The 70,297-nt window shown below is 39.0% G+C and overlaps 6 protein-coding genes across 8 annotated transcripts; all 6 read right to left on the bottom strand.

The window, feature by feature from the left end:
• Positions 1–7,365: 7,365 nt before the first annotated feature.
• LOC149941368 (trimeric intracellular cation channel type 1B.1) lies at positions 7,366–10,729 on the bottom strand. The gene is made up of 7 exons (XM_090178638.1): positions 10,486–10,729; positions 9,623–9,779; positions 9,359–9,543; positions 9,202–9,289; positions 8,774–8,985; positions 8,485–8,708; positions 7,366–8,422 (listed from the first exon to the last, which is right to left on the bottom strand). Exons 1-6 carry the CDS (start codon positions 10,604–10,606, stop codon positions 8,611–8,613), a joined length of 861 nt encoding a protein of 286 aa, XP_090034764.1. The 5' UTR covers positions 10,607–10,729; the 3' UTR covers positions 7,366–8,422; positions 8,485–8,610.
• Positions 10,730–10,878: 149 nt separating this feature from the next.
• On the bottom strand, positions 10,879–13,876 carry l(2)34Fc (reeler domain-containing lethal (2) 34Fc). The gene is made up of 5 exons (XM_090178238.1): positions 13,852–13,876; positions 11,590–11,788; positions 11,391–11,524; positions 11,234–11,325; positions 10,879–11,167 (listed from the first exon to the last, which is right to left on the bottom strand). The coding sequence occupies exons 2-5, from the start codon at positions 11,777–11,779 to the stop codon at positions 11,095–11,097; spliced, it is 489 nt and encodes a 162-aa protein (XP_090034364.1). The 5' UTR covers positions 11,780–11,788; positions 13,852–13,876; the 3' UTR covers positions 10,879–11,094.
• A 2,910-nt stretch (positions 13,877–16,786) lies between these two features.
• On the bottom strand, positions 16,787–20,647 carry Srp54 (splicing regulatory protein 54). 2 transcript variants are annotated; one of them, XM_090177796.1, is made up of 11 exons: positions 20,481–20,647; positions 20,214–20,353; positions 20,015–20,169; positions 19,856–19,947; positions 19,640–19,795; positions 19,392–19,567; positions 19,200–19,330; positions 18,209–19,067; positions 17,819–18,136; positions 17,549–17,728; positions 16,787–17,480 (listed from the first exon to the last, which is right to left on the bottom strand). In XM_090177796.1, the coding sequence occupies exons 1-11, from the start codon at positions 20,493–20,495 to the stop codon at positions 17,045–17,047; spliced, it is 2,658 nt and encodes an 885-aa protein (XP_090033922.1). In that variant the 5' UTR covers positions 20,496–20,647; the 3' UTR covers positions 16,787–17,044. The 2 variants fall into 2 exon arrangements, with proteins under 2 accessions (XP_090033922.1, XP_090033923.1); XM_090177797.1 differs by having other exon boundaries at positions 20,015–20,148; positions 20,481–20,646.
• Positions 20,648–26,500: 5,853 nt separating this feature from the next.
• On the bottom strand, positions 26,501–29,335 carry Alg12 (Alg12 alpha-1,6-mannosyltransferase). Its single transcript, XM_090178544.1, has 10 exons — positions 29,225–29,335; positions 28,970–29,162; positions 28,776–28,908; positions 28,531–28,704; positions 28,280–28,474; positions 28,116–28,219; positions 27,826–28,052; positions 27,595–27,764; positions 27,457–27,532; positions 26,501–27,386 (listed from the first exon to the last, which is right to left on the bottom strand). Exons 1-10 carry the CDS (start codon positions 29,227–29,229, stop codon positions 27,086–27,088), a joined length of 1,578 nt encoding a protein of 525 aa, XP_090034670.1. The 5' UTR covers positions 29,230–29,335; the 3' UTR covers positions 26,501–27,085.
• Positions 29,336–29,515: 180 nt separating this feature from the next.
• kermit (PDZ domain-containing protein GIPC-like protein kermit) lies at positions 29,516–43,152 on the bottom strand. The gene is made up of 6 exons (XM_090178545.1): positions 42,244–43,152; positions 34,542–34,772; positions 34,233–34,371; positions 34,028–34,137; positions 31,671–31,752; positions 29,516–30,485 (listed from the first exon to the last, which is right to left on the bottom strand). The coding sequence occupies exons 1-6, from the start codon at positions 42,604–42,606 to the stop codon at positions 30,304–30,306; spliced, it is 1,107 nt and encodes a 368-aa protein (XP_090034671.1). The 5' UTR covers positions 42,607–43,152; the 3' UTR covers positions 29,516–30,303.
• Positions 43,153–43,812: 660 nt separating this feature from the next.
• Positions 43,813–69,737, bottom strand: RhoGAP100F (Rho GTPase activating protein at 100F). 2 transcript variants are annotated; one of them, XM_090178542.1, is made up of 8 exons: positions 68,664–69,737; positions 63,717–63,856; positions 61,382–63,302; positions 61,128–61,306; positions 60,028–61,060; positions 54,792–54,952; positions 47,622–47,823; positions 43,813–45,312 (listed from the first exon to the last, which is right to left on the bottom strand). In XM_090178542.1, exons 2-8 carry the CDS (start codon positions 63,804–63,806, stop codon positions 44,966–44,968), a joined length of 3,933 nt encoding a protein of 1,310 aa, XP_090034668.1. In that variant the 5' UTR covers positions 63,807–63,856; positions 68,664–69,737; the 3' UTR covers positions 43,813–44,965. The 2 variants fall into 2 exon arrangements, with proteins under 2 accessions (XP_090034668.1, XP_090034669.1); XM_090178543.1 differs by having other exon boundaries at positions 61,128–61,303.
• Between the last annotated feature and the right edge of the window lie 560 nt (positions 69,738–70,297).

The following is a 70,297-nucleotide window of genomic DNA, read 5'->3' as shown; positions in this document are numbered from 1 at the left end:
CTTGAAAAACAAATGATTGTTTTATTTTTTAAAAACCAATAACCCTTTAAAATTATATGTTGTGTTTCTTAAGTTCAAAATTTACTTAATTTGTGTTGACAGCTTGACAGTGTCTGCATGCAACTTACTATAGAGTACAGAAAAGTACCTTGGCAAAGATAATAATATACCCTATTTTTCCACAAAGGCCGCTCAGGCGTGGTTTGACGGTGACAATCGCCATGCGGCCATTGTAATTTAATAAACTGTAAATAAAATTTGACTTTACTTACGCAATAATTGTCGCGGTTTTTTATTTAAACTAATTCTCATTATATATTACATTATATTATATTATATTATTATATTATATTATTATATTATATTATTATATTGTTATATTATATTATAATTATATTATATTATATTATATTATATTATTATGTTATATTATATTATTATATTACTAACTAGCTGAGAAGCCCGGTCTCCGGCCGTGCTTTCAGCTAGTTGAGTAAACTGCGGTTTAGAAAACTGAAACAAAATGCACTTGACTATAAATATGCAAATTAAATTATTTTTAAATAGTAAATAGGAATTTTTTAAATTGCAAACGTCTAGTAGTGCAATATTAAAGGCCTAGGTTCACCCCTCTTTGCCAAAAAAGGGTTCAAACATCCTTTTTATTTCCCCCTCGAAACCCCACCATTGATAGCGACGGGTCAGCTGACTCAGCTCGCTCTCCCGACCTCTTCATGTGGAAGGATTAAGTCCGGCATTGTTAGCGCTGTCAAAATTGTCAGCAGTTACAATGCCCTTGAGAACCGCGAAGTCCGAATGACGAGGTGACCATCGCTATCAATATGGGGATAGCGAAGGGAAAAGCAAAAAGATGTTTGAACCCTTTTTCGACACAGGGGGATGAAATTATCTGAAACTAGGCCTTTAACATATATTTGATTTATTTGATTAGTTTAAGATATAATTATGATAAATAAATTATATATTATTAATTATATATTATATATTATTAATTATTAATTATATATTATGAAATGAAAAGAAAAGAGTGTTTAATGTGTATTAAAACAATACATGGAGTATCAGCAAGTTAATACACGCTTGTTTCAAATAGAACACATAGAAGGATTATATAAAAGGGTATCGTTCAATATATTTAACAACATTCGAAAATAAAAAAAAACAAAAACAATGAATATTCTGTTAAATTGAAGTAACATAAAAATGAATCAATAGTTATGAAAAATTTAAGTTTTTAAGGTCGGAAATTTTGCAGGAAAATATATCAATCCTGGAAGCATACTTATTAGCTGTTTTTTGAATTCGGTTAATGAACAAATTTTAGTTTTAAACAAACTTGTGTTTCGAATTGCGTAGTTTGGAACAGACCGATTTAAATGTAATAATAGGTTAGGACAAGGAATTATATTATTAACTAATTTGTACAAAAATGCAAGTTCCACTTGCTTACGAGAATTGTACAATGTGTTTAAGCCAAAATCTTAAATAATTGTATTTACGAGTGTTTTTTAAAAAGAAGAAATAAAGATTGTCGATAAATTTTCTTTGAATTGATTCAATTTTTAACAAAAGGCAGTCGCTACAACGGTTGTAGCACGGACTGTAAATTTTAGAGGACCGGTATTCCCGAGGTATTTTACGCCCCGTTCACCGATCAGGCTGACGGGAGTCGCTCAAGGTCATAAAAAAAACTAAAGCGCGTGTCTTTCGGTCGGCCAGATTTCCAGATAACATGCGGGGGGGGGTCTATCTCTATGCGTGGTACAAATGACCTTGACGGACTCTCTCTCTCTAGTTCGAAGTGATCGATACTCGGGGAAACCAAAATTCTACAGGAGAAGGCTACGCTTTACTCGTCCTCTAAAATTTAAATTTACAGTCCATGATTGAACGTCCAATTGAATCTATCGGGTAGATTTTTCTCGACCCGCCGTAAGCGCTTTCAACTGAACAAACCGCGACGCCGCTAGAGGGAGTATCGCTTAAAAGTGAGCAGGCTAGCCCGTCGATCGGCTGATCTCGCTCACCGCGTCGTGAACATTCAGCCGCTGAAAAGAAAATTCTGCGCTCGCCTTGAGCTTGCTCAGTTGAAGAGAGATAACATTTTATCGCCTGCGGTAAGCTCTGGCGCACTTGAATGATTAAGGGAAAAATATCTGAGCGTTCGCTTTGGAAAGCTGCTCAACATTTTTGCCCACCTCTGCCTTCGATGGCTCAACGCAGATTCCAAGGGAGAGTTTCGTTTGTCCGACTTCTCATTTGGCCAACCACAAAAAACTCATTACGCCGACTGTTCATTTGGCGGTTGGATGATAATAGGTGTGTTTGGCTAGGTACTGTCCTCTAGGTCGCGTTTTAGAAGTCCTAGCTTGGTTATAAAGAACGGGGCGGGGGGTACGCTGCTTCAGCCCCCCAGCACTCGAGCGAAGCTAGTGCGCGGCGCCGACAGGCGCCAATACTAAGAATACATTGCCCGTTCTATAAGTCAACCGAACACTTAAGACATAGTATATAGTAAATGAGTAATCGGCCGAACGAGCAGTCGGTCAAATGAGCAGTCGGTCAAATGAACAGTCGGTCAAATGGGCTGCTCATTTTCCCGACCAGAATTTCAGATAAAAGAGTAGTCGGCCAAATTAGTAGTTGGCCAAATGAGGAGTCGGCCAAATGCACCTCACCCGATTCCAATGGCGCGAATTTCCCGCCTATAACCACGTCCACGAATATGTATATCGTCTCAGGGCTCAAAATTTACCCCTCGTATAACGTTATAACCATATAAAACGTTAAAATTACACTGCATAGGAAAATGTACTAATTAATCAATCATTTTCCGATGCAATAGTTATAGAAACTCGCTATATGATGAATTTCGCCCTGCACTATTTTTTCATTTTAAGAACATTTTGAAAAAAACCGCGGGAACCTGGGAAGGTACATGTACATGTTTCAAGCGAATAGTAATGTATGGAGATATTAATACTTCGCTCGTAAGAGATATGGGCTATGGCCGCCATTTTTAGGGCAGTTTTTTATCTATAGGAAAAAGCATGGGTGACGTCGATATACGTCACGCCGATATTACTCTATACACTTCTTATAACATGTATATTAAATTTCCGTTTAGCATCAAAATTATAGAGGGTCACACTGCCATTTTAATATTTGTAGTTTAACAGCGTGATCTCTGGTAAAATCCCAAAATGATGGATCATAACTTTATTTTACATTTTTATTATTATCAACAATACCCATAAAGCAGTCTCCAGCTACTAGAAGGTACATGGATTTGAACATACAGAGAAAAGTATATATTTATAGTGGCAAACACAATACACTCTTTTACGAAGTCGGCCATTTCATTACAGGCCTAATTTAAAATAATACCGGCAAGGGCGCCTGCACGTGCTCATCAGCTTGAGACGTCGCGTGCACTTGACCACGTGAAGCGGCCTTCATGCAATATTTGAAATCAGACCTGTAATAAAATGGCAGCTCTCACAAATAAGGATATAAAAGAGTGTATAGATAACAGTAAACGAATATATTACAATATACAGGGTGATTCAAAACTCGGCACAATCCTTTTAGGGTGTTGTCATGGTTGATCTGAGATGCATGCCTGTTTTAGCTTGGAGTAGAGAAGTTGACTTCTCTACTCCAAGCTGGGATATCCTAGCTCCGCAGTGAGCGCTAACTAATTAAGTTCCTTATTTACCAAGGAAAAACAAACGAGGGCAGAGCCTCCACAGAAATAAAATTGAGGAAAATAGCAATCAGAAAAATTTATAATCTCACTGCCTTTATTTGAGTCTTTTTACAGAAGTTATTTTGTGATTGCAGATGCGAGTAGCATTAAGATGATATAACCGTAAAATTGATTTCGATAGATTCGTCCAAACAGAAAAACACCCCGTCGTGTACCCTATTTTACCTAAAATACCTTCGTAAAGTATGTGGCCAAGAAAAGCTTAATTATCTAGCCATGTACACAGATATTTTTTAAAGATATCGACTTAACCTTTGTTATCAATTGACGGATGAGATATAAGAGAGAACACTTAAAAAAATATATGTAGTAATAACAATTTTGAGCTCTGACTGTCTATCTACAATAAATGATAAATAAATAAATAATAATAATAATAATCAGCTAGGCTAATACCCAAGGCACCACCTTAGGCCTAAGTCATCAAGCGACTTTTGAAGCCATTAATTCAGGTGGCCGGGTTACAATGCGTAGGAGGGTGGTGGCAAGCATTTATACCTACGTTTTCTCTGGCACGCGCGCCCAGTGGGGTATTTGTGCGATCTGGGCGGACAAATTTATATTTTTAATTTTAGTCGATTTGTAAAAAGTTCTTAGGTTAATTTCATAGAAATCGGATAACAAACTAGAACGATTTTTGAAATTTTGTCGTGGTGTCCGATTAGAACTTTAAAAAAACCCTGCCTTTGGCCCATGCTTTTCGTTTGGCCACGGCCAACTTCGATCTAAAGCGCGGTTCACGCGATCGAAGTTGGAAGTGACTTAGCAAACCGATGACTTTTTTAGAAATAATTTGTCAAATTCAGATATAACGTTCGAAAAGTTAAAGCTTCTATGTCCTTTTCTCTTTCACTCTCCCGAAACCAACCACCAAAATTAAAGGTATATAACGAAACGTTTTAAGAAAATAAACCATTTTATTTCAGAAATTGTAATAGAAACCCTTTTATTTCAAAAATTGTAATAGAAATCCTTTTATTTCCAAAATTGTAATAGAAACCCTTTTATTTCCAAAATTGTAATAGAAACCCTTTTATGAGTTTCATCAAAACAATTAAATCAATTTCGGGAATTTTAGGAGGCGCTTCAGAAAATTTTCAGGTGGCTCAAGCGCTACCTAACACAGCCTAGTGACGCCACTGAGGATCCCAGATTAACGAGGCCCGGAAAGCCTTCCGCTCGCCGTCCAAAGACAAGAGACGAAAGAGAGGCCCATTAGAAAGTCTTTGCCGACCCAAACGGACTGAGATCATCCCCAGCGAATCAGAAACTTGGTTAAACTTTCACGTCACCCCAGACCTAAACCACAATAGTAACTACATGTACATTTCCTGCACCTAACATTCCCACCCTCCACAAATAGAAGGATAACAAAACTACTATACAGAGAAAAAATTCAGGAGAAGAACCAAATGACCGATTTAGTTTCTGGCTGAAGAAAAGTGATAGAGATACAGAGTAACCGAAGAGAAGCGATGATATTCTGGAAAAGCAGAAAAGGTCCCCTTTAAAAGAAACCCCCAAGACAAGTAGTCCGAAGAAAACCTAGTTAATGATTCTCCCCAAAGGTTATATGAAAAGATGCATAGTGCACAAATAAATATGGCTAAAAGATTCATTTCGGGATTTTCATGTTTCAAAAATAATTCCTCTCAAGTTTACGGGATTTTTAGTATTAAATTAAAAGTTTTTGCAAGAATGTATTTATTTATTATTAGGAAGAATGATTATGTTGCGACAATCGCCGGGCACGTTGAACGCCTTTCCCCCGTCTCACGGGGGAGGGGAGACAAAACGTCACCGGCGTTTGATTTCCATCAAAAATAAATAGACATGTTTATGTCTATTTATTTTTGTTTCCATCGCGCTAGGTGACGTAAATTTTAAGCAGCCAATGAAATACCGGGACTATTCGTTTTATTTTAAGCGGAGGAGCGTACTGGGGGGACCAACGGGTGGATTGAGAGAAAGGCTAAAAACCGTCTCGACATAGACATTCTTGGTTTTTGAAGCGCTTTTAAAGGGTTCCATCAGCCTCGTAAGGGGAGAAACTTGCGCCCCCCCCCTAGCCAGTCATGATTTTGATTTCGATTACCGGCACTAGAGGGCGCACGTCGCGCTAAGTGAATTTACGATGACCGCGTAGTATTCCTCAGCGAGTTCGCCAGTCTGTTTTAAAATTTTCGGTTTTAGCAATGTCGAGCAATGAAATTAATGGTAATAATAAAATACATGATAAACGAAAACAAAATCAATCACTAAGACAATTCGTTGAACAAGAACAACCTTCCGTATTAATTCTAATTAAATTCCAATACAAGCAAATTAGGCCAAGGTGAAAAAAAACTCCGTCCGTTGCGACCGATATCGAAATCCGAATTTCCGCGAATTGACCACAAGTTTTGTAAAGTTTCGTATTACCAAAAATTTGTCACCTTCCGCGTTAAAAAATAGTGCTATTTCACCCCCCACTGTCATCCCCTTACGAGGCTGATGGAACCCTTTAATTAAAGTGTATTTGGTAGTTAAACATCTTCCGGGTTTTTTGTTTTATCCAACTCAAATTTTCAAACTGCGAATATTGCCAAACATTTACACCAGTATTACTTGAATGTTGAAATAAAATATTTACCTGTTTATAAACCATATTTAATAGTCTGAATAAATGCATCCAAAACTACTTTTACTCATTTTGAAAACTTAGCAGGAGACTGTGAAGATAAGTTTAGACTTCAAGTGAATAATATCAGTAGTAATATAATATACTTCTGATAAAACGTACAATTCTAACTAAATGTCGAAAAGAAAATGCTACTTAAAAGTGTATTTCTCTAAGCATTTAGGAACAACTATTTGGTATAAATGTTTAATTAACTATAAAAATCTATAAGAATTTCCTTATAAAAAATATTTTAAATGGGAAATTATTTGGGTTTGCAACAAGATTTGAAAGAAAAATTAAATTAGCAGTTTTATAGGAAAAATAGGAATTTTAGAGGTGAATTACAGGAAAATATAGGAAACTAAATCGGCGAATTTTATGCAAATATAGGACACTAAATAGGAAAATATAGGAAAAAATAATAAGGTAATTATTGCATATCTGTATACTTTGACTCGAATCACCTGGAATATTGATAATTTTTGGTACACTGCTTTCTTGCATTATTGAATCACTTAGCGGATTTACAAAGCCCGTACATTTCAAGGTTTTGTTTGAAAGTGGCAGTGTTTACACTACATGTTCAATGGCACGTACAAAAAAATTCTTTCATTTTTAAAAGAGCGTTTATTTATAGGAAAATAGGTGAAAATAAAGGAATTTATAGGAAGGCATTAAAAATATAGGAAATATAGGAAGTCTGGTCACCCTGAATTAGTAGATCACTATTGTGTTACTTGTAAGTAAGGTAAGTAAAAATTAGAACCATAACTTGTAAAAGTAAGTCTTTAAAAAGCCTATCGTGACCAGCCCACTTTTTGAGAAACTTTCACACTTTTTGTTTTGAAATAAAATATACATAGAAAAATTTGTTAAATGGACATTTTTAATTTGTAAAAAGTCCCAACACTGACAAAAACAAATAGGAGAGAGTTTACAATATTCGGTCATATTTGTATACACGATAAAACAATTGTTCCGTGGTTAAAAGTTAGAGGGTTTCAGTTTACAATATAAATGCCTTGAATAAAACCCCTAAATTTGAACCAAAGTCTTAGGTAAATTCACGTGATTATGTTTGACTTGTAGTCTAATTAATTATAAATTGAACCACAATTATATTTTGGGGGAATATAACTTTTTAGGGGACTGGAAACGGAATTTGCATGGTATAAAAGTCAATGTATTGGTTAATTTGATAGAATTTTCCTCTTAATTTGAAAACTATTGAATCTCTATACACTATAAACAATCCAATCAAAATATAATCTTAGCTTACCTTTTTGGTATAAGAGTTTACAAAGCACCAATTGCACGAAGCAGACCCAAATTAAAACTGAGAAAGCTTTATTAGTTTTTAATCGATTAGTTAATTAGATGCGATAATTGCATTCTTTATTATTGGTAGAAACATTTTACCGGGGCTTCTATATTAAGTTCAATATAGTATATGTAATTTAAGTACTAGTTGTACTAAATATCACTTAGTTTGGCACGCTAAAGTTAAAAAAGGCCAAATTTTTTTAACTTTAAAGAAAGGCCTATTTTGAATATTGCCTCTCTAGAAACATTCGATCCAAAATGAGGCAAATTTCCTACAAAAATCATCTACACGAAGTTTAAAAAACAAAATTGAGTATTTATGGGCTTAATTCTTAGAGAATTTCTTTCGTAATAAAGACTAGTTAAAACCTTTCATTCTCATTTAGAAAACATTTCACTCATTTTATTACCACTTATTTCCCGCTTGGTAAATAAAATATTATTTCGGTTATATCGTATAAAAACATCTTTCTCGCGATAATTTAGTTTAAAAGAGTGAATATGTAACTGATTGGATTGTTTTTTAAAGTTTGATTTTCTTAAAAGTTTGTTTTTTCTTCAAAAGGATGTAAGGGGGAAAAATGCAAAGAAAAAAGTACAGTAAGAAAAGATGGGAGAGGGTTAGTTTCTTTGGGTGCAGAGGGCACCTGAAAGAAGGCAGAAAAATGAAGTAGTGTAGTATTGTTAGAAATTGTTAGTTCATACTCACATCGTGTTCGCTTATATTGGGTTGTGATTTCCTCTTTCAAAACCTCTCTTACTGTTTCCAACACTCAAGAGAAATTGAGAAAAGGGGGAAGATATTAATACGAAAACAATCAGATATCTGACATCCTCAGTCTTTCTTTTTAGTAGCTTCAGGCTTTCCATTTTTACTGCTGTCACCTTTGGAGGCATCTCCACCGCCTCTGGCTCCAGAAATAGCACGACCCACTGTATATGAATAATCAAGGCTTATAATAAGTTACATTAAGATAAATTAATGTGATATTTCGTACATGCATCCCAGATGCCACCCATGAAAATAGCGCAGAAAAGGTTTTCAAATGGTACGAATGGGTCATGAATTCCAAGCAACATGGACGATAATTTGAAGTAAACCAAGAATATAACAATTCCAAAGTAAACAAGTGCATGTGGTGCTGATATGATGTCTGTTTTCTTGTCCAAGACAAAAATTACTGAAGCGACGACGCAAGCCTTGGTTGGGCTGTTAAAATTCATTATAAATAAAAATTATAATTAACTCAATTAATTTTTCTTTTGCTCTTCTGTTTTATGTAATTTAAAGTTTTTAAATTTAGGTCTGCTTATCGCTAAGCTTCACTGAAAGATGGGTAAAATTTGAAAAATAATGTTAACAGAAAAGAATAGCCCATTTCTAGTGAAACTAGCAATAAACCAGTCCCTTTTAAGATAGGCTTACAAGCTGGGTTGCATAAGTTCCATCGCACCAGGAGTCCAAACACCCCTTAATACTCGTTCAAAAAGTTTCAAAAATGCTGCGCCATTTCCTAAATTCCCCAAGTACAAATAGATTTAAACACTTTTTAATAATAGACTTGAAATAAAAATGTTTTCACCTTTAATTACTCCTATTACAATCATGATTAAATAAGCATTTGGATATATCTTAGCAGCATGTACGACCCCGTCATGAACTTTCTTACACCTCATGACCTCCTTCATCGAAGCTATGACTAGCTTTATCGGAAGAAATTTGCAGATTTTATAGACAATGTCAAAGGGAGAGTAGAATATAAGGTACCTACAAATATAAAGGGTAATGGGTATGTAATAGTTTGCTTCTCGCAACAAGTGACGAGATTTAATTAGGAATAACTAACCAAACTCCAGTAGCCATCAACAGAGAATTTTGGTTTTTCATTGCAGCTAAAATTGGTTCTCCTAATAAGAAGCTCGCTAACATAGCCCCAGCAAAAATTGACACCATTGATGATACCCAACATGATAATGGATGTTTACGAGAGAATAAATGTGCACCTACAATTCATAATTATTAATTGACTATGATGAATAATCCTTATAAACATTGAAATAATTATTTGGCTAGCACTACAGGTTTATGTCATTAAAATTGAATTAAATGTGATATTTCCGGGGCTTCAATTCCAGTTTAGAGATTCTGATGACTAATTGCGTATGAAACCGATTAAAAACGCTAAAACACTATCTTAAAGAGTTGGCAATAAGCCCAAATTTGTAAGGTACCCTGTCAATGGGGAGGGGAAAGTCTTAGCAAGGGCTGGGTATCCAGTAGCTATTTTTGTCAAGCTGGAGGCCTCCCAATGCGAGATACGACTGTAATATGGAAGAATGTAGTTCTACAAGAAACTATTCTTTAAGCTTTATATTGAGTAGGAATGTAAATGTGCAAAAGCAATAATATTCATCTAAAAAATATTTATTTGTAATAAAAACGATAGTACACTAAACCCTCTAGAAAATCCACCAGCCATTATAGCACAATTACAAATAAGAATAGTACTAATCATAAACTTCATTTATCAAGACTAATATGCTTCATGATCTTTACAGCTGTAGTAATAGTGCAAGAATTGGTTTCTCAATATTAGTCTATTTAAATGAAATTGAAGGGTTTTAGTGCTAATCCCTCCCACAAACCCTATAAGGAACTGAAAATCAATCTAAAAAAAGAGAGATAAAAGTTTTATAATGGTGGTCTTACCAGCAGCCAAGTCTTCTCTCACGTACAGGCATGTTATAGCGCAATGGGCAGCTTCAAAATAGGGGAACATTTTAAGTTTAGTTACTTGATTTGCTAAATCGAGGAACGCCTCGGGATCCATTTTGTTATTATTTTTTGTAATTCGACACTAGCTAACTATTAAAATTAATAATAAAAAGCGGGGTAAATGGGCTAAAAGCCTAAAGAAGGGCGAACCAGGCAGAAAGAACTTGTGGAAATCTTTCCAAAATAACGACGTGTTTCATGGGACTCTGGCGCCATCTACCCGACTTTCAGACTCATAATTGATGCGGATCTTGACGTTCTCTATTGACACGGAAGTTTTACAATATACAAATTTTTAGAAGAAATAGTCAAAAAAGGGTGAACATTTTAATAGAAAACGCTTGGTTTAAAACAAATTACAATTTCGTAAAAAGAACGGTTTGATCACAAAAAACAACCCAAATTCTTCCAAAATAAAAAAAAGAGTATTACAGAATAGCATTGAATAAAACTTAATGCTGCATCTAATAGAAACTGGCAGTAAAAAAACGAGATCCCTCATGAGGCATATCGCAGTAAAATGCCCGTGGTGAAGGCATATCTCTATTGGATGGTCAGGGTAGTTTTGCTTGGAACGTTGCTCCAGTAAACCGCACCGGATTTAATAACGGTAGCCCTATTTTAAGAACAAAAATAATTAGTCACCTAAAACAATCAAAACATCGACGGTGAGGTAGCGTACTTGAATGTAACTCGTCCTTTGTAACCTTCAGGGGCGGTCCAGTAAAGGGTCAAAGTGTCCCTGGCGGAGTTGGTAGTGTGGGTGGCGGTGTTCTACAAAAGATGTGAATATTATAATTACGGGGCTTTAATTTAATTTGGAAAGAAAAATGCTATACGGCAGTTTGTCCGAAGCAGTTCAAGGGTTTCGTTTTGTCATTCTCGTTGGTGTGGAAATACCCGTTGACGATTTTGTTGTTAGCATCGCGGGCCGAAACCATGAAACCAACGAATGGGGCCCCGCGGATGGTGACTGAAGATTTAAGTATAATTGGTTATTACGGTTTCTGAAAGATAAATTTTCAAAATTCAACATACCCGCAACGTTTTGACCACCGCGGACTTGAGGTGGGCTAATATCTACCCTGTAAGGGCTAGATTTGAGATCTTGACTTTTGGTACCGTGACCAGGTTCCTGGTTATCACAGACTGTGTCGGGGGCGCCACTCGGGTAGCAGCTGACAACGGATATCAAAGATACGACCACGAAAACGTAGATCGAATTCATTTTGAATATCTGTTAGAATTAAAGTCAAACGTAATTCAATCAACAGCGAACCGAGTAAATAACGATCAAAGCAGCCTGCCTTGTCCTTTCGTAGCTAATATCATAACCTCGGTGCGTATCATTTCAACTTTAATCCTAATTTAGGCGACCCCGGACCAAAGCATAGGGAAACCAAAACATAAGAACCACCCTTCAAGATAATTGCGTATAAATTAAACTAACCAAAAAACTATCAACAACTGGTTATTCTAATTAAAAAAGGCCTTTAGGCGCTAACACTTTTTGGAGAAATTAATGTATTTTTTAATAACACGTGTTGGTGTTACATTATAGCCTTAATTACTTGGCACCTGGGGCTTTTTACTTGGAACATTAGTAGACCAAGTACCCCCGTGAAACTAGGAATAATTATATGACTAGTAAACTCGTACGGTACGTGTATCATTGAAAAAAAGTCTTAGGTAACGGTATAATGATATAAAATTAAAACGCCAAATAGTCCAACTCGATTCAAGCTTATATTTAAGTACCTCATTAATCAACTTTTAAGGTTGAGAAAATTAAAAAAAAGATAATGTTATTTAAATTTACGTCGAACGTTGGCAAATAGGTAAAACCTGTCTTCGGTTCAAAGCCTTTTAGATTTACACGGAAATTACTTAAGATGATTCATCGAAAAGCCGCGGTAGGACCTTGAATAAAAGATTGAAAAAAACTTCTTGAAAAATAAAAGTAAATTAAAGTTGACAGCTTTCTCTACAAGGTTATCATTTAACTTTAATAATTTTCTAAGAACTAAAAATTGTTTCATTTCGGAAAATTATTTATTATTTTAAAAGTTCTTGGAAGTTAAAATGGAAAAAAAAATATATAATTTGTGTAAGTTTACCGGCGACGGTTTCGTTTCTAAACGTAATATTGTCAAATGGGTGATTAATATAATTACGCGTCTATTGGGTAGATTGAACAGCGGGATGAAGGGAAGTTTTAATAAAATTTGTGGCACGTTGATTGGTGCCAAGGTTACGCAAATCGGAGATTTCTTTCCAGATCGCGAAGCTTCAAAACGCGGTAATTATAGTTAACTACCAGCAAAAGTGACATTATTATAAAAAGTGTGTCGGTTCCTAGACTTTCGAATGCATAAGATTTACCGAATGTCCCCATCGAGATAGAACACTCAGAAGGCTAAAGTGGGATGGACTCACTCACTCGTTACTTATTTTATTTCTACTATTCTCAAGAATGCATTTATTTCTACTTAGGGATAATTATTATGTTGAAATTTTTTTTAGCGTTGCTCGCCATCCCACTCCTATTAAAAAAAAACACGTCTTCAGACGCGATTGAAGTACGTTTTTCTTTTCCCCACCTCTCGTGCTCGGAGAAAATACAGCGATGATGCTCGCGTCGTTATCCCTAAGTATAAATAAAAAAATACATGCATACCAAGAAAGCAGAGCGTACTTGAAAGGGTTATTTATTTGTGATTATTAATGGTAGTAAATAATAAAAAAAATAAAAATAATCAACTAGGCTAATACCCAAGGCACCACCTTAGGCCCAAGTCATCCAGCGACTTATTGGGCCTTTAAACAGGTGGCCGGGTTACAATGCGTAGGAGGGTGGTAGCAACTACCTAACTAAAATTTATCCTAGTTCTTTCAGCAAGCGTCACTATTTCAACGTTTTAATTATCTCTACATTCATTTTAATAACGCTTTTCACACTTTTGTTAATTATTTTACTTTTGCTAACAAGATTATTTCGGAAAGTACGATTGGTTGATTATGATTGCGCGGGTGACACTGGCCCGGGTCGAACAGGGCACGCCAAATCGTTAATGAAAGTTAAATTAGTCCCGAGATGGATTTCTATACAGTAAATTCTTTTTAAGATTTTTTCCTCGTGGAGATTTTTCATTTTGTTCCCTCTTGTACGGAAAGCCAGACAATCGAAAATGATGTCCAAATTCACCTATTTTGCGAAACAATGAGACCTATTTTTTGCATAAATACAGGAATATAGAGAATGCGGTGCTTAATACCCCAAACAAAGGCCAAAGTACTTACTCGTTGCGTAGTATTATTTAGGGTAAATGCAGGCGAATTATTATTATAGTTGACGCGAGATTAATTTTCCCAAAACTCGATTCTACAACAAATTGGTAATTAGTCCCGTAGCTGATCTCCAACCCCGTTATTGAAACACCTTTCACTTTCTCCCTTAAGCTTATGTATTTGGGTTTATAATCATTTTTAAGACATGACACTTTCAGGCGGCGAGAAGAAAAACGAGTTATAAAACTTTTTCCTTATCCGACTGATAATCTTTGGTCGAAATGTGGGTCAAACACTTTGGGAAGAGTTCGGGAAATTTACGAAAGACCTTTACGATTTCATCCCCAAAACACCAATAAAATATTCGACAATTTTAAAAGATTTAAAAAAAAACGATAAGAAAAGGTAAATTTATTTATTTAATATCTGATATTTCAAGAAAGAAAGCTTGGAAAATTACCGACTTAAGACTGGAAAAAATATTACTTTGGTAGTTCACTCGCGAATAATCTCGAGAAAACAACACTTCTGTTTTCGATATATTTTTGAACGGCTCATTTAGAAAAACACCAGGTTTAGAGTGGCATCTTATACTCATCATCAGTTGAATATTGATTTTTAGGGGGTGGGGAGCGAGCCTTCCAAATCAATTTATTTCCTTTGATAATATTAATCCCAAGAACAGCTGTTGGCCCCAATATCGTCCGCTAATTACAGGGTAAGGAGGGGGGTTGCAGACACCCTTCTTTGTTATTCTGCCGCCGCTGGAAAGATGAGGAGAATGAAAGATTTCCGGGGTGTCGGATTGATCGATTTGCAAATCTCCTTTCCCTTTCTTCACCCTTTTACGCCAGAACGATTTAGAAGCGAAGGGCGCGCATTAAATTTAACAGCAATGAAAAAAGGAGAAAGGAATGATATCCACATTACAACGGCAAAGAAAAAAAATTGAGTATTTTAATAATTCATAAAGCCCAAATTGCGGGTTACAGCGCGCGTTTTTAATAAAATATTAGTAGTGATTATACATTCTACGCGAAAGATGAATAAGTGATTAGATTAGAAGATACGATTTGACTTAAAGGGAATATAACCTCAGGTTTTAGGTGTGGAACACCAAACTTCGACCATTTCCCGCTCCCTCCTATGACTTTAGATATTTTTGGCGCTGTTTAGTGACTTCCCGCCCAAATTGCTTACATAAAAAAAACATAAAAAACGTCTTCAGGTTATATTCCCTTTAATGAAATTTAAAGTTTAGAGGTTTAGAGATGCCATGTTCCAGTTTTAAAAACAAAACATTTTGAAAGTACAAAAAAACAGCGGTGTTCGTGAGTAAAGATTCTAAAATATTTAACTGAATGGTGGTTAATTAATGGTTTTACGTAAAAGAGGTAAAAACAAACGTAAGTTTTGGAAATGAGACAAAAAATTAAATATGATCTTCGGTCAAATCAGCAATGAAAGTAGAAAATATTTATCGCTTCGCGTTTTCTTTCGTTTTAATAAAGTGAAAAATAAATAAGTTTTCTCACCTAAGATTCTTCCGGATTATCGGGTGGGAAAACACGAAGGTGCGTTCGACTAAAGAGACTCGAAATAACTGATATTCACGGCGTAGAAAACTTTCATAAAACTCTGGGAGAGTTTAAAAAGCTAGACAATGGGTATTTAGGACACTTCCACTTTTTCTAGTCATAAAGCATTTTCATTGGGTCGAAATATAATTTTCGAACGGGCGCCCATTAAAAACGAGTTCTCCTTAAGAGAGAGTAAAAAATGGAAATTTTTCGCATCCTGACTCCTGAGAGATAGGGGCGGTACGTTATCTCTCTTTCCGAGAAACCTTCCCGAGTTTTCGCGCCCCGCGGACATTGGCGCGCTGATATTACGCGGACGAAAAAACCTTCTACAACTCTTTCAATTGGTTTTTGACTTTCACCCCTTCAGGCTATTCTGACCTCGAGTCCTAACGGATAAAAGGGGATGTGCGTTGTACAAATTCTGACTTTGATACGGGGTCCTTGTAAGAAATTTAAACAAAGAGTCCTTCTCTTTTCCCTAAACTAAAAAAAAATCCCAGACGAGAATTATTACAGTATACAAGATAAAGGTTATTTTATGAAATAGCTTGTTTATGGGTTTCTTATAGTGTACAAATTAAATTTTAATATTTATGTTGGTGATAGGAACACGAATCTGATAATTTCTTCGAATTAATTAATAATTTATGAATCAAGTTGCGAACCGGGTTTGATAGGAGTAAAAAATTTTTGCCTGAAATTACGCATAAATGAATAATACAGGACAGGTAGAGCTTGGATTAAGAATATGTTATCCAAGGGTAGAGTGGGTGATAAAAAGGAAACCAGGTTGAGAAGAAACAACTGAAGATGGAATAAATTTAAATACAAAAATTTTGTGTGTTTAGCGTTATCTTATTTCCACAAGGGATGGAAATTTCAAGGTTCACAGAATTGTTTTAAATATTTAGGCGTAATTTCGGGTAGCTCCTCCGCTTCTGTCACGTGACCCAGCCATACCTTCTAGCTTACCAAAATACTTTTTATGTAGCCCCACCCTCAAATTTTAATTCTGTGTGTTACGTTTGGTTTTGGCACTAGCATTTAAGAGTTGCATTATACCAAATATATAAAAACACAAAAATTCAAAGGCTTTTTTCTATCTTACATGCACACAAAAGAAACTACATAAATTGGCCTAACTTAACTCTCCTCCCCAAACGGGACTAACAAGCCCAAACTCTCCAAATGAGGTCTTTTGCTTTGGGTAAAATTAATTTGTTAGTGTTATCTAAGCCTAGAAAATATTGTAGTTTGTCCATGACAAGAAATCTTTAATAAAAAACTATTTCCTTGAACAAAATAATAAATTGATCGATTTATGGCTAGAATAACCATAACTTATTAATTCAAAACAACATTAATCATGTCATTTTTAAATTTAATGAACTCTTGCTCAATACACTTTTTCATGGTGATTTAATAATTCATTCGGTAAACACATATTTGAATTCCAACTACAATTATTAACCTCATTCTCAAATGTTTTAAGATTTAACAATGAATGGTAGGCTTAAAAGTAGTAAATTTAAAATCTAGTGTCTTGTCTAACATCTACGGCACTATACTGTTAGATTTAGTAAGGATGAAGTGAAAGTAAAAAAATACCATATTTAAGTCATCTAATCACTGTCCAAATCCATCATTTGAGACCGCCGATCACTTTCCGTATCACTGGCAGTTTTTTTGAGGACATCAGGGCGAGGTTTGACTTTCGGTGATTTAATGTACGAGTCATTTTCATCATTACTGCTACTGCCTGATGGGGTTTCGCTGCGAGGTCGCCGACCTTCCACCTCCAAAATTGGCATTTTGGGCCTTCTCAAAATGCCCTCCCTGCTTTCGGTGTCACTGCTATCGTATCCTTTCTCCTCTTCGTCGTAATTCCTAGTGACTTTTGAATCGGACATGGAAATGGCAGCTTTTTCCCTTAGTAGTTCAGTGGACGACTCTCGGTTTCGCTTCTTCTCGTCTTCATCTCTATGCCTCTTCTTTTTCTTGTCCTTGCCCCGTTCCTTTTCTCTGCTGCGATCTCTATCAGATTTCTTCTTTTTACTCCTTCGATTAAAAATATTACAATATTGAAATTATTCTAAATGGAAAAAAAATTAGAAAGTGCTTCTTACTTAGTTGAGTCTCTCTTAGGTGACCTAGACCTTCTTTTAATGGGAGATCTAGACCTTCGCCTCGTAATTGGAGATCGAGGAGAGCGATGTCTTCCTCTAGGTGGACTCCTCCTCCTAGCAACTCCCCATGATGGAGAACGTCGAGGTGATCGTGATCTGATCGAAGTTAACACAATGTCACTATTTAGATAGCGTTGGAGAAATTTTAATTTTCAAATGAAGTAGAGAAACAATAATAACACCACAGAGGAGTGACTTTTAAAATGTTACCTGTGTCTAATGGGTGGTGATCTGTGTTTGATACGAACTGCACTTCTACTTCTAGACCGTGATCTAGACCTTGATCTAAACGGTGGCGAAGACCTCCTTCTAACTGGTGGTGAAAATGAGCGAGAGTGACCTCTTCTGCCCTTCCTTCTAACAGGAGGCGGAGAAGGCGTTCTAGATTTTCTAGATCTTCTTTTCCTTGGTGGAGAGATGGATCTGCTTCTGTGTCTGGCTTTTCTAGGAGGAGATGGGGACCATTTTCTATGAGATGGTGATCTGGATTTCCTTCGAGGAGATTTAGATTTTTCAATTGGTGGAGAGCTGGTTAAAAAGAATGCCAATGTAAATTATTTTACATTTAGAAAGAGTCAATTAAAAAGAATAGGAAATCACATTTCTTTTCGCGCTGGAGAACCGTCGCTTTTTGAATCTTCGGAATCTTTGGGTTCATCAGGTGGTGGAGCGGGACCTTCTCGGCCATCGTCAGATTTTCGTTCAAATTCCTCATCTTCAATAGGAGGGGGTGGTGGTGGGGCCAATTCTTCATTTTTTATATCAGGTGGTGGTGGTGGCATCATTGGACCCATTATTTCATCCTCTGCAGTTTCAGTTTTGACCTGCGCAGTTGTTGGAGGGGAAGGCGCTTCAACAGATTTAGGTTTCTCCGTTTCCATATCAAGCCCTTCTAACTCTTTAACCAATGGTTTTTCCGTTTTAATCTTTGATTTCCTTCTCTCTTCGCTTGCCTCACGCTTACTTTTACTCTTATCGCGACTGCTTTCACTTCTGGGTGATTTGTCTTTTCTGGGTGATCTTTCTTTTCGGCTAGATCTTTCAGATCTAGAATCGTCTTTGCTCCTGGATGATTTGCTCGAAGAACTTTTGCCAGTTTTACTACTACGATCTCTAGATCTAGACCTACTCCTTTTGGAACGCTTTTTACTAGGCCTATCTCTGCTTTTAGAACGACTCTTTTTCCTAGGAGAGACTGATTTTCTGAGCTTCCGGTCTTTAGATCTTGATCTAGTTCTTGACCGTCTCTTTGATGCTGTTCTGATTGGCGATCTTTTGGATCTAGATGAGCTCCTACGGCGAGATCTGCTGATTCTACTGCGCGAAGTTGACCTTCCACCCCTTGACCTTCGACGAGACCTTGATGTTGAACGCGAACGTGACCTAACACGGGATCGCGACCGACTTCTAGTACCTTCCCTTTTTTTGTCTGGATCAGTCAATTCAGCGAATAAAGCATCTATATAATTATAATATTAGTATCATTAATTATAAAATTATTACAGATAATGACCACAAGTCTGTACATGCATTGAGAATCATATCTTGTATATACAGTCATGTAGTGAGTTAGCATTTTTAAGAAATAAACCTGGTTCAATAGCAGCTGTAATCAGAGACTGAGCCTCGCGAACTCTTTTCATAGCCTCTTCTATTTCTCTTTGGGCAGCTTCAGAGCTCTTGGTTTGAGGTTTAACGATAGCATTGTTGGAGTGATTCACTCTAATACCAACAAAAATAAGTTAACTACAAAACCTAACTTTAAAAATCCATTTAAGCTTACTTTAAAGGTCTTCCCGCAAATAAGAAACCATTATATTGAAGGGCCTTGGTCAAGCTAGTTTGCTCAGTAAATTCCACAAAAGCAAATCTGTTACTAGCATTTTCAGCACCTGCCATTCTAACATATTTAACTTCGCCTATATGATTGAAAAACTTAAGTAGTTGCTCTGATGTTACCTACAAATTTAATTTTAATTAGTTTCAAAGTTCCATAAAAAAAATTAAATTTTAAATGAAAGTTCAACCAACCGTAGGGGCCAAGTTTCCAACATATATAGTTCTCCTAATTTCTTCAATTTTTACGGGATCCATAGTTGCTGGAAGCGGAGGATATTGAGGCAAACCCAAAGCAGTTAATGTTGGGTCCACTGTTGTTATCACCTGCGCTCCAGCAAGGTTTGTAACCTAGAAATTAATTAAAATAGATTTAAAATTATAACATACGTCTTCTTAAGACACCAATACCTGATTAATGAGGTGACTAGGACCAGACCCTAATATCCCAGGAACATTTGATGCTGCCAAAGACATGGCTTGACTTTCATCAGGTATTTGGCCTGAAAAAAATTGCATAATTTCATTTAAAGGTAAATACTTAAGTAATAAAACTATTAAAACACTTACCATCTACAACGGGAACAACTATCAAGGCTCTGTCAATAAAAACTGTGTTTGTTAGATGCTGCGCAACACCAACACTCCAAGACTCTTCGTATTTCACGTAACATATACGTGACGCTTGGTGCATAGGATGATCCCTATTAATCAAAGAAAAAGTCCTTTCAACAATTAAAGCTTTAGTTTATTCTTGAACTTAAGTTACTCTGAAGGGTAAAGTTTGATATCTTCAATTTTCCCAAGAAAACTGAAGAGCAATGTCATTTGATCCAACGAAGCAGCCGGTGCAACGTTGGTCACTTGTATGACTTTTGTGTCCAGAGTAGTCATGCTACTCATTTCAAGCTGCAGAATGAAACGATTTAAAAGTAATTTATATTACTAATGGACAACAAATTATATTTCTGATTAGGGAAATCAACATCCTTTATATCTCCCAGATATGACAAAGGCTTATGATATAGGTATTTACCTTGACGTCTGCCATAATTTATTTGATGTTCATATAATATTCAAATTAAACAGAACTTGAAACCGGTTAAATTACACTTAAATTTTAATTTTTAATTAAAGACGCACACGCATTGCAGCACTTTAAACAACATCGTTGAACTCGTTAGATGAAATCATGAAATGTGAAATGAACTCGCCGGCCGACGCCGTAAATTGTCATGAACGCCACTACCAACTTTTTACTAAAAATTTTCGTTTGTTCAGGATCGAGGGTAGGGGGAGACCATAGTGAGGGAGACTCTCTAAATGGAATTCATCATACTCGTCACTCGTAGATATATTTAAAATATATATAAAAGCTCATTGAAGTTGAACAGTAATGGGGGTGGCGGTTAAGACAATTAAGAGGCTCATGTCCATGATTAGAGAAAAGGAAAAAGATCCACAGAGAACAAAAATTTCTAGGATGCGTTACTTTAAAACTAGCTTGGAAGATATTTTAATTGTTTGGGGAAAGGTTTCTTAAACCTATTTAAGCGTATTTAAGACATGTTCAGATTGTAACTCTTAGAAAGGAAATGAAAAAGTAAATATGTCATGATAATAAGTGTTAAACTTAAAAAAGAACCCTATCAAATTAAAAGTTACTATAACTAGAATTCCCACCCCTGAAAAGATTTTTGTGTAAGAAATGTAATATAATTTGAATATCACCAAGAACGTTCTTGATATAACCATAAGTGGATCATTCTCTCTAAGCTAGGAGCAACACACAAGGAGAACGCAACCCGTCAAAAGTCGTGGATTTTTATCTCTCCGAGGGGACTTTGTACCGTAGGAGGGGTTATACAACCACCGTGTCTGTCTGTCGGTCTGTGGGTCTGTCTGTCTGTCAGGCCTGCGAACGCGTTCGCATTTTCCGGGCAAAGCATAATCACTGCGTACCCAGTTTCTTAGAATCAGGGAAAAGGTTTTTCCAAAAGCGCCCCCTTTTTGTCATTGGGTGTAGTATAATTTTTTAATCGGCCGGGATTCGAACCCGAGCCCTCTTGAACGACAGGTGAGCGTTCTACCGCAGAACCACGGATACAGTAACGCCTACTTAAAATTAAAAACCCTTCCGAGGAGAGGTATATTTTGGCTTGCCAACTTGTCTTGTGTACATTTTTCATTGGCTAAACGCGTTAGCCCCTGCTGCCGTCGGAAGGGGAAAATTCGGAAATTGACTCCCCCCCCCGCCCGTAAAACGTTCAGCGTAAAGGCTCGTGACGCTCGTCCAATGAAATTCGTACACAACCCTTCGTTAGCGTGTTTAAAGGCTAGCTGCGTTCTCCTTGTGTTTGTTGCTCCTAGCTCTAAGTATACAAATTCCGGGTCTCGGTCGGGTATCTTAGTCTAGGTTTCGTGACGTCAGAGCTTGTATAGAGAGCCAACTCCAAAGATAATTTTTTTTTAAATATTTCGGCGGAGGCGCCACCGAGTGGTCAAGACGGCAACTAGTGGGGCGTTTATTGAACAAAACCAGAAATACATGACAAAACTCTACCCTTGGATCTGAAACTGACCTTGAACAAATATGGTACAGGTTTTTGGGGGGGGGGAGAAATTCGATGAGCCAACCCCCAAAATTTATCTCTCTCTGGCCCACGAGACACGTTTAAGACGTGAAACGTACCATAAGAGATTTAAGAAACGTTACATTCGGCAGTATAAATTCTGAGTGAAGTTGAGGTGAAACACAGTATAGGGCGGTTATAAAGGGCTGCCAGACCGACCCCGACAAAGACGCTAGTCATAGGTAGCATAGCGTTTTGTCTACTTCGAGAGAATGATCCACTTATGATATAACTGATATTATGACATTCTAAATTCCTGACAGTTTACTCATTGTTGTAGTACAAATTGAAACAGAGCTTTCTCATTTAGTCCACTTTATTAAAAATAAACTTATATTTTTAACACTATAATTGGGGGATCTTAAAATTCATTTGGCGCGTGGAAATACGCCGCCATGTTAGGGTATAAAAGCCGGTAAAAAAGGCCTGCTATACATCACAATGTAAAGGTACCGTCACGCGCGTACCATCAAATGTTCAACTTCAGCTTCGCAATCTTCAAAATGTCAAAAATATATTTCCTGGTGCCATTGTCCAATCAGCTACAATTGATACAGGTCTTGGAAACAGGCAATTTCTATAGTCATGTCTATTATGACTATAATTCTGCTTAGCCCAGAGTTTGGGTATTGGTACACAAATAAGCTATACATTCATGAATTCCCTCCGCTCTCAATTTATCATTCTAGCCCCCATGCACTGGAGGTGATCAATTTGGTTAGCCGCTGCGAGCGGTCGGGAAAGAAACTCATAATTGGTTGTAATTCGAATGCTCATTATATCTCATCTCTGAGGCCCCAGTGACTGTAATCATCGGGGATATGAAATAATGGAATACGTAGCTAGTACCAAACTTCATATTATCAACAAAAACAATGAACCAACTTTTCTTACTCGTAACCGAAGTGGGTCATTGATCTTAAGCTGTGTACAGAAAACTACAATTAAAATCTGGCATTTGTCAAGTGATCCATGATCACTTTCGGATCACAGACACATTTTGCTACACCGTTACGGTGAAACTGAATCAGGTTAATACCGAGCTTTTTTTTTTGAGAGTCACACGGTATGGTGTCGGCTAGAGCCTTAGACACCAAGTTAATACCGAGCTTCCTAGCTTCGTAACCCCAGACGAGCGAATTTTGTCTGGTTATCGAGAAAATTTAAATCTTCACTTGAAGGATTATAAGCCAAGGCTGTCATCGGTGCTGGATTTTGATTTGGCGGTTGATTGCATGCAACATGCCATTATCAACTCTTACCACCGAAACTGTCCGGTGACGTCTGCCAATTAGCCAAGGTTAGTTCCTTGCTGGAATAATTAGATTGGTAGACTTCGCAAAGAAACTAGAATTCTTTTAAGTAAAGCTAAGAGGGAGGGCGATTGCCAATTGGGCTTCCTATATGGAAACCATACCATAACGCCATCCGCGACGCCAAAAGGGATTCGTGGAGAAGCTTCTGTGAGGATATCTCTGATTTCCCCAGTACAGCAAAATTAATGAAAATTATGGCCCATGATAATACTAAACATCTTAATACTATTAAGTTGACAGATGGTTATTCTATACCTCTGGTAAAGATACTCTAACGCACATGTTCGATGTACACTTTCCAGATTCCAGAGCCACGAATAGTGCTGACTATGATCCTCTTCCCTTAAGGATTGCACGTACCAAAAGGGAAGATTGGATTGTGACAAATAAGGTTGTCACGCACTCTAAGCTTATTTGGGCTATAAAATCTTTTAAGCCTTGTAAGTCTTCAGGTCTGGATGGGATTTTCCCCATTCTTTTGTAGGAGGGCATTGATATGTGGGGTGGCAGAGTGGTTAGCACTTTCGCCGGGTTCGAACCCAGCTTGTGGCACCGGGTGAAAACTCGGAACAACTTCTTAATTCCGCGATGAGTTTGCAAGTTATCTCCCTACTAGTTTAAGGGGTTTTCCCCGAGCTCTTCGGTTTCCCGTTCCTTAAACACTTGTTGAGGTTAACGGTAATAGTTAGTGTAGGGAGCTGTTGGCTCGCGTGGCACTAAGGGCTTCGCACCACCCTCCTACGCATTGTAACCCGGCCACCTGAATTAATGGCTTTAAAATTCGCTTGATGACTTAGGCCTAAGATGGTGCCTTGCGGATTCTCTGCCCCATACTTTTGTAGAATCTACAGTACTTGTATTGCTCTAGGGTATATACCAAGCACCTGGAAGCTTTCTAAGGCGATTTTTATTCCGAAGCCTGGAAAATCTAGTTATCTCGAGGCAATCAGTCTAACTTTTTTCTAAAACATTTTGAGAAACTGGTTGTTATTGGCCTAGCTGTACACTATTATCATAATCATAATCAGCTAGGCTAATACCCAAGGCACCACCTTAGGCCTAAGTCATCAAGCGACTTTTAAAGCCATTAATTCAGGTGGCCGGGTTACAATGCGTAGGAGGGTGGTGACAAGCCCTTAATAAAACGCGAGCCAACAGCTCCCTACACTAACTATTACCGTTAACCTCAACAAGTTTGTATGGAAGGGGAAACCGAAAATATCGCGGGAAAACCCCATAGACCAAAGTGGTCTGGTGGTCAAGAGTCAAAAGCAAGACTGTGAAGTGTAAGCTGCGTACCTTACAAAGGTTGGTTTGTATCAGTGGCATAGCGTCAGATTTTGGGCCTGCCTGCATTCGAAGACGACAGGCCCCTAAAGTTGGACTTAAAAAAATAGAATGTTCACAATCCACTGTAAGGCCTTGATTGGTTTCCCGAAATTCCCGTACCGTCAGCCTCAACGATTACTGGTTCGGTTTCCTCAGATTGTATAGATACATAATTTACTTCCAGAGTGCCCCATTTTCGGATTTACTCTAGTCGATTAGAGCGAGATCTATGACGTCAGAGACAGATTCGGAGCGAATCTCGAGCAATCAAATGGAAAGCGCTATAAGACACATTTTGGTGCTGGTGTATTGTCTACTAGCAAAGATAATTTAAACTCGTACCCTAGATTCGAAATCACTCTCTCGCGCGTTGCTGATAGCGTTTACCCACTTCCCGCTGGAACTCAGAAAAAAATTCGCTCCACGGTTTGCGCCTTACCGCAACCGATGGAGCCCGATTTTTCTGAGGTCACGTGCCGGAAAAGGGTAAACGCTTCGTAACAAAACCGTCAATGGGAAAGCTCTCAGTATTCGAATCTAGGGTACGAGTTTAAATTATCTTTGCTACTAGCAAATACGGATTTTAAGAGAGTCTTGATTTTACGCTTATGTACTTCAGGCAGAAATTACTGCTCGACCATTATTGGAATGACATCAACGGGTGACGGATACAGAGCTATAATCACGAAGATAAAAATTGAAAACGCTAAAATTTTCAGAAAACAAATCCCAAATAAAGTTACAGATAATTCTTGATACTGTAATATTTTAGCCTTGGGCTTTTCAATTATGAGGATAGTTCTTCTGGAACGCATGGACATTTCGTCCAAGGTGGCAGGTGGCGTGATTTCGATAATGGTATACGGCTCTTTAACTTTTCGGGTAAAAAAAATTTGAATTTTCGTAACTTTTTCCAAATTTGTGTCGGTCTCCCTTTAAAAATAACGGTTATCAAAATTCGAAATCCCGACTTCACAAACTACACATATAAATCTGCCTCAAGTAAAGGAGCAGATTTGATTTTGAACTTTCTTTTCTGATCGGTCTTCATATTAATACACGCTATATAGTTATATATTTTAACCCTATAAAATTCATTTAAATTGATAATTTAGTCCTAAAATTATCCTATAATTTTGAAAATTTATCCTATAATTCCAATATATTTTTGAATACTACTCAAAGTCCGTCGAGAAAAATACAAAATTAAAAGAGTTCAGCTTGAAATAGCGCGAAAGTAGACAATGGCCACTGTAGTCTTCCCCCTTAAGCCCCTATTTAAAAAACATTGTGAAAATCAATAGGGATCAGCCCCTTCTGTACCTCCACGGCCAACTTTGATCTCGCGCTATAGCGGCCAACCCATTCGTTGAAGTTTCTATGTTAACCTACGAGCAAAAGATATCTGTATGAGTTGAGCCCCCTAGTGGAATATTATTTTTAGAATAGTTTTTGCATTGCAGCCAATATAAAAAACTGTATGAGTTATTATAGCGGGAAATTCCTTGCTCAGGGAATTTCGGGGAATAGGTTGGCCGCTATATCAGGAGATCAAAGTTGGCTGTGGTACCTCATGAGAGTTGATCCAGCCAATCATATTCTGGGATTTTTTTCAGGTTAATTTCTGGAGCTTGCGCGGGTAAGTAGTAAAATTCAAACGCCAATGTAACCAAGAGTAAAATTAACCCAATAAAATTGTAAAAATTTCCGAACTGAATGCATATGCAATATTTTTATTATCTCACCCTCATTTGCCTTTGGTATTTCGAAATTAAAATTGCCAACTGCGAATATCTATTGTAATTTATTTAACTTAAAAAATTTTAAACCCATACAAATGCTTGTAACAATTAAAAACCACTTTTTGAAATGACTAGATTATTTGGGAAGGGAGGGGAGTGCAATAAACTTCATGTTAGGGTCTAAAATGTGGTGAATAAGTTATCAGACCCAAACATGTTTAATCTGTCTCAAATCACAGTTTGTAATGGTGAAAATAACCAGCAAGTCACTACGTACGCTGGTTTAGACATTCTGAAATATTTTTTATTTTGAACCTTTTTAAATAAAATATTTTTTATTAAAACCCGCATTTAAGTAGCGATCTCTTCATTTCACATTTCAAACTGCAATCAACAAAGTTTAAAACTAAAAGTTTTATAATAATTAAAATGTTAAAAGTTTTTTTTTTAGTTTTAAGAGTAGTTAGTACAACCTAAGACAGACTTGCCGCTAAATTAGTAAAAGGAAATAATTTAGATAGGTTCATTTACCTTCAAACAAACAACATGGTTTTAGTTATTCTAGATAAAATATTTTTCTTTAGCTAGTTAGTCTTATTTAAGTATGCAAAATAATTATTTTTATAGCTGTTCTGTCCAGTTATTAGTTTGGCCAAGGATAACAGTCTCTGGAAGCGTTACAGTCACTGTTTCCAGAGGTTTTCTTTTCAAAAGCATAATTCTAGGTTTAGTTCGAACGTGGACAGGGGGAAATCTAGTATAGTCCACTTTCAGATTCTGAAAAGCTTCGACAGTGGCCAGTATTTTGTGACTATCACGGTAGGGGAGAATGCTACTACTGTATACCGATTTCCCTTCTAACAATAAATGGGTGAACCCAATTTTATCTTTTGGAGATTTCATATTTTCATCTTTACTATACCTGTTTTTTTTAAATCAGATGTTAAAACAAATTCGTTAAATAATTTAAATTAGAGTAATGAAATATTAACCTCCAATTTGGATTAATTTGGCCAAATCTGGACACTCCAGTTTGAGCAGAATATACATCGATATGAACATGAGCATCTAGAAAAATTTGATGCAATTATAATAAATTCGTAAAATATCTATGAGTGAATCTAGATTACCATCAACATTAGTTTCTATGTCGTGTAATATATGAAGAGCTTCGCCACCGGGATAGTTGTGGCGCGAGATGTAAAGTAGAAGAGAAGTGGTAGCTAGGTTTCCCACCAAATGTAAGCAAGTCATTAAACAAAACACCACCCACACAAATGATTTCAAACGATGATTCCATCTGGAGTATGTGAAATTTAACATGAAAAACAATGAATTAAAAAGTATAAAGTATGTCTTACACGTAGTTGCAAGCTGATGCAGCTACAACGTTGAGCAAGGGCAAGGCATAGGCGATGAAACGCAATTCTTTGTGAGGTAGAAAGGAAAATAGGAAAATATAGAAGAAAGCTGGAAATGCCAAAATACGAGATCTGCTATCCACAAGCAATCCTACAGGAACTAGAATAATCGAAGAGCTTAATGCCCTTGGTATTGCGGAATAGAAATACCAAGCCCAGGGAAGAGTCTAGAAAGAATTAACAAAATTATTAAATTCAAAACAATTTTAATACATAGAATGGCACCATACCCCCCATTCTGAGCTCTTGTTTTCCACAACGTTAAACCACCAAACTTCACCCTCTGGCCACAGATTGCGCCTCCAAAAATAAGAATCGACAGTAAATGTCAAAGCTGAAAATGAAATACGTTAGATCATATAATACTATGAAAACAATTCAACAAGATTCTCACCTAAAGACGTGAGAGTCGAATATAAGCCCCACTGAATTAATTTAAAAAATGATAATCTTCGAAAAAATAGCTCGATTAAAATGAGAGTTCCCAGAAGCAGCGCAGTTTCAGCCCTGAATATGACAGCGACTATTCCCGTAGTTATTACTAAGTACTTATTGTTTCTATCCAGCCAAAAATGGAAACCCCATAATACTGAAATCAAATATATATCAGGAAAATAAAGACATTTAAAAAGAGAACCAATTCACCTAAGACTAAGGCAAATGTATTTGGCAGGGTTCTGGACATATAGAAAACAAAATGAAATTGTGTAGCGCTCATCAAAGTTACCCACGTAGCTGTTACTTCTCCAAAATGTTTTTGAACAGATATTCGAAACTTTCTAAAGGCAAATATAACCAAGCAAGCTAATACAAAACGTACTGCAAAGATTTTAAGATTAAATGTTTAATCCCATATCAGATTTACGATATGGGAAACCAACTTAACTCACCAACATACTGAGAGTAAAACTTATTTAATCCTGCCGCTTGAATAGAATAAACAAATGGTGATGACAATATAGAAACTATAATGGCACCAATGAATGTTCGAGGAACAACACCAGGAAATTCAAGATGATCAAACTGGAAGATTAAAGTTGTTAATTTTAAATATTAAGATCGCATTTACACTACCATTACTTACTTCGGTAACATTTATTTGGTGATACAATAAATCATGTATTGCTTGTAAGTTGAAGCTTTCTTCTACTTTCGTAAATGGACAAATAATTATATGAAAAAGAGCCGCGACTATAAGAAGCCATTCGATGCTTTTCGTTGCATTTTTCATATCCTCCAAACTCACATGGGCACGTCGAAAAATGCTTAAGCCTAGGCTATATCAATAATTTTGTTTATAAGTCCAAAATAGGAAAAAAATAACTATTAGCTAACTTACACCATTTTCGAAGCGTATTTCTGATATTTTCGTATGAAGATTTTTTAAGACGCTAATAAACTGTTAATATTATTGACATTTCGAACTATAAACTCCACAAAACTGATGCACGAGTCTCGTTACTCTCGTAAGAGTAGTAATAAATAAATAAATAACTGTAGCAGACAACAGAGTACTTACCGTATCATTTCAAAGTAGATGGCGCTAAATACAATAAGTGTAAGATAAAATTTTTGTATTTTCATGATGTCTTTCTAAAAGAAATGACCAACGAATTCCAAAGAGGGATTTATTTTAATTGTAAAGTTGGTGACTAGCTCCAAAAAGCCTATACAAAATCATAGTGATAAGTTTCGCTTTACGCGAGAAATTTACATTTTGTCATTACACAACGTGATCGAAATTTGTCTAAAATACCTACATGATATAGGTACAATTTATAAAAATTAGTCGTTTGGCATTCATCGTTATTACGTTTTAAAAACTAACATTCTTATCGTTTTGGGGAAAAGCTATAAATTATTTGAGCTGAAACGATCATCGTTGGTGTCTGTCTTTATATAATAATAATAATAATATATTCGTAATATGTATATCGTACAAATATAGCACTCGTCATAGCTGCTAATCAATATGGAATGTATGGTATAACGCGATACAATTAGAGAAAAAAATAATCACTGGTGATTGATCGTGGAAAAACCAATATTTTTTCATTAAGACTCAGGGTTTTCCCCTACTAAAAATAGGGGACCATAAAATCTGGCATTTCTCATTTATAGGAAATCATATTAGATTCAAAACAAAGATAGCTTTGTTGAGAAACCAATTATATAGGTCTTGTATAGCTCTCTTATCTAAAAAATACGGTATATAGAATATAAATTGTTCCAAAGGGAGTTGGTTAACTTTTTTCCTATTTTTCTTTTTAAATTTCTTTGTTAAAAAAACCACATAAAAATATTTTTTAATCTCTCTTATCTGAAAGGATGGGGAGTAAAGGTTATTTCGGCCAGAACAACTGAAGTCGTGTCGGTGACTTTTCGATGTTTTGGTAAGAAAATCAAAGAGCGGAGGAATCACAGGACTTCGGAGCCATCCTGCTTTTTCAGCCTCCCGGATTTGGCGTCGCTGATGGCACCCCAGATGTCGAAAATAAAATCTTCCGTGAAACCGAAAACCTCCAATTCGGAGGAATTAACCGTCGACAGAAAATCGATGGGATTCGAAACTTCTTTGCCCATGTCCCAGATTTGGGTTGCTGTTTCGCGGAGGAAGAGACGTGAAATCAGAATTAACATTTCCAATTTTGGACGATCCGAGGCGCGAAACTAGCGTTCGACAAATCATAATTCGTCCCTGGAATCGCGGGGGAAAGGCAAAGGAGTCGTATTATCACTCAATTTTATCACCGGGAGAATGTCGATTGACAAAGATGGGGTAAATAATTACAGATTAGTGCCCAGTGGAATTGGGGTATATAAATGAATAGTCTGATGTTTCCGAGGGATAGCCACTTAAGAAATCTGGTGAGAAATTGATATAATTAATTCCGGGAATCTAGAAATTCACAAGAAATATAGGAAATATTGTAAATCTAGAAAAATAAACTGAAATATTTTCGTATTTCTAGAAATCAAGAAATATTAGAAATCTCGAGAAATCCAAAGAAATATTGTAAATTTAGAGAAATAAACGAAAATATTTTCAATATTTTTGGAAATCTAGAAATACAGAAGAAATATTAGAAATCTCGAGAAATCCCAAGAAATATGGGAAATCTAGAGAAATAAACGATAATATTTTCGATATTTCTGTTAATCTAGAAATATTGGAAATCTAGAGAAATAAACGATAATATTTTCGATATTTCTGTTAGTCTAGAAATATTGGAAATCTAGAGAAATAAACGATAATATTTTCGATATATCTTTTAGTCTAGAAATATTGGAAATCTAGAGAAATAAACGGAAATATTTTCGATGGAATCCCCAAATTTTGGATACAATCTATTTCCTTTTACAAAAATTGACGCCAACAGCAAAGTGTCTCATTAAACAAAAGAGAAGACACGGAGCCATATGTCGCGGGTGGCTGATTAAGATCGCGGGGTAAATGACCATCGCGGCACCCTCAGAATCTTGTTTATCATTACGACGATAAACAACGAGACGATTCCGCTGGCAGCATTTACACTCGAAGAAATATTTCGTCGGTACCAGCCCGCGACGTATCGCGGAAACAATGCCACGAGATTAGGAAGAGAAAGAAAATAAAATAAGAAGGGAGTCTGGCATTCTTCAGCACGCGGGCGCATTCAGGAACCAAAGCTCTCCCCAAAAGGGAGGAGCCACGTTGCTAACTTAAGACAATTTCCATCGCGACCCCCTGGCAAAGGGCGCCTGATCTGGCCGTGAGAAAAAAACCTTAGCTAATAGACATTTACCTAATTCCGAGTCGTTGATACCCATGAATGACTCCAGTAAGCTGTTTATCTTCTCGACGGCGGCCTCCACCACGCTGTCAGGCTGCGAAAGAGAAAGACTATTTTAAGCCGTCCACTTTTTAATTAAAGGGGCTTTTAAGCGCTTCTTAATTAGGGATTAAGCGAAATCGAGCCGCTCGGACATCATTTCGACACATTCCCGGACGGCGGTGGCCGGCCTAAATAACAAGAATCTAAGGAAGGTGGACATTTACGGACTTTTGAGGACTTTCAAAGGGTTACGTTCAATAGACCTTTCCATAAAATGTTCGTTACGGTAAGAGGGGGAAGGAAAACTGTTTTTGCAAGGATGATTTAGATCAACGTTATATATATTACTCGTTCGACTCTTGAGCTCGGTATGTCGTCTGCTAAGTGCTACCGAGTGAAAGTATTTGCCAAACACGGCGTATTAAAATTAATCCAAGTGATATTGTTAAATTTATTATATCAAATGTTTAAAGTATAAAAGTATTTCGTATACTTAACTAGTCATAAGAGAAGATGATTTAAATATTTAAAATTATGAAAAATTAGTACGGTGTTGATAATGTTTAATAGTTTATAGCCTTGTGAACTAAGGCTTAACATTTCATTGACTGTTATAGTAGTGTATCAGGTAAAGATTGTTGATTATCATAAAATACTAGCTAGTAAATATCTAAGTATTGACAATACTTTCACAGAGTTGATATGAGTATTGCAAAAATAATTCATTTAATTAGTATCGAAAATAAATTAAAATCAGTTTGAACTCCGATGTCACTAAGCCTAACCCGAGCTCCGTGTAAATTTTTATGGAAATCTTACCGGAAAATAGCGAAATTGGTGGTGTGTGACGTAGAAAAAACCGTGAAAGCACGTAGTAATATTTTATGGAAAGGCCTATTCTTATCGTCTCGCGATAGAGCTCGCTTCATTTGTTGACAATTACTTATATGCCGTACTATCCATTCCACTCTAAGGTTGGAATAGTAAGGGCCACCAATTTGGGGATATGAAGGGGCCACGTTACTATCCTCCGTACCACCCTACTACGCAATTAAACCCGGCCACCGGTAATAGGCTTCACAAGTCACTAGTTGACTCAGGCCTGTGTGGTTTCTTCGGTATTATTATAAAAAAAAATATATGGGCCCGAATTCTAAAGGTAGGGTGCCTTAGAGTTATTCTAGGAAAACAAATGCAATATTGGGGCCTGATTAGAAGGCGTTTCCAAGGGCCCGGATTCTAAAGGAAGGGTGCCTTACAGTTATTCTAGGAAAACAAATGCCACATTGGGCCCTGATTAGAAGGCGTTCCCTAGGGCCCGGATTCTAAAGGAAGGGTGCCTTACAGGTATTCTAGGAAAACAAATGCCACATTGGGGCCCGGATTCTAAAGGAAGGGTGCCTTACATTTATCCTAGGAAAACAAATGCCACATTGGGCCCGGTTATAAGACGTTTCCTAGGGCCCGGATTCTAAAGGAATGGTGCCTTACAGTTATCCTAGGAAAACAAATGCCACATTGGGCCCGGTTATAAGACGTTTCCTAGGGCCCGGATTCTAAAGGAATGGTGCCTTACAGTTATCCTAGGAAAACAAATGCCACATTGGGCCCGGTTATAAGACGTTTCCTAGGGCCCGGATTCTAAAGGACGGGTGCCTTACAGTTATTCTAGGAAAACAAATGCCACATTGGGCCCGGTTATAAGACGTTTCCTAGGGCCCGGATTCTAAAGGAATGGTGCCTTACAGTTATCCTAGGAAAACAAATGCCACATTGGGCCCGGTTATAAGACGTTTCCTAGGGTCCGGATTCTAAAGGAAGGGTGCCTTACAGTTATTCTAGGAAAACAAATGCTACACTGGGGCCCGATTAGAAGGCGTTTCCTAGGGCCCGGATTCTAAAGGAAGGGTGACTTACAGTTATTCTAGGAAAACAAATGCCACATTGGGGCCCGGTTATAAGACGTTTCCTAGGGCCCGGATTCTAAAGGTAGGGTTCCCTACAGTTATTCAAGGAAAACAAATGCCACATTGGGGCCTGATTAGAAGGCGTTCCCTAGGGCCCGGATTCTAAAGGAAGGGTGCCTTACAGTTATTCTAGGAAAACAAATGCTACATTGGGGCCCGGATTCTAAAGGAAGGGTGCCTTACAGTTATCCTAGGAAAACAAATGCCACATTGGGGCCCGGTTATAAGACGTTTCCTAGGGCCCGGAAAACCGGTAACGCGACCCTGGGTATATCTGACGTGAAATGAATAGAATTTGAGCGTAGAGGCGACCTAGAGTAAAAACGGGATGCCAAGCGTTAAAACGAGCGTAGTTCTTACCGCTTCTTCGAGCGTAGCGGGTCCCTTGGCCCTCAAACGTAGCGTTTCTTTGCCGGATCCGTAATTTTTCGATTTGCCAGCCTGTCCTCCCGACTTGGGTCCTATGTGAGCTGCGATGAAAAATGATCCCAAATTAGCGAGTTCTTCCGCCGAAAACCAGCGAGACGAAGGAAATGGTAACTTAACCTTTGGAAGGCGAACTTACAGAATCCGGCTCTCAGGGGTTCCGTCATTCTCAGGGTAAAATTGGATCCTTTGGGGATCTCTTTCAACGCTTTGGCCACTTCAAAATGTCGACATCCGATCATGGATTTCTCGTTGATTTTCTCGATGTGATCGCCGACCTTTTTTTTCGGAGAAAACGGAATTTGGTAGTCGCGTTTTAGCATCGGTGGCCGGAAAGAGCGAAATGAGAGGGGGGACATTGTCGGCGGTGGTAAAGCGAGGAGCAGGAAGGAAGACAAGGAGAGGACGGATTTAAGATCAGCGGGGAGAGATGGGAGACGGAACAAACCTGGATGTATCCGATCCTCTCCATCAGGGATCCTTCCTTAATTCTCTTGACGAAGGCGAACCCGGCCCCGTTGTCGGTGATGGTCAACCCCAAGGCCTCTTCCGTTTTGCAGACTTCTACTTCTTTCGTTTGACCTTTCCGGTGGACGAAGATAAAGTCGTCCAAGCCGATTTGTCCACCCAATAGACGGGTCATATCGGCTTTGTGAGTGTTCAGGGTACAAAATAATATCTGTAAGGACGAACCATTTATTTCATACAGCGTTAACATTACAGACGATTCGGGACACGCAGGGTCCCCACTCAAATCTTCAATTTTTTTATAGGAAAAATAGGATTATTTTTCTTAAATTATAGGACTATTTTTTACAAAATTATAGGACTTTATAGGACTATATGCGCTATTTAATTTATTAACTTTATGCATTTAAAAACAAAATATATATTTAAAGGAATAAATCTTTGATTTTCACTTAAAAAATAGAAACTTTAACCAATTTATCACAAAAATAAACTAGTAGCTAACCATGTTAACAATAACAAAAGTATAAACTATAATGACTTGCTATAGGAATTTATCCTATAGCTAAATCTAGCAATTTAACTGACAAGGAGACTACCCGAGGTGGTTATCACCGATTTTGTTGAAACTCGGGGGTTACTTAGACCTTATGGTAGAATGAAAATTTCCAAAAGGAAAAGTTGCAATGGGCTTTAGTTTTCCTATGGCAACCGAAAATGTTTTTGATCTCTCCATTTAAAAAAGCATTGTATTTTCTCAGTTACCCAAATTTTGTTAAAATTTAACCAAAATTGATAAATTTTAGCCAAAATCATCGATCAATTTTACCCAAAATAGGTCAAATTCATCTTTTTGGGTAGGTTTTGAAAATTTAATTTTTTCAAATTTTTTAAGTAACTAAGTACCCTGTGAAACCGAGAAAATCCCATGCTTTTTTAAATGGAGATTTTTTTGTTTTGAGAGATCAAAAACATTTTCGGTTGCCATGGGAAAACTAAAGCCCATTGCAACTTTTCCCTTTGGAAATTTTCATACTACCATAAGGTCTACATAACCCCCGAGATTCAACAAAATCGGTGATAACCACCTCGGGTCCTTGTGAGTGGCTCGATTTGAAATGGGCCAAATATCAAAATTATAAGATTTTATAGGACTTTTGGGGAATTTTGCTAAAAATATAGGATGTTATAGGACATTTTTGAAAATATAGGATTTTATAGGAATTATAGGACCTCTGGGGTCCCTGGACAAGCTGTTATTGGCATTTTAATAGTTACCCGCGCGAACATCGGAAATAGAGCTGGAAAAATTGGTAAGGAAGAGGAGGAACTACTGAATTTCCTCTCGGATCTTTTAAACGCCGGCGTGCCCCTTTCAATAAATATTCAATAGCTTCGCTCGTTAAAGGGTCACGTAATCATTGGAAAATTTCGTCCCGAATTTCAAGTAGCTCCTCTTCTTCGGTACTTCGCGGTAACGAATAAGACCGATAATATTCTGGAATATATCCAGGCCTATTTGCGGAATCTAGAGAAATTGAAACGATGGAGAGCCGTAATAAACGCATTTACGTTCGTAGGAATATAAATATCTTCCGTAAGATTAATTTGTCCTGTTACGATAGAAATAATAAATCTGAAGGATAATTAATTAATTAATTTAAAAATTAATATTAAAAAGATTTATTTTGAATATCGCAATACCAAAGGGATAATAGTCAATTTTGGAAAATATTTGATTCCAATAGTAATTATTGCTGGTTTCGTATTTCCATTGTTTCACATTTGTAGGTCGTTCCACGGGGATAATACGAACAAGAGAAAATGACTTTTGAAATAAAAAATGGCGCTTATATACGAAGGGAGGTTGTAATTACGTCTTACATTATATCTTAATCACGCAATTTTCTTTTTTTTTGGTAACGCGAACTAGTTTATAATGGCGAGGAAATATTTTATTTTCAAAATAAATCCGATACCGATCTATCGTTGCAATAGGTCGGCGTTGAAGCAAATAGCGAGCTTAGGCGTTTGGTCCCCCACGAAAAGGAAAACAAAGAAGTTAATTTTTTAACGCATTTTTGCAGTTGATGTCACGCCATTCCCTCCTGATGAAAACGGCATTTTGGCCAAGGTCTTAAACACGCTTTCAACGGGGAAAATCCGAAGTTGGATAGACTTAAAAAGAGAGTTGAAAACACCTTTTCTTTTTCGTCATTATCAGAAGTAAATGATATTTCTTTTATGAGAGAAGTATTCATCTTCCAGTACATTTACTCGATCGAAAAGTGTATCAAATGTTGGCACAGTTTTTTAGATTCAAATTCCCTAACTTTTCCAGGTTTTCCCTAACTATTTACGGTAATGTTCCCCGAATTATATTATGCCAAAATTTGGCAATTTTTAACCTATATTTTAGTAACGATATTTAATTTGCCACCATTTGCAACTATATCCGTGAATTTTCCCTATCTTATTTATACCAAAAGTCTTCCAATTTTTAGGAACTAGTTGCAACCAAAATTAAATTGCCTGATTTTTATACTAATCTTTAAAATTCCCTGATTTTTATACTAATCTTTAAAATTCCCTGATTTTTATACTAATCTTTAAAATTCCCTGATTTTTATACTAATCTTTAAAATTCCCTGATTTTTATACTAATCTTTAAAATTCCCTGACTTTTAGACCGATTTTGAAATTCCCCGAATTTCCGGGTACTGAGGCAACACTGTGTTCATTCCTGGGTTTCTTACGCAGTAGCGGAACCAGAATTTTGATTCGGGGGGGGGGAGAATAAAAAAAATAAAAATAAAAAACAACAAATGTAGGTTTTCATGATTTGCAAAATAATATTCACTATTCTCTCATTTCGTAAATTTTTAGACATCTCATATACTTCTGGTATCAGCAATTCAGCGAGATAGCGCGCCAAATAAAAGTCCAAAACCCCGTAGACGTATTCGTCAGAAATTCTTATTTCTGGCTCCGATAACGAATTATCGGATAGCGAATATTCCCGTAATGAGATTTTATTATTTTGCAACGATTTTACGATAGGTTAAGGATTAGGACTGCAATTCGCTATACAACTAGTATTAAATGGAAATATTTTCGGTAATGGCGAATATAAGTCAGCGAAGAACATCGGCGTCCCATTTGAGCATTATTAGGGAAAGGGGAGCTTTCAGATCCGCGATGCTGTTTCCAAATTTGAGCAATATCGCTCGAGAGAGACGGGATATTCTGTCCCAAGATAAGCGGTGATATTTATTATTGGAGCTTAAAATCCAAATAGCCTATTACATTAATAGAAATTCCGACGTAGAGGTTGAGGTAATTTACTCTTTAAGCCGCACTTTCCCGATTCTAATTCGACTCTGGCTTTTCGACGAAAACATTTGATCTAAATTCCAAAAATTAATGCGAGGATTTTCTCTTCTTGGCAACGACGTAAATCGAAATTTTTGAACAATATTCCATAGAAATTCGAATTAGTACAATTATTATTTGGCTTAGTAGTATTTTGGTTATCGAATAATGAAGTTCATGAACGTATTTCAGGGTTCGTACGAAAATGTTTGATCTAAAATCCCTGACCTTTTTCGTTATATTTTTGGACATTTTTTTATTATTTTAGGTCAAATATTCTTTGTTAATGTGTGGTTTGGTTGACTAACTAAAATCCCTGACTTCTACGAAATTATTTAAATCCCTGACTTCCTACGAAATTATTTAAATCCCTGACTTTCTACGAAATTATTTAAATCCCTGACTTATCCCAGACTTTCTACGAAATTATTTAAATCCCTGACTTATCCCAGACTTTCTACGAAATTATTTAAATCCCTGACTTATCCCAGACTTTCTACGAAATTATTTAAATCCCTGACTTTCTACGAAATTATTTAAATCCCTGACATTTTCCCTCCATTTTACAGATTCCTGACTTATCCAGGTTTTCCAGGATATCCAGGTTCTGTACGAACCCTGTATTTATTGCGGATAAACGATTTTTTAATTTCGCCACTGGGTTGAGGGGGTCCACATTCGTACAAATCCCGTACACTCTACAAAAAAATCTTGTAACCCATTTGAAAACCACGAAATCTCGGCGAAAATTATAGTTCCAAAACTCGAAATCGAGCTAAAAAACCAGAAATCAACACGAAAATCATAATCTGGATTCTCGAAATCGAGCTAAAAAACCAGAAATCAACACGAAAATCATAATCTGGATTCTCGAAATTGAGCTAAAAAACCAGAAATCAACACGAAAATCATAATTTGAAATCTCAAAATCAGACTAAAAAACCAGAAATCAACACGAAAATCATAATCTGGATTCTCGAAATCGAGCTAAAAAACCAGAAATCAACACGAAAATCATAATCTGGATTCTCGAAATCGAGCTAAAAAACCAGAAATCAACACGAAAATCATAATCTGGATTCTCGAAATTGAGCTAAAAAACCAGAAATCAACACGAAAATCATAATTTGAAATCTCAAAATCAGACTAAAAAACTAGAAATCAACACGAAAATCATAATCTGGATTCTCGAAATCGAGCTAAAAAACCAGAAATCAACACGAAAATCATAATCTGGATTCTCGAAATTGAGCTAAAAAACCAGAAATCAACACGAAAATCATAATTTGAAATCTCAAAATCAGACTAAAAAACCAGAAATCAACACGAAAATCATAATCTGGATTCTCGAAATCAAGCTAAAAAACCAGAAATCAACACGAAAATCATAATCTGGATTCTCGAAATTGAGCTAAAAAACCAGAAATCAACACGAAAATCATAATCTGGATTCTCGAAATCGAGCTAAAAAACCAGAAATCAACACGAAAATCATAATCTGGATTCTCGAAATAAAGCTAAAAAACCAGAAATCAACACGAAAATCATAATCTGGATTCTCGAAATCGAGCTAAAAAACCAGAAATCAACACGAAAATCATAATCTGGATTCTCGAAATCGAGCTAAAAAACCAGAAATCAACACGAAAATCATAATTTGAAATCTCAAAATCAGACTAAAAAACTAGAAATCAACACGAAAATCATAATCTGGATTCTCGAAATTGAGCTAAAAAACCAGAAATCAACACGAAAATCATAATCTGGATTCTCGAAATTGAGCTAAAAAACCAGAAATCAACACGAAAATCATAATCTGGATTCTCGAAATTGAGCTAAAAAACCAGAAATCAACACGAAAATCATAATCTGGATTCTCGAAATCGAGCTAAAAAACCAGAAATCAACACGAAAATCATAATCTGGATTCTCGAAATTGAGCTAAAAAACCAGAAATCAACACGAAAATCATAATCTGGATTCTCGAAATCGAGCTAAAAAACCAGAAATCAACACGAAAATCATAATTTGAAATCTCAAAATCAGACTAAAAAACTAGAAATCAACACGAAAATCATAATTTGAAATCTCAATATCAGACTAAAAAACTAGAAATCAACACGAAAATCACAATCTGAAATTTAGAAATTAGCCTAAAAAACCAGAAATCAACACGAAAATCATGATCTGAAATCACTTTGATATTCAAAATTCCTAACGCAAAATTTGCAAATGTCGAAAAATACTTATAGGGTGTTTACTTTGGTTATTTTTGAGAAAAAATCAATTTACATTAGAAATCAAGCGATTTCAGTCCAATTATATTGAAATTTATATTGGAAATCCTGTTAGTAGCAACGCCTCTAAAATTGGATTAAAACGCTCGATTTATAAATATGTTTATTGTTCTGACGAGCTTGTTAAACAAAAAATATTTTTCAAACGGAAGTTGGCAAACTGTCCAAATTCCTCATAAGTCAATTTACAGATCCTAATAATGGTATCTTTGAAGTCATAAAATTGATAAGATAATACAATTATGTAGAAGGCTTTTTGGGAAATTTACGAGATTGTAAAAGTTTCCGAAGAATGCCATGACGACGATTTTTAAATTAATTATACGCAAAAATGCGAAAACCTATCTCTAACGGTGTATTCCAAAAACCTAAATTATTCAAAAATTTCACATCATTTCTATATATCCATTATTAACTTACGTTTTATTATAAGATGAAATAAAATTTGGACTGAACCTTTGGAAAGAATATAATAACAGTCCTTCATAAATTATAATTCCCTTTTACGTCTAGACTTCTAAAACAAAGGGGCATTCTGCCGACTCGTATTAAGTTTTAAAATAATTTTCTCCAAAAGAGTCCTTTTTGTGTTAAATCCCCTTTTCTAGAAAACCAAGACCGAAAAAGTGAATGTAGTTTTTTATTTAATTCGTAAAAAGTTAAATCGTCCCGTGTCAAAAAGTAAATTTCATTCTCGAGCATGTGTGGTATGCTTCAGCAAATTTCCGAGCTTCTAGCGCGCTCTTTTCATAACCAGTTTTTTCGAATAATAAAGAAATCGTTATTTTATTTATTTGAAAATATTCTTTTTTTCCCCCGCAAAGTTATACGGTAACGTGAAAGCCCGTTGAAGGGGATATAGTCGCGAATTGTACCGTCCGCGTTGGCTTTAACTCTAGCATCGGGTGGTAGTGGTGGTCAAATTGTCTATAGCATGCCAGCTTTAAAAATCATCCCCGTAATAATTTCATTTATTACGAATGTTTAAATTCGAATATAAACGCGATAAACGAGTTTAGAGATACATTTGTTGGCAATATAAATTAAATTAATACTACCGGCATTTCTATATTTAAATAAATGGGTTATATTAAATGTAAATCGCGTTCGAATTCGTTTTCCTGGTCTTAAAAGAAGCTTAAAGAGATCGTTTAAAGCCATTTTCTTGCTCGGTTTAAAACTGGTATTTATTTTATCGAATTCCAAAATCATTCAACTTTGGTGTCGCGAAAAATAACGAAAAACTGAGAGCACGTTTTATTTTTAACCAGAGTGGCAGACTTTAAATATTAATGTGTTTAATGTACAAGTCGCTGTATGACTGTCTCAGGGCCCCCACTCAAATCATCAATTTTATTATAGGAAAAATAGGATTATTTTTCTAAAAATATAGGACTTGATAGGACTATTTTTGGCAAAATTATAGGATTTTATAGGACTATATATGCTATTTAATTTACTTTATGCATTTAAAAACAAAATCTATATTTTGAGAAATAAATCTTTGATTTTCACTTAAAAAATAGAAACTATTTAACGATTTTATCACAAAAATATACTAGTAGCTAACCATGTTAACAATAACAAAAGTATAGACTAGAGTGATTTGGCATAGGAATTTATCCTCTAGCTAAATGTAGCAATTTAACTGACAATTTTAAGTGACTTTATTTGAAATGAGCAAAATATCAAAATTATAGGATTTTATAGGACTTTTGGGGGCCCTGCTGTCTGTACGAGGAAACGAAACGTGGCGCGCAGTAGCGTAGCAATAGTGGTGTGCGACACCAGGGTCCGGGCCCTGGTATTTTTATTTTGGCCCAAAATTTAACGCTACGCGGCCTGGCGGCGCGTTTTCCCAACAACAACTTCAATTTACGTCTAAAAACATTCGAGGCGTTCATAGAAATGCGTTTAAAATATAGCCTTATCTCTGTAGGCAGAAACCAAGGGTTAACGCGTACTCGAGTCTTATAGCTAATAAATGGTAAAATACACGGATTTTTGTCTCACCTCTGACGGTTGAAAATCGTAGCAGTCTGAAATTTTCTGATAAAGTTCTCTGATATTGGTGAAACCGGAAATAATGCCTGTGGGACTTCCTTGAGCTTGTTGACAGTGGAAGACCAACTTGGGTTTTTGGACGGGCAAGTCATTAGGCGAACCGGGGCTGTTGGGAGATTGGTAGGGCGGGGGTGGTGACCCTCTCTTGTTAGCGGCGGACGTCCCGTTAGTCTTGGGCGCAGCGCTTAAGCTGTTGCGGTTGTCAGTACTGGTATCCAAACTCATCGGGCGTTCGGCGCCATTCGCTAAGCCGCCCGCCGTCGCGTGATCCGGACCCGCCGAGTCCCGCTTTTTCTTGCCGAAAAGCGGCATTATTCGCGTTCAAATTCCTTATAACGAACGCGCCAAATCTCGCGAAAAACCGAATTATTAAATAACGACTCTTAAATTAACTAATAATATCGCGGGTTAACTTTAAAACAATCTCTGAAGCATCGCTTTTCGCTTAGAAAGTCCGCGGCCAATCGCGATTACGAGACAAATTAGGCTTAACTAAAAGATTTACCTGGCCGCCGTATCGCGCGATAGACCAAAGGGCGGCGTTGTATAACATGGATGGGCGAAAAGGTAGACAAAAAAACGCGCCACTCGGCGGGGGATATGAGCGATAAAACCTCAGCGAACACGAAGCCAGTCCCGAGGGGAACCGCGCTTCAGGTAGTTTTGGCAGAAATCTTCGTACTTCGCCCATCGCTCGCTCATTGGTCCCTCGATACGGCCAGGTGAAGCCATTACGCGCAAACTTCCGCCGGAAATATTCCCTAAAGAGGGGGAGAAGTTGTCTGCTTTGGACGGCCTTCACTCATCCGTTCGAACGCAAATTGAGGAATAACGAACGATATTAAAACCTTGATATGTTTTAACTATTTGGACTCGTGTGACTCATTTTGGGACGTTAATGGAATTAATATTTTCGTTATAATTATTAAAATGATCGCGGAGAAAATAAAGGTTTGACAATAAACGCGAAATGAATTATTCCTATTGAAAACCAGGTGGGGTTTAATACCGTAATATCGCGTACCGAATTTGATCGAAACCTTTGACCGATTTGGATCTCCGGTCGCGCTTCCGTAAAACATTTACGTAGAAGTTCACGACCTGAACAAACAAAATGCCCGAAAATTTACCGACTAAAAAATAAAACTCTAGCCAAGCGTGACGTATTAAAACCTTAGAGGCCACTGACGTCACGTTGAACTTTGAACTTATTGTTACGGCGTCAATCGAGGTTGGGAGAGTTAGAGGGGAGGGTGCGTGGACCTCAAGAATAGGAGGAACTGCCTCGATTAAAATTATTAAGCACTTTTTGAAGAGGGATAATTTCGATCGATTTACAAACGTAGGTCGGATGTAAGTACGAATTGATAAGCGTGTATTTCTGGGATAAGAGAAACGTACTTTTGATAAAGGTTAAAGGTAGGGGAAAAGTTACAAAATGCACCGCTGATGGCGCTGTAATCAGATCGCGTTAAAATAGAAACGTTTTTTTTTTCAAACAACACATTGTGAGTTTTATTCTTATATAAACAGGGGAAACATACAGTGACTAACTTCCTTTCTTTGCTTTTTTATTATTTCATTATTACGCTTCTTTTTTGTTTCTTAATTTATATTTAATTTATATTACGACAGCCATATTATGTTTTTTTTTCAGTAATTGTTTTTTTTTCTGTTAACAGTATTTAGAAAGGAAGTTATATATATATTTTTGTTTGCAGACACCAATTTTTGTTTCAAATTTAAACAAAAAATTTCTTTCGGTGAGTCTTGTTTTTCTGTATTTTTTGTAGGAACGACGATATTTATGTGGAAATATGAGGGATAGGGGGTTTCAATTTTCGCGTTTTTTTATAACTTTGAAATCTTTTCAAAGTTTTATTGGTTTATTATAAGACGAACACCTTCACTTTTTTATTTAAACTCGATTTGTTTTTTTTTCCTGTTATAATATTTATTGATCCTAAAATGGTAATCTTAGACAGATGAAGGGGATTTTTTATTAATTTACTTTATTGTAATCTCTTTCGACTATTTATATATATAGCAGGGGTCATTTCTCAACATACAAGTCATGAGGAATTTTTAATTTTTTTCTTATAAGTTTTATAACAATTTTGATACACTCAATCTTTTGTTATTTATTTTTTTCTTTCTTATATTTATATAAACGGTTTTACGTGGGGGATTTTCAGAGGGTCGTATCTGGAAGGTGGTAGGGGTTTTTGTTTGTGTTATTACTTAACCTAGAGAGTATTTAGGTTGTATAACACTTAATACATTTTGTTTTGAAACTTTTTTTTTGTCTCCAAAGTTTTTTATATCGTTATTTATTTTATTACGGCAGTGATACGAAACCCAATTATTAATCTCTGATATTTTGTATATTTTATCCCTCTTAAGCGTCCCGAACTTCCAACTTGGCTTATTATTACGTTAATTTGTGTGTGTTTTTTTCCCGCGTTTATCGGTATAAACTTTCGGTATCAACCGTTTTCTCTTTATAATTTCAAACAATTTTTATAGCTTTTCTCTTAAATCATTTATTATTTTTCTTTAAATCCGTTTTTAAAATTTCAATATTAATAATTCACGTTTTTATCGTTCAGTTTTTTCTTTGCGAATGATGTAAGCGGTATTTGTTTTTTTTTTGTTAAACATCGGTTGGTCATCAGCAGGACGATTCCGGTAATGATCTGGGAACCATACCGGAAGTAGCGGTACTGGTGGGCACAGTCACACTTCCGATCGAACTGACCCCGGTTACTGGAGCCCACGCCACCGCTTTCTTCTCGAGCGGCCCGGGCCCGCCCAGGGATCCGCTGCCGGGCCCGGGCCCCACCACCGAGACGCCGCCGGAGGAAGGGTGCCCAGGAGCGCCAGCAGCGGCGTTGATGTTCTTGTCCGACGTCGACCTCAGCACGGTGGAGGTCAAACGGGAAGACTCGAGGGGGGGCAGTGCGCCGCTGGTCACGGTCACTGACGGCGCCACGCCGCCCTCACCGACGACCATTGTCGCTGCAAATACACAGCGTGCAAACAAGGCCCACTTATTATTTGATTACACCAATAAGAGAGAGAGATCGCTTCGAACACATCAAGTTAGGCTCTCATTTAGGGGACACACGTTTTCGTGGCAAAAGTGTTTCAGCGCTAAAATACACACACGTATAAGAAGCAGTTGAGATTTACTATAGTTCAATATCAGCCTAACCGTGCCAAAAGGTCGAAAAGTGCTAGTAAGAGCGGTGAACCATCCGAGCCTCAATTTCTTTCCAATGTTGAAAGTGTCCATTTTTTGTCCCAAGAAAGAATGCCCAATATGATACCTATACGTTATACCAGAAGTATAAATATATTTCTTACGAGCGAGGTATTCATTGCAGCTGGAAACATGTATCTTCGTAGGTTACGATTGTGAAGAAATAATGATTTTCTAATACTATTTCATGCGGGGAAATATGGTTTATCGATAGCTAAATATTCCGGCGCGATGGAATTTTTACATTTTACACCTTTAAACCTAGGAGAAACAAACACAAGGAGGACGCAGCTAGCCTTTAAACACGCTAACGAAGGGTTGTGTACGAATTTCATTGGACAAGCGTCACGAGCCTTTACGCGGAACGTTTTACGGGCGTGGGGGGAAGACAATTTCCGAATTTTCCCCTTCCGCCGGCAGCAGGCGCTAAAGCGTCTAACCAATGAAAAACGTACGCAAGAAAATCCACGACTTTTGATGGGTTACGTTCTCTTTGTGTGGGGTGTTGTGTTTGTTGCTCCTAGTTTAAACGAAGCAATAGACGATTTAGCGGGAAATTGGCGCCCAACAGAACCAGCGTCGATCCTGATAAGGCACAAGTTTCATTTTAATGACCTAGATGGATACTTCTTACGTAAGATATATTTTATAAACTTCTGGTTATACACACGGGTGATTCTTCCCTGGGACAGAGATTGCTGTTGACGTTTGAAATTTTATAATGAAATTACGAATATTGACAATAATATTAATATGGAAAAATTTTAATTAATATTTTTTTGTAACGAGCCAAGTTTGACATTTTCAAAATCGGTATTGAAACTCCGGGTAAAGGCCCATTTTCATGCTCGCTGGTAGCGGATAAAAATTGTCAAAATTCGCATCCGCCACTCGCAAGCGTGAAAATAAAGCTAAAATATCTGTTTGAAACAGATCGACGCGGAAAGTGAAAAAGTGTGTGGCGGAAGCGGATTTTGTCGATTTTTACCCGCTACCAGCGAGCATGAAAATGGGGCTTAACGCCAACGTTTTATCACAAGTCTATGGTTATCTTCCATAAGCGTGTCAGTTAGTCAAACTAATTACTGGTGGCATATGTACAGATATAGAATTCAATCATTCGAAATTTAAAAAAAAGGATAAACCAATAAATTCTTGAAATAGCTCTCGGATAAAAATTTAACACGTGGATTTATAACTGACACACTTAAGTGTAACGTAATAATAAACTTATGGCGTTAGTTAATGATAAAGCCGAGGGGCTAACCACTCTTAGAAAATCTGTACACCGGATTACGCTTAGATTACCACTGTCAAAGGCAGGGACTTCAATGATTACGCGTAATCCCATTAGTACAGTCAAAGGTACGGCTCTGTACACCGATTACGCGGAGTGATCAGCCCCTCGGATAAAGCATGGTGCGGAAGGTGAAACGAGACAAAATGTGGCGTGCATTATAAGGCAAAACTCCCTTAAAAACGCGCGTCTACACTAACTACTCTGTATGTGGATAAATAGGGAGAACCATTTGGAAAAGTTAATTTCCCCGCATTACCCCGAAAATTGCGGCGAAGCTAAACTGATGGGCGTTTTTTAAAAATGACAAAAAAAATGTTTGTTTTGCAGAATTTTTTTTAATGAAAGAAAGTTGGCTTATAGTGGCTGCGACCAATTACGGAGAATAAAACTACGATTAGAAAAAAACATTATCCAAAGATTGGACAAAAATAAATATAAAAACAGAAAAAACCGATAAGTACTTTCGACCCCCTCGGTGCTGCCACGGGCTCCCCTTATCGGCTTATCGACGGAAACCTTAACGTTATGAAGTGCGAGAAACATTGATCATAGCAATGGGAAGTATTGACAGCGAAAGGGAACGCGCGGTAGGCCAAATTACGGGCCTATACTCGGTGCCAGGCGGGCTTCGTCAAAGGTAGGGCGGGGCATTCGAAGGGTCGAGGCTTAGCTGACGGTTCAGTCTGCGTGGGAAGCGTTTGACTTGGCGTGCGACTATAGGTCTGAAACAAAAAGGGGGAGAGATAATGGGAATGAAAAGCTCACCTCTTTTGGCCGGCCAGATGTCCAGCAAATAGCGGCATATTTCAATTGGTTTCCGGATGTTGGCGACTGGAGCGCCCCCGCTCTCCGTGTGGCACATTAAAATAGGTCCGAAACAGACGGCCAAGTGTTGAGAGGTCATTTTATTGCGGCTGCTACGGCTAGATACCAGCTTCAAGTGGTCCATTAAAAACAATACCGCGCACTATGGGAAATAGAATAAACAACGGGGTCAACTTTCGTTGAGAAAAATACGTACATTTTTATGGCGCTTTATACAAAATCAAAAAAACACATCAGAAGGTTAGGACACAGTGTTAGAGACTTAGAGTGGGACTTTCGTAGAGCGTAGGCCACTTTACATAATAACGGACGTTAATATTGGCTAAAGCCGTTTAATTGAGCATCTGTTAAAGGCGCCCCCGCAGCATTCGCAGAGAGAGAGGGATGGTTTTGGACGGATAAATTACGACGGTCAAGGTGTCCGGTTCTTCCACCGGGATCGCTAGAATGACTCCAGTTGGAAAATGACGGGGCCGTAAATTAGGGGTAAGCGACTTAGAAGTCACTCTGCTTATCGCCTCGGCTTTCCTACTGGACGTAAACATCTCTAAAGCCACGTTCACACTTACCCCTAGAATCGCTTCGTTTAGAGAACTAGTTTCCAAAACCAGCGTGAGAAATCGCTTCGTGTTGGTTCGGGAAGCGGCTCGTCCAAGTCGGTTCGCTTAGAATCGCTTTCAGAACGAGGGGCTAACCACTCTCTGATAATATGTACACCGATTACATAAATATGAAAATGAGTACAGCCTTTGGTAGTGCTAAATCTGTACTCACTTACGTAAATTTTAGTTGCGCTAAAACGGCGCTATTTACTGAGCCAGGAACCCATACCTTTACTTGGAATGCTTATCCTGCCGTATCACGTATTTTAAGATCACTCGGACGGCTTTGGCCCCGCCTACGAGAGAAAAAATCCCCTTTGCGCGCGCTCCCCTCTCAGGTTGTTGTTTGTTAAGTTAACATAGTGACGTCAAAAAAACCGTCAGCCACATCGGGACGAAAATCTGCCACGATAAACATTCCAAGTAGAGCTATGGATTTCTGACTGAGCGATACCTCGGTTTAAAAGGTTTCCACAGACCCTACTTTAAGGATTTTTTTACAACTAACCAAAATTAGAATAAAATTGGTATTTATGTAACATTTGCTAAAATTTAGTTTGTCAAAACCAATATTACCACTACTCAAAATGATTTCCAAACCGAAATGACATTTTTGGGGGTAGTAAAGGTAGTATAGTCAATTTTAGTACTTAATAAAATACGAGAGAACTGGTCATTAAAATAGGACGTGGGTATTTACTATTAAATTTGGTTTGAAAAAATAGCTGTTAAATTATTCGCAAACATTGTCTTCGACCGTCGCACGCCTGTGATACATCAGTGTAATTATCACGATTAAATTTAAATCATGATTCAATCATTTTTAATCTTTGATCAGCCAAAGCTACAGATTTAATTTTAATCTAATAATCATGATTTAGTCATACGAGGGTGTCCTAATAATCATTGGAGTGAGCTGCCCCTCGCTCAATTATCTGTAATAAATTTTTACTAAGACCTATTTCTAGAATAGCCCCGCTCATTTTTTGGTGAATTTCAAACGCGGCGTGTTATAATTTTATTTCAGTTGCGTATTTTTTTCGTTAGACGCGCTTACATTTTTAGCTATGACGTCAATTCTACGTCACTTCACACATAACTATCAGTAATTATTTAGACTAACAGACACACTTATGGAACGTAATTAGATAATTATGTAGAACTGACTTCATAGGATCCAGATATCACTAATGCAGAGCTCCCACCAAAATCTTTAAAAAAAATTTGGAAAATAGGTACTTTTTACAATAAAAATAAGGTAAAATAGGGACCAAATTTTTCAAAATTGGAACCCCATAAGATCGAATGTAAAATTAAATGAGACATTTTTTAAATTTTACAACCTAACAATAAACCGTCCTTGAGCAGAGGTATAAAAATATTTTAATCCTATGATGGTTTCCCTGCATTTCACGAAAATAGATTACTTTAGGAACCAAATCCCGATTTTAGAGTAGATTAGGGGCCTTGCAGAAAAATAATAACATTTGGGTATTTTAGGGATCTAAAATGAATTAGGATACGTCACAACCTGGGCTCACATTAGCTTTGGCGGCAGTTTTCAATTTGTATTAATAGGGAACTAACACTCCGTAGCTTTAGCTGTGGCCGCTATGTTGGGTAGAATTGTTTTTCAATAGGAAAAAGCGTGGGCGACATCGTGTAACGTGGAACTGTTAGCTACCTATGGATAATTTATTTTTATTACAGATGGTATTGTGTAGAAACTTAAAACGAGACAACATTTTTGCAAAAACATTGTTGGTCAACACGAGTCTCAATTCGAGCTTCTTCGTGTGAATAAAAAAAATATTTCCACGTTGTACGAGACAACGAGGCCTAGTGCGCCTATTGGATAATCCGACACTGTGTTGGCACAAACGCTTTTGTTGGCAGTGGCGGCGCTAGGGGGTAAGCCCCAAAATTGTTCCATGAGATAAAATTATTTATAAATAACTATGAAATAATTGTCTATAATGTATATAGACATTTTTTAGGTATCTCCTAGTAAATAAAACCAGTTCTGTTATATTTGGACTCTTTTTACTGTTGTTAGAACTTTTTTGTTCGTCATGTACATCACTACTTTATTTTATATAAGCATTTCGTTGAGAAAAGGGTGGTCCCGGGTCGGGGGCCCATTTATTTGGTTTGCCTACCCTCGCGAAAATTCCTGGCGCCGCCACTGTTTGTTGGCAACGTTTTAGAGAACGGCCGGTTTTTATATGTTGTCTCGTATGAAAAGGCCTTTGGTTTTTTGTAGGTAGTGTTGGTTTTACAACTCTCCGTAAAACATACCAGCACTATTTTAATGCAATTGCTACGACTCTCTGCCAAAATGGCGTTGCACAGACGCGAAGTGAAACCAAATATATATTTTAATTTGGACAATGAAATATTTTTAAACTAAAGGTACTAACAAATTATCCGAAATTATAGTTTCTGTCTATTTAAACCAGAAGCAAAAACGGGGGTTAAAATTAGGGGCACGTGCGCCACGAAGCGAATGGACCGCAATATAAAATCATCTACGAGTGTTTTCCAACTTTGAAATATTAGGGGTGTGAAATCTTGTCAGATTTTCGTCGGAGATAAAATTATATATCGGGCAAACCTGTCGTCGGTGTCGAAAACCATTGGTTAGAAATACCTCAAAAAATATGTCTGGCTCACATAAAGGCCGAAAATAAGCTAAATTTTTGAAACCAAAGAATAGAGAATCTTGTTAGTTCCACAAACTTTGACGAATAGTCTTTGTGAAATGTTGGATTTTATTGAACGGGCTATTGTTTTTTTTTTAATTTTCTGCTCCTTCCGAACTAAAATCCTGGTTCAGAGCTGTAGCAATGGGGGGCCAATTTAAGAACGACCTTGCAGTACTGTCAATCGAACAAAGTTTGAAAAAATGTTATGAAACAAAATCATAAAAAATATCTAGACTTCTAATCTCTTTTTAGTTCGAATCAGGGTTACCTTACATTTTCCGTGTAAAACCAATAATTTAGCACGAAAATGCATGGTAACCCTGTTAAAAATAACGTTTGCTCCACCATTGCCCATTTACAAACTTCCATTATGTGGTCCGCCTGTTCTCGGATTAAAAGCGTACTCTTTTTACTCTGAAACGTTTGACTCGCCTGTTCCGCGGGCCAGGAGATTTACTGTGCCACATAGAACTCTTCGCTTGTTCCGGAGTATTAGGGCTATTATGTCTACAAATCCTCAAAGTAAAGAGAGTAAACATACTTCATCAAAATTTATCTGCTTTATGGAAAAATGTTTTTAACGGGACTGGAACTATTTGCCACCAGAACAGGCCGGGAAAAAACCACCTACTATCAAAGATGATGCAATCGGTGAGATTTGTTTGGCGTTGGCTCTGGTTTCCTATCGAGCTATTGCAAAAAGCCATTTAGCTCCAATTACGGTTGTATACTATTGGACCGAATCCCATTGAACCGAAAAGTATTTTCATTTATAGCCCAACATGGCGGGATTCAGTTGAATGGGAAATTTAAATCTGGTTCATTTTCACTTCGGGTAGGTTAGTTCAGGTTGGGTTAGGTTAGGTTAGGTTAGTTCATGTTGGGTTGGGTTAGGTTAGGCTAGGTTAGGTTGGGTTGGGTTGGGTTAGGTTAGGTTAGGTTATGTTAGGTTAGATATGGTAGGCAACTATTTCACGTCGGGTCTTATCAAGGTTATTTTCCAAAATTAAACCCGGAAAATATCAAATTTCAAGGGGAAAAGGTCTAAAAATACACGTCGGTACGAAATAATAAATATTTAAGACATAGTTTAGTCCAAATTAGATATACTATCGTCACGTAACCTACGATATATAAATTATATGTATCACTAACGGTATATTGAATGAAAACCGCGCAAAACGCGGTTTTCAGTCGATTGGAATTCGGTTGAATGGTACATTCGGACGAATGGGATTTCGGTCCAATGGTCTACAATCCCAATTACACTCGTTATTAAAAGTCTAACACCGAAAATAGTAATAATAATACTAGATAGAGGTACCAGCGGCTTACCTAACCATCTATTACAAATTTAGATTGCGAAATGTTTCCTTAAAAGCCCTTTAAATCTACTATTTTTCCCCAGTGATCGAGTCAGGAGGGAATTGCAACTTTTTGCAGTACGATAGAAGAACTATAAGCGTTTGACATCCGTATGGCGTTACATGACCAAGCGCAATCTTATTGTAAGTGCCATTGAATCACTAATCGAATTGTATTAAAAAAAAAAGGGCTGTCCAGTGATTAACTAACGTCGTAAGTCTAAGAAGGGGCGGCGAGTGACCATAGAATGCTAGATAACACTGTTCAGTCTTTGGCGCCGAGAGATATATCTTAAATGGAAAAAAATCTAACACAAGTGGTATATAAACCAACAGACTTAAGTAGGCTTAATCCTAAGGGCCCGGAAACTTTCCTATTTGTATTGGGGTCTCGAGTCGAGGCTAAAGTTCCAGCCTAGGGGCCCTGGTGGTGGTTAATTCGACACTGCTGAACACCACCTAACTGGCACTTATATAATTTAAAATGTGGATTCCACGCCGAATTACCACACTGTAGAATAAGTCTGACATAACTATTGTAAAGCTAGTAATGATGAGAGGGAGAAATTAAGAAAAATTGGTTCAAAGTAATTAAAAATACCGTTAACGCGAAAACAAAAGCGTGTGAAATTTAAGAACAGCATTTATGAATAAAAATCTATACATTTTAAATCGTTAGATGTAGTACAAGGTAGAGCTCTGCGTAACAGATAAATTAACTGGCGAAATTTCGATTAATCGCAAATATTTTGGTTAACTGTTTATTTATGGATATTATCCATGGATAAACAACGATCTAACATGCAAAAAATAATGTATATTTTCGGATAATTGTAGGTTATGGATAAAAATAAAATAAGTGGTTGATTTTTATCCAAACGCCGAACTCTAGTCCAAGGTCATTCTGTAGATTTAACTCAATCATCCGGGTGAGATTGAGGTCATCGGCATATTTTTCTATCGTTGAACAGACTATAGATCTAATAAATTTCCCCTTTGAACTCTCATAGCCACTACCATAAGATCCCCATAAACAAAGGTCTAGGCCAAATATTTGACGATCACATACCCGTTATTAAAAGGTAGGTATTCAAAATCTGCACGTCCTAGTGGTTATATTCTCAACTAGACATTTCCCCAAATTAATTTCGAGCATTGCATGATGAATGCGCGAACGTTTTGAAGCTTAGAACCACGCGAGCCCTTAGCACCTTAGCTAAGGCTTTTTCACAATTTTATCACTTTCAAACATAAAATTAACACTCATCGTTGCAAAATAATTCATTATAACCTAAAACTAGATTTAGAAATAAGATAACTTGTTTCTGAAGGTATTTATATTTCAAATTTGAGGTTTAGACCATTGAGTTGGGAATATTAATTTAGAGATCCAATCAAATCTGCTCCCCGCGAAACAAGTTTTTGAAAAATACGAATGTGCCGTCTGCTCTAAAATGACGAGCAAACGTTATCATATGACCCGTGGCGCCATCCATTATTTTGAAGAAAAAAAATCTTTTTGCTTGAAAACGCGTCTTATTTGAACGAATCATTGAGAGATAGACGGCGCCACGGGTAGAATGATAACGTTTTCTCGTCATTTGGGACGCCGATGGGAGCAGACGACAGTATACTTATTTTTAAAAACTTGTTTCGCGAAATACTGAAATCCGACGTTTCGATTGGACCTCTAGATTAATATTCCCAACTCAATGGTTTAGACGCGTTTTGTGTGGCTGCTCTAAAATGTAAGATAATATTTCAGATGTAGAAATTTTGAAAACGAAGATGGCGCTACTGCGCTATCGTCGTACGTTAATTTTCTTATCTCCAGGACAACGTCGTTAACATGGGCCCCTATGGTAGACCTTTGCTTATGGGGGACCTTATGATAGACTTATACCACTACGTGTAAAATGAGTTTTAAAAATTTAAAATCTACCGCAACACAAAGGTGGAGTCTATGCTGTCTATCTTCCGGGAATCATAAAAACAGAAGCTTCATATTCTTCGTTAACCTCGATACATTTTGGGTTAAACTCCGTATGGCAAGGACAATAGTGGTGGTTCATTGGGCGACAATTTAGAAAATTTTATAGCTCGACGAACTTCAATTTCGTAGTAGCAAAACCAAATTGAAAACAACAATTACCCTATCGAAAAAACAAGCCCACGTGAGTGACGCAATGTAAACGAAGCGAGTGTATCACGCAACGGGTCTTAAACGTTTCCGTTAATGGATATTACTAATGCTGAAAATCGTTCGAATTCTTGGAAAAGGTGAGTGGAGGGGACGGCTAAAAAGAGCCAAAACGTATTAGCTTTTATTTCAGGAAAAGGCAATTTCGCATAAACGCTATAAACAGAGTGCTTCTAAGGAGCCACGGATTTCGCGAAAGATAGCGGACGAAAAAATGGGGTTTTTTCGAAAAAACTCACCCGATTAATCTTGGGCAGACACTCTAGGATACTGAACATGAGTTTGGCGTTGCCCTCGGGGTCTTCCGGTAGGCACACGGACAGGCCGTCCACCAACATATCGAAAAGGCCTTTGGCGAAGAGCGGTTCCGGTAATTCTCGAAGATAATCCTTTAACAAACCTGAGCGAATCAAGGACAAAAACGAAGCCGGAGGTTAAAATATATCAATCCTATTTGGTACGAATAGACGCTTCAATAAGAGCGTGGAGAAAAACGGAGTTGTGTCGTAAGATATTTATTAAAGCGTCGCCAAGGGGATAAAAGTTATCCCCCCCCGTGTAGTGCTGTTCACATAATCATTCACTCTAAGCATATGTAACGTAATTACTCATAAGTATGCCACTAGTTAGCTCTATTTCTTCACTAACGGTTTGTTTCACAGATATTGCGTCATACGTACCCTACGTAATATTTGATGTAATATTTGATGTCATCAAATCGCAAATGCCGATTATGCCGTCGCACAATTATCTTTACGTCTGATAAACCGACGGCCATTATTTTAGTAAACAAATCTGTTTGAACAACCAAGGCTTAGGAGTTAGAATGAGCTACAATATCGTGTTGAGGACTGTTAATGCAATAAATTTGCAAATTAATGAAGTTTTCGTAGACTCAGGTTCTAAAATAAATTTGAATTGCCAAATAAAAGAAGCAGGTTTATTGAAAAAAATAGTTGAAATTCAGGTTGAGCTTTTCTGGGGCATCTACATGGTTGGAATTTTTGCAGATTCTTTTGAGCCTAACTCTTGGTATGGGTATTAATAACGCTGGTGGAATATCCCACTTCAACGACTTGTTCCATTTTCGGAAAGCGATCACTGAACCGCGTTGGTCATTTTCCCCAACCTTTTCGTTTTCTAAACTACTCATTATTTAACTTCATCCGCACTAACCAGGCGAGTTTAAAAATTTTAATAAATCTACATTAGGCTGACTAAAATTCCTTCTCAATTTAGAGGTTTTCCATTGGCTTAAATACAGCTGTTTGTACTTTGTAGCCAATAGTGTGACTCCCAAAATTACTAGGATGAATAAAAAGGTTAAAATCTAACGTAGTCCTCCTTTTTACTGGTTCGTGGTGAAACAAACCGTTAGTGAAGATTTTTAAATGGAATAAAGGTACAGTGGCATACTTATGAGTAATTATGTTACATATGCTCTAAGTATAAATAAATAAATTATTGATGAGCACGTTTTCTCCATGATAAAACCCCGTAAGCTTCTTTTAGCTTCCCTTCGATATTGACGGACAAAATATTTTCGGTTGGTGGGTTAACAAATTACCTGGGTAGCCAAAGAAGCCAACTAAAATCCATAAGTCAAACCGTGTCAACTAGGATTTTTCCGCAAACATTTCCGTTAGGCCTAACATAATATTTTCGCGTCTTTCTCCTTTTGTAATTCATTCCTTATTTTTGGAACCGCCTTAAGCCGAAACGGCAAGAACCATGATATAAAAATCGGCTTTCACTTCCAGCCTCCGCGTACTAATACATCCTAACGAATTGCCGAATCGATTTTACGCGAGCGTCTATTTGCAAAATCCTACTTTGAAATACGCCATAAAAACCGCGCGAGTCTTCCTTCAAACGTATCCGACTTGGTCGTCAGCCAGGGTGTCAACGCGACTTCGAAATAATGGCGAAGAAATAAGAAAGGGCCCGAATTTCAGCCGTCAAGAGTCCAACCCCGCAAATAACTCCATTTGTATTCATTTTGAAACGCGTAACGCCGTCGCTGAATAAAATTTGAATAAACTTTAAAGCGCGTGGCGAATGTCGGAAAGACGCGACGATAGCTCCATCTATCCGAGTCACGGCGAAACAGATTTTCATACCAAACCTAGCTCCGTATAAAATAATCCCACAAGACGAGTCTGAAATAGTAGACAATCGGAGTGATTTCGCGAGATTTGGTACACGGAATGGGCATCTGAAACGTCGGATACTCGGACGTAGTTAGGTCAATCCTGATCTATTGAAAAACAATCGGTAGAAATTATAAAATACGTTGTATAGTTTGGAAATATTCCTCGGCTATTGAACCATCCATTCTCGTATCAGCCTGTATACGGCTGATGAGGAACGAAGCCAGGAATGTTTCAAAGATGATTTATCCGGCTACCTCGCAACCTTTTAGCCCTCTCCCCCCGCCCCCTGCCATCCATTCATATTTCTTTCACCCTCACTTTCGATTTTGCTCATAACTTGAAGCGCTTCCCCCTCCGTAGATAGGTGGGGGTGAAAGGTCAAGATCGAATGTAATATTTAACATTTTATTACGACTAAGGAAAAAAGAAGGTGACAGCGTTATAAAGGTAGAGCCGTTTCCCGGAACAAGCTCTCAAAGAGTAAAAGAAATAAGAGTGGCTGCGAGTCAATAGATAAAAGATAAAGGCTATTTCGGAGGGCGTAGAACTTTCGGGAATGCTTCGAATCAGATGCTCACGCGGAGGCCAGCGACGCGGTGCAGTTTACACCCGAGTATTAGATCACAGGGGCCCCAGAAGAAGCCATTCAAGAGAGTAATAATAATAGCAAAGCTATAGAAAAATAATAATAAAACAAGTCGTCCCTCGCGAGCAATACGCCGTACCCCCCGGATAAAAATAAATATAATTTAGTCAAATAAAGCATCGCTGCGGGGAGGGAGGGAGGGGGGGGGGTAATAATTTTATACAAAGGGTAGGAGGGAGTAGGGATAATTCGACGCCAACTCCATGCGCCATTTCCTCTCAGGTTCTTGATAGGGCGAAACGGTCGTCGCTGCTAGTGGCGGTGGTGTGTTTTGCCCGCAAAGCGCGGCGGCCATGCTCGGAAGCCATCCCATTATATCGAAGGGGACGAAGCGTGAACATCCGTAAAGCGACTTACTGTGACGGAACGGGGCCCCTCGAACGCGTCTCGCGTCAACGTAAATATCCAGCGATAATAAGTCGTCCTCGCTGGGATGGCGCGCGGAGAAAGAGGGCTCGTCCGAAGGAATGGAGGCGGTGGCAAGCTTCTAGAACTAATTGCTTTCAAAATATTCTTTCGCGAATCCCGAAATGCGACTAATTACGCGTAGCGATTTCCGGGTCAGGCGAGTAGGGCCGCCTTACGACTTTTGTTTCCCCAACAGTATACGTTCGCCCAAAAAAAGAGAACCTCCCTTTCGTCGTTACGAATATTCCCAACAAAGGGGGTTGAAACGTTTAAATTGTAGCCAAGGAGGATTTACGAGGCGATAAAACGACGGCGGTATAACCTCTCCTTGGCGTAACGGACGGACGCCGATAACGAACGAGTGTTACTCGTCGCGGTTGGTCCAAAGGGTTAAAGAAAGCCCGCCTCTCCCAGACATCACGCCGAATAAAAAATAACCCTGACGAATATATATATAAACGGGGATCTATTTCTACGCGAACTATTTTACTCGAGAAGAACGTGCGCGCACTTACAGCGGAGCCCTCTACCGGATCGAAGAAAAGGGTTTTTCTCGCCGGACTTTCGCTAGTCGCGGATAACGATTTGGTACCAATAAATAGTCCTTATCTCGGTCTTATTATAGAGTCTTTGCGTTTTATTTTTCTCCCTTCTTTCCTTTAGCCCGGGCTATAACTTCCTTTCTTCATTCTCAATTTCTGGGCGAACTTCTTTTTTCCTCCAGGGGCCACTGAACCCCGGCTTTTTGAAAAAGCGAGATGACATTGATTTTTTCTCCGATCCGTCCCCTCCTCGAAGTGATTTAAGAAACAATGAAGATTTTCTCGCGGAGCTCGTGCCGTTTTAAGAACCTTTAGAATCACTCTTACAGTCGAATGGTGGATTATCGAACCGAGGAGTGAAAGGGTTGACGTTTCGGAGAGAGCTCCGTTTAACCATGGGCCAAGTAATGATAAATCCAGGACATGACTTTTCTCCAAAACGGGTACAGCCGCGCTAACACGCGACTACTATCGCCACCTATCGGAATAATGTTTCTATTGCGGAAATACGTCATTTTAGGAACAAAATTTTAAAAACCACGTGACTGGAGAAAGTGGAGATAGTAATATTTTCAAATGTAAACCTTTGTTCCTTTTAAAAACATGATAATTATCTGTATATAAGGCAAGTAATTTAAATATATCTAATATTATAAAATAATTGTATTATTCTAAAAATAAATTAAAAGTTTTATAACCTATTTTCAGAATTTAGCAGAATGTTTCGTCAAAACACTTTCGTAGGGAAACATACCTGGGGCCTTGCTTTGTTGGTTTGGTATTTTAAGCCAAAGCTGAGTCTTAAAAAATTCATCACTTAAGTGTTTAGTACACAAAAATGTGTCGTAGTTTACTTTCTCAACTGTATAGCCCGGTTTATATTTAGCTAACCAGTTAACCCATTGTTTGCATTGTATAGGTTTTTGTTTTGGCTTTGGAAATGCCACAAAATCTACATGTAAATAACGAGAATCGCTATTACATTTAGGAAATACGCAATGTTTTACTTTACCCATCTTACTCAAGTAAAATGATAAATAACCGTCGCGTATATTTTGAAAATTCAACCGTTACTATAATTCATATTTATTTAGACACCACTAGATGGCGCCCAAGAAACCGGAAATTACTGCTAGAATTTGTCCCCAATTTTTTTTTCATCCACTTTTCCTCCCCCCTCTAAAATAGCCGCTTGTTATTTCTAGGAGATGTCGGATTTAGTACGCGCGTAGGTACGGGAGTCATGTCCTGGATTTATCATTACTTGGCCCATGGTTTAACGAAGGATTTTCTCGACTTGATTTGCAATTATCGCTTTTCTACGGTTTCACCTTCGTTGACTCACGCGTTCGCCGCCGCGCCTAATAATAACGCTTCTCCATTTAGAAGAGTCCGGTTCCCTTTAAAAGGTTTGGCGCGTGAGCCCAGTGTTTCGTTCTTTCATACCATTCTCTTTATTTTAGGAGCGACGATATTTATACATCCAGTCGCTTAATTCGATTTGGGTGTTTGGGGTCGTTTCTAATTTAGTTTAGTGGATTACGTTGCCGGACAAAATTATCCTGGGGATAAAACTGAATAGCTTGATTACTGGTAACTAACCCGTACGGATAAATCAGAAGAGCGTGCGCTTCTGGTATACACTCCTGGCGGAAGAAGCTGCTAAAAAAGAAACGCGAAGGAGGGTGGATGTTAGGAAGAGGAGGCTAAGAGGGAACAAACTTACTGGTAATAACGTTAATATCGGGAACGTGGTCGGAGGAAAGATCGACTCCCTTGGGGTCTCGCTCCAACGCCTCTCGCAGCGTCTTCTTTCGCACGGCCGAGCCGCAGAGGCGGTAAATGGCCACGACGTCTAGGCCTCTCTTCTCGACTTCTTCCACGCACCTTCTGACGAGCACGGGGACCCCCGAGGGGGACCCTTCCCGAGTGACCACCGTCTCCAACTCCACGCCGAAGTAAGGGGTCGCTCCGCTGGCAGCGGCGGGGGGAGTCGCCGCCAGCCGCTGGAATGTCTGACGAGGATCTCGGTAACGCAATTTGAGGTAGAGTGTCCCTCGCGGTTCCAGCTTGAGCGCCACGCTGTGCGAAGGCGATTCCCTCAAGATGGTCAGCAGATGAATGGTCCCCTTGTAGCACAACTTATGCCGGAATTGGGGGTCCCAACTGTACAGCAAAAAGGAAACTTCGCAAACTTCCACAATGTCCAGTTCGAAGACTTCGTCCCAGTCGAAGCTGTGGTCGCCCGTTCGAACGACTGTTCTGGCTTTGTGCGCGCGGTCGCATTCGATAACGCAATACAAGTCCCGGAAGTGCTCCTTCTGCGGGTCGACGCTTCCGCCAGCCGCGCTTCCGGAAGAGGCGGCCGCCGTTGACCTGAGCCCGCGACCGGCTAACAGGTGCACCCAGAGTAGGCCGCTGAAGCCGTCGGCTTGCAGCACCGCTTCCGAATCGCGCTCGGGTTTGTATCGGAAAAACTCGCGCGGATTCAGCGTCAACAAATGCAACCGGTCCTCCGACGGTTTGACGGGAGTCGGATGGGGCACCACGGCCCCGACGGTCCCGGTGCTCCCGGACGAGGTGGGGGCTATCCCCGACGCCAGCCCTTGCAGGCCCATTTGGCGACGGAAGTAGTCCAGGCTGCCGTAAACGGAGCCCAGCTGCCTCTGGTGCTGCTCGTAGTCTCCGTAGAGAGACGAAGAACGCAAGAGACTGCTCGAAGGATAGAAACCTCGCTGGAATTGCTGGAGACGATTTTCCTAAACGTACGCGACGAATCAAGTCAAATCTATTCGAACGTACCCACCCCGAAACCCGAAAACGTACTTGTCTAATAGAATCCAGAAGACTCTCGGCACTGTGCGCTATTCTGGATTTCAAAGGTTGGGGAAAACGTTGGCTCCTTCGGACTTTCTCGTAAATAGCCGAAGTCGAGGGGGCTCTGCTCATCCAGGCTCGGTACTCGGCCGATGTAAAGACGCTCGGAGAATGCCTCAACATCCCTACTCGAAGAAAAGTACTTTGGTTAGCGTCAAAGTGAACGCGCTCCCGGTTCAAAAAGGCTAGCATTTACCACTCACCCGATCCAATGGTGGCTGAGGCTCGACTGACTCCTCCTCGATTTCGGTGCGCGTGTCTGTAGGAGCGGGTCGACGGCAATTCGGGAGCCGAGACGGCGCCGTCGCTCTCGTCTTGCGAGTCGTAATAAGCTTGCAAGGCGGAACTTCTGGGTTCGAAACGAACGCCGGCGGCCGGCTGCTTTTGCCGCCTGTAGTCGTGGTCCGAGACGCGTGCCCTCGGTAAAGAGTTACTTCGACTTTGTTGGCTGGCTCTGGCGGCGGAAGTCAGCCCTCGAGAGCCCAGGGTGTGCTGTCTTCGAAGCCAGGCGTCTCTGGAAGGCCCGGTAGTAGCCTCGGTGTCCGAAGCGCTCTCCATGCTAGGGGCCGCGCGCCTTCGAAGAATTCCTTGGTGTTGTCGGGCTGGTAGAGTGACCGTTCCGTCGTCGAAGCGACGGTTGACTCGACCCCTGGCTTGCATAGTTGAAGGGCCGCGGAGACTCGTCCTGAGAGTTCGGGCACCCACGGTTCCGTACCGGTCGAAGGTGCCCAAATCTCCGGAGCCCCCCAACAGAGGAATTCTCTGGTCGCTCTCCGCCCGCGGCAGTTGCCCGGAGCGCCTCAAGAGGGAGCCGTGCTCTTCCCAGTAACGCTGACGTGGGAACCCGGAGCCGCCCGTCCCAATGGCCAAAGGAGGCGGAGGAGGGGCGTGGGAAGGCGGCCCAGAGTTCGCCAGAGGAGGATGCCCGGGGTAAAAAGAGTGAACTTGCTCGGCTAGAGTCTCCAAAGTTTTGGCGTAGCGAAGTTGATCTTGTTGGTGGGCCGTAGGTTGCCTAGTGACCACCATCGTACGATTATCTTGCTGGTAAGGCTGTCCCGCGTACCATCGTGTGGTCTCGTCGTCTTCGTCGCGGTCCACGGGACCTCGCCCCATCGAAGAGGTCGTTTTCCTCGATCCGGGAGGGGGTTGAGAATTGTAATATAGCAGGCATCGGTCGTCCGGGTGGGTGGCGGGATGCGCCGCCGTGGCCTGGTAAGGTTGCGGATGATGCTGCAGGGGAACGGCCACTAAGGGCATGTCCGCCGGCAACCCTTTAGTGCGAGCGCGCATCAACTGCCCGTTCTCGTTGCTGTTAATCTCCTCGAGCGGCTCCTCGTCCAAGAGTTCGCGTTTAAGCACCACGACCGGGGGTGGTCGGTGAATCTCCTCAACCACGCCCATCCCCCCGGATTTTCTGGAAGACCCGCGACCGCTTCGACCCGAGGTCACTCCGCTTATCCGCGACCGAATGGTCAGCACCAGGCGCCTAGGAATGGACATGATGATGACCACGTCGTCCAAGCTCATGCGCCGTACGTCGACCAAATTGACGGCCAGGATTTCGTCGCCTACTCTTAAAAGTCCGCTGTCGTAGACGGCACTCTCCAGGGCGATCCGAGAGATGAAGACGCCACTCATGCCGATCCCGTAGCCCTCGGGCCCGTGCGTGCCCATTAACTGGGCCGAAGATTCTCCCTCGCGAATGTACAGGCCCAGCGTTTGTCCCGGCCTTTTGATTATCTCCACGAATTGCACCACGTGATGAGAGTCCGAGGCCGCTTGCAAGTACCGCTTGCATACGTCCGCCCCGGCCCGCCCCAAAGTCCCCGGGTCCAGCAGCCGAATGATCATTTCGCCCCGCTTCTCGACGGCCTCCATCAGCTGACCGGCCCCGGCCGGGTCAAAGTCATTCTCGACAGCCTCGATCTGGCGAAATATTTCCGTGGAGATGCCACTGACTTTGCGGAAATCCCCTTGCACCACCATTTCGGGCATTCTGCCTCCGCGGCCCGAGGGACCCGCTCCTCCGTGGTGGTGGTGGTGGTGGTGACCTCTACGGTATCCGCTACTCGTAGCGATCGCTTGACCGCCTTCCGTCTGAGTCTCGACTGATTCTCGCGCCTCCTAAACGAAAAGAAAAACCAAAGCAACCACTGGCGAGCGTTAATTGACGAACGGAAAGCCAGTGTCTGCCACCAAATATCGATCGAACAAAATACAAACGTTACGTTTCAGCTAGGAATGCATTCCTTTTTAAACTAATTAACGCGCTAATCAGGCGGATATTTTTATAAAATAGTCCATCTAAAAAGTTAAATATAGTTCTCGAAATGGACGGTTTGTCTTATATTTTTTCCCTCGGTGGCCGCTGGAATTTTTTTCGAAACGTAACGTTGGTCCATAAACAATATTTTGAGAAATAAACGGGTGCGGAAGAACCAAACGATAAACAAATACGGACAAAGAGAAGAGAAATAGAAAGCTAAGCTAGGAGGAAATCTAGACGAGTGCGAGTGTTTGTGAAACTTTTGGACGGACCTTTCTGCGACCGCAGCAAAGCATGGTTGATGAGATTATGGCCTTCACCTTTTCTCTGAGACGCGGAGGGCGAGCTCCGATCGAGGTCATGTGGGCAGAGGTCGAAGCCGGACTCGTAGAGGTCAAAGGTTCACCCACAGCTGAAATTCAGAGAGAGATACCCGACAATATACAAGGTGAAATAGCGATAGACCTACAATCGACAAAACGTAAATCAGATATGCCTCGTTTCGTTCAAATAATCACTCGCGTAAAAAAAGTGCTGGTTTTAAAGTTATCGATATTTTACTCGGGTACGGAGGAGACGGAAAGTGTTCGAGCGAATGAAATATCAACTATACCGTCCTGAAGGTATCCTCGGAATTGATAAACGGTATCAGTGACAAGGGGTTGGGATAATCTAGATGCTAAATGGCGGTTAGATTTAGAGGCGTCACTCTGAAAATTGCGAGTTGAGGCTGGTGAAGGATAAACCCTTTGATAACGTGAGAGCGGTTGCAATCTTTGTTGAAAGATCGCGCGAGCTCCCGTTTTTGATAGCGCCGAGCGGCGGCTTTTAGGCGTTGCCCAATTAATCATTATTAACGTCAAGAAATTAATGTTTAACAATAAACAAAAACCAATATTGGCTCCCGCGAGTCCTGGCGAGCCACGACCTACGATTCTAAGTGCCTAATTGACGACCAACACACAAAGAGACATAACGCTCATAAATTAACCCTATCACGTAGACCTCACTACCGCGTACGTACGATTGGAATAAACGCTAATGAGGAAACGAATATTCGAAGAAATCAGAAATCGGACGTGGAAATTTCGATTTTAGAAAAATACCGAAACGAAGACGGCGATTGTAAAGGAAGATATCTTCGAGCCTTTTGTTCGCGACATTAAGCGAGGATAGCTACTAGCAAACTATACAGCCTACACCAGTATTTATCCATCGCTTTAGAGCCAATAGGAAAATCTAGCTATTCCGACAGAAAAGTGAGATAAAAGCGGGTAGAACGCGGGGAGGGGAGAGAAAGTGTACGATATCGCTGTTGGGCAAAACATTATAATTCCATACCGGAAGTCAGGGCTCCTAATCTAACCGGAAATGTGTCTGAAATAAACAGAATTCCGGAACGTAATGCGCAAGTACAAAGCTACGAATGGATTTACCGAACACCAAAATGAAAGGCTGTTATAAGGGTACAGTCCGCGTGTCGCCTTAGCCTCGATAGCCGACCTACAAGAAGAAGCGACGAAAGGGGGTTAAACCGGAGAAAGGAGGGAGGGGGGGGTGAATAGGGCGACTCGGAGGGGGGGGGGGTGATGTATTTCTACCGCGCCAGCCTCTTAAATGGAAAAGTTCGTCCCTTTTAATTAAAAATTTGTTTATTAACCGGATTAGAGTGGCGGGTGCTCCCGTCTATGGCTCTTTTACCTAATCCAATTGAGGAAGACAGGGAGGCTTTTTCCCACCATCTTTTTCTCCGACAGAGGATTACATAACTCGATATTTAAATTTTCCAAAAATATTAAATTGCTGAGAACGAAACGCGGATTATTCTACTTATAAATGCCCTTCGTTTTAGGAAAAATGCCAGAATAAAGTACCTTTCAAGCTTGGTTTAATTCATTACTCAAAAGATAATCTACAGAGAAAGAGAGATGAGAGTAATAGACTGAGAAGGAAATTAATGTTTATTCGATATTTTTGTCCTTCGAAAGCTTGCAAAGTAAATGTCCCAGCAGCAACGACCGATAATTAAAGTGTGTAGCCCAAGGCCTCTTATCTAGATTGTGTTTGCCGCCATAAAGCAACTTTCTCAGACTTTCTCCGTTCTCTATCTCCTCCCAACACACACCCACTCCCTTTTATAAACATGTTTTGTTTGGTCATCCACGTACGCGGGTACTCTTTCTCCGCGAGGACTGGCCTTCGTACCCAACCTTCACGAGAATGAGAAACATTTTCGAGTCTTAACAACAAAAATTCTAAAGCGAACTTAACCAAGATTAGTTAAAACGATACCGACACAATATTTCAAAATAGATAGCTGATAATTCTTAAATTACTTTCAGGTTACAACGGGTAATAAACGAACTTATTTAGAAATAATTTTAAAATAAACTGTTGGAAAACCTACTTTTGAAATTTTGTGAGTGGGCGTGATTAATAGTGAATCTCAAGATTTTTTATTTATTTAAAAAAAACCACTCTATTCAACCGATTTACCAATCTCACGTTCGATAAAGAAACAAATATTGTATGGTAATATTGATTATATACCAGTTACGTTTATACTAGTGTTGTAAGTCAATTTTCCGGAAAATTTCATTCCATGATTAGTCTAAAATTGTTTGCAAATTTAAATAAAGCGGCATTTTCGTCTAATTTTTTCGAATCTAAAAGTAAAACTAAACCTCTAGACTAGTTTAAACTGATTAACAATGTTAATGTTTTGTAGTATGTTTACTGTTATTAGACATTTTATATCGATGAAAAGTTAAAAACATTAAAAACCTTTAAAAAGTAATTTATGTTTCAATTTTTTATTTTTCCGATTTGCGAATAATTTAACGCAATTCGGAAAATTTTCCGCATTTTAATTTTCCGGAAAATTAACAACACTAGTTAATACCGATAATTTTATTTTGTGACGGTAAACATTCCTTTACATCCAAAAATATAATACTACGGAATACGGACGATCTGGCCTATTTGTGATCTACCAGCGCCTGTAGAAGTGTTCAACACGCTTAACACAAACGTAATGCGGAGAAGCATCTTCGACCCCTGGATGCTGCTTCATTCCCCCACCTTAAAAAACAGCGTAAGGAAGCGAAACCAACCAATTTCGAACGAGAATTGAATTGTACTTATAAAAGCTTATTCCGTGGACAAGCGGGCATCTCGTCAGGAACTCAGCGAGGTGGTACGAGGCAGCGTGGAAACACAAACGACTGCTTGAATAGGCGGAATATTTAAGTTTATTCGCGCAGTTTCAGATAGAAACGAAATAGTGAAAACGGCCAAAGGGCAAGGTGGGCGCGCCGGAAGGGGGGGGGGGGGACCTTTCAAAAACATTCCATCCCATCTACGTATTTCTAGCATAAGGCGGAATCTAATATCAGGCCGCTATTTTTCCCAAAAGAGAGAACGAGAGATAGGGAGAAAAAAATACATATAATAATAAAAGAATACTTTAGAGCCAATTCGTGTAAAACCCACCGAGACTTTTTAGAAGATAGAGAAAAAGTTATAAAAAGGAGCCAGATACACGCGTACAAGGAGCCACCCCCTACGACCAAAAAAAGAGGGGGGTATGCCCCAAACGAATGCGCGCACAAAGTTATGCTTGGCGCAGTTATAAGCCAAGAATACCCACTCTCTCTGGCTATGTAGGGGACGGGGTTTTCCCTTTTCCAGAGGTATTTTATATGACACCCCCTTTAGGGTTCTCTTCTCGGCGCTACTCCCGACGCTTATTCTCTCTTTCTCTCTCTCTATCTCATCTGTATAGTCCAATACGGTCTCACTTAGCAATGACGCGAACGGCGGACGACATGGTACAGTCCGTTCGGAATAAGAGTAGGCCGCGAAGGAAGAGTCAGGTAAGGCCGGACTCGATTATACACTCGCGTATAACACTTCTCTTTCGTTCAACGTAGTTTTCAGTCAGAGCCACGCTGCAGCGACCCCCTTTTGGTCCTCTCTCTCTCTCTTTGAAACGCCTTTTTTCGGGCTTTGCCGCCAATATCGATCTAAGGGGCCCGGCGAAACTTGGCAACTTGCCAAACTTAGAAGATCCTAAATAATAATAATAAAAATTGGGGGGAAGTAAAAAAAATACCCACTGATTTTTAGTCCAAAAAATATACATTACGACTTTGAAAGGTCTAAAATCCAAAAGAACTCGGAAAAACCCCAGACACGATTTTCGAACGTTTATTTTAAAAATCATCATCATAAATTATATAGTTCGTAATATTGATAATAAGCAACGGTGAAACGGTTGACTTTCGCCGCAAATATTCCGTGGATTGAAAGGGGGGAGGAGGCGCAGCTTTAAAATTAAAAAGACGGTCAAAAAATAACAAACGCTTTTCGATCGTTAACCTAATTTGCTCTATATTGTTTTCTACCCCCCAATAGAAATCGGGAGGGCGACGTTTTTGAATATAATTAGTTCTCTAATCAATTAGGCGACGATGGGAGGGGCCAACGAGAAAGGGAATTTCCTCTCCCCCGCGCGAAATCCTTTAAATATGTAGGGCTAATTAAAAAAATCATTGCTTGACTAACTTGAGTTTAATGGTCATTAAATTCGAGAATGAGTACCACTATGATAGAAGATTTTTATATAGTTAAGCGAAATGACGGCATATTGACGCATTGCTAAATGATACTACCACGGTAATATATATTTTCATTTACTGTTTTTCGGTGGAATTTAAAAATACAAGACCAATTTTAGGTTTTCCCTTAGTTTATCGGAATGTTAAAAATTGCTTAATATCAGTATGTTAGTTTTTAAACGGGCATTTTATAGGCTCTATTATATATTTGAGACAATTTTAAAATAAATATCGATTGTTATACACATGTTGCTCATTGGGTTACAACGTTTTGGAAATATCCGGATTTTCCCAAGTAAATTTTTAATAGCGATTAAAATTGGATTAATGAGAGCCATAAATAAATAATAAATTGAAAATAATTGGAAACGTATATTTAAGCACTACAGGCGCGAATCTGGATGATCGCTAATTAGTTATCTAATCGTAAACAGCCATTAAAGATATCAAGGTATAATACTAGTGACGCGAAAAGTGATAAGGGGAATTCCCTCGCGAGTCAGGTGTAGGCCTGTACGTAGAGCGAAACAAAACGGAACAAAAACACGAGAGGGGCCAAGGCCCTTCCTCGATGTGGGGTCGTGCGGCGAAGAAACGTACCTGCTTTTATATAAGCCACGACGTGAAGCCAGCCTAACCGGGAAAGCAGCGGCAACGAGAGGGCGAGAGCGTCTCTTCTGGAGGCTTACGACTGAATTTTAACCAGCGCGTTTCCTTTTCCTCTCCTGGAAAGATTTACAACCGAATTTCACCCAATTATTCGTCATCTTTTTATTCCTACGTAACTTCCAGGGTCCGGTCCACTCTCTCGGTCGGCTCTGCGCGCTAAAAAACCACGAACACGGCACTGTATGTTCTCTTCTCGGCCGAACTTCGACGGTGGACGCGAACGCTAAGCCTAATCATTTGATATCGAAGAAGCGTTTTGTCGAAGCTGCCGCTCGACTACGGCCCGAAACTGAGAGATCAAAATCGGCGGACATGGACGTTTCTTTCTCGGCTATTCTTCCGGAACGGTCTTCTTTTCCCGCGGAAATCGCTCGCAAGCGTCGCGGTCGCGCGTTAAGCCTCGGCGTCCCGTTTTAGGCGTTGTAAACAACAAATTTTAGCCGAGGAAAAAAAGTGGCAGGGGGAGAAACAACGGTGTTTTCCGTACGTCGATACGATGATCTGGGTAATTCCAATGACTTGAGGGACTCTAACTGACGTGCATTAAGGCCGGTTTTGCCCCCGACACCGGTATAGTTTTAATACAGCGGGGGGGGGGGAGGGGGGAATGAGTGAAGCCCAACCTACTACTAGAGTCCTTTCCGAGATCTTGCGGGCTTCTTTCAGTAGAAGGAAGGAGGTCGCATCGCTCTCCTCTCCGGCTCTATTTTCACTCCTGGAAACACAGACGCGGCGGGGAGGGGGCCGCTACTAAACCGATTTTAATGAAAACTAATCTCGATTTTCGCCTTCCCCAGAAATCCTTCCTTCGTTATCTACGAAAATTGAAGGATTTTAATTTATTCCGTTATTTCTCTCTCGGTTTTTCCCCCTTCGTTATTTTCTTCTCCACCTCTGGCCGAGAGGTTTTTCTGGGGGGAAAATCCTGGAAAAATTTCGCTTCTAGATACGAGCGACTCTCCGGTTTCGCGAACCCCTCCTCCCCCCTTCTCTGCCTGGAACGCGTTTACTCCGCGCAGCGTCAACGTCGCCACTGCCCTCTGATGGAAAGAATCGGAAACAACTGGCGAGATGAGGGGGATCGAATTATATCAACCCCCTTTTTATCTACCCACCCATCCCGCCCCGTTTTATTCCAATGGCCGCTACTCCATTCCGTTCTAGTCCTACGAAATCATCCCTGTCGCTGGCTTTCTTTTATACGGAAAATATCGGATTAATTACGATTATTTATTACCGCCATCTATATTTATAAATATAATAGAAAATTACAACGCGAATGTCCGTTTCCCTAAGCCTCGCGTTCGGAAAAGATTTCGGCGCGAAAAATAGCAGACGATGACGAGCGACGCCCCTCTATCGTCAAATCCCGAAATTTTATACGGAACGCAATTTTGCGCGTGAACCCAATGTAGACAAACGCGAGGATTTCGCGCATTTGTCCCTTCGTTTCTCTCGGCGGCAGCGTTGCTCGCGTACGTCGGCCGGCAGCCTGGCAGCCGCGTGCGTAGCCGATCGACTCGATCCAGATTCCAGATCTAATCTGCGGGGATGCTGAGAAATCG

Source organism: Leiobunum rupestre, chromosome 6, assembly GCF_980474605.1.
Source record: "Leiobunum rupestre chromosome 6, qqLeiRupe1.1.hap1, whole genome shotgun sequence".
In the NCBI taxonomy this organism is placed as follows: Eukaryota; Metazoa; Arthropoda; class Arachnida; order Opiliones; family Sclerosomatidae; genus Leiobunum; species Leiobunum rupestre.
This window is presented reverse-complemented; position numbering and strand designations above follow the sequence as displayed.

Bases quoted from the DNA above. Each gene is read 5' to 3' on its own strand.
- LOC149941368 (XM_090178638.1), bottom strand. From the start codon at position 10,606: ATGGATCCCGAGGCGTTCCTCGATTTAGCAAATCAAGTAACTAAACTT. The intron at 9,780-10,485 runs GTAAGACCACCA...TATGAATTGTAG, and splicing joins GAGAGAAGACTTGGCTGCTG to GTGCACATTTATTCTCTCGT. The intron at 8,986-9,201 runs GTAAGCCTATCT...GAATTTTAACAG, and splicing joins GAACTTATGCAACCCAGCTT to CCCAACCAAGGCTTGCGTCG.
- Alg12 (XM_090178544.1), bottom strand. The intron at 28,220-28,279 runs GTGAGAATCTTG...TTTCATTTTCAG, and splicing joins TTCGACTCTCACGTCTTTAG to CTTTGACATTTACTGTCGAT. The intron at 27,387-27,456 runs GTTAATATTTCA...TAAAAAAAACAG, and splicing joins CAAATTAATCCAAATTGGAG to GTATAGTAAAGATGAAAATA.
- kermit (XM_090178545.1), bottom strand. From the start codon at position 42,606: ATGCCGCTTTTCGGCAAGAAAAAGCGGGACTCGGCGGGTCCGGATCAC. The intron at 34,773-42,243 runs GTGAGACAAAAA...TCGTCCTTACAG, and splicing joins ACGATTTTCAACCGTCAGAG to ATATTATTTTGTACCCTGAA. The intron at 30,486-31,670 runs GTAAATGTCTAT...TCCGCGAAACAG, and splicing joins TATCAACGACTCGGAATTAG to CAACCCAAATCTGGGACATG.
- Srp54 (XM_090177796.1), bottom strand. The intron at 19,068-19,199 runs GTTTATTTCTTA...ATAATTATATAG, and splicing joins TACAGCTGCTATTGAACCAG to ATGCTTTATTCGCTGAATTG. The intron at 17,481-17,548 runs GTAAGAAGCACT...TTTTAATCGAAG, and splicing joins CCTAAGAGAGACTCAACTAA to GAGTAAAAAGAAGAAATCTG.
- RhoGAP100F (XM_090178542.1), bottom strand. From the start codon at position 63,806: ATGACCTCGATCGGAGCTCGCCCTCCGCGTCTCAGAGAAAAGGTGAAG. The intron at 61,061-61,127 runs GTACGTTTTCGG...GCGTACGTTTAG, and splicing joins TTCTGGATTCTATTAGACAA to GAAAATCGTCTCCAGCAATT. The intron at 45,313-47,621 runs GTGAGCTTTTCA...GTGTATTTGCAG, and splicing joins CATCTGGCCGGCCAAAAGAG to CGACAATGGTCGTCGGTGAG.